Genomic DNA, 71941 nt, shown 5'->3' with positions numbered 1-71941 from the left:
AAGCACACCTCTAGAGGAATGGAGTGGAACAGATGACGAAGGTTCACTAGGTAGACAATGATTCCACACCTAAGAAGGTGGTGAACGGTTGTCAACGTAGCGAGGAGTTGAGTTGCCATGATACCTCAGCGAGACATCCTGGAGGGGGGGGGTGATTCGTAGATATATCCCCTTAAGTGGCAAAAGAATTACCTTTATTCAGAGATCATTGAAACTCTTTAAACCAGCCTAGGACAATTCTCGAGTGATCGTTTGGAGGGGGTCGGTAGAATGGCATACTCGGACTTGGATGATGTGGATTACCTTGTTGAAGACAACGTAATGGATGAATTTGCTTATCACCGGAAATGGAAGAGACCCATGGTAGAATGGCACATTGGCGGTGCAAGCTGGGAACAAAATGCAAATGCTGGGAATGATTCTGGTAACTGGGGAAGAACCCAACAATAGAGAGTGAATTCACTGTTTGAGAAGGTCATAGCATTGCCGAGGGAACTGAGAGCATCCCAATTAGATCCGATGATAACACGTCGCGCTTGTGCGTGCTCTCAAGAACTTGAGTATTTCCACAATCATCAAGGTTTTATCAACAACCGCGTCAAGGGTGCTGACAACACAACATACTACCATGATGAATAGCGATGGACGATGCAGATGCGAAGGAGGATAACACTTTCTCAGATTTCACCTTAGCGAGGCCAAGCAAATAAAATCTGGATGATCGACCGAGAGACATTTAGCACTCCGCTTCTAATGTTCTCCTTGATGTGCTAGCGTAATCCACCCATAGATATGGTTTGATATCTAGAACATCAAGTAAAAAGGTCGGACTTCGGAACACAGAAATCCATAGGGGCAACTAGGGAGTAATCCTACGAAATCCCTATGGGGAGGTGGCCAACTTCCTCAAACAAGATACTATAATAATAGGTCTACCGGATGGGTGTGTTGGCCACGACATCCACCTTGCCGATTATTGAGAGACCAATATTATAATTCTTGGGAAATGTTCCAACCATCACATCTGCCTGAGATTCAGATCTGGTTGGTGTCAGGATATCCCAGACTCATCAAGTCTAGAAAGAAAAATGAAAGTTTGCAACACAAATCGATGAGATAATGTTGCGGGATTCTCGGGGAGTGAGCTACGATAGTAAGCTCCAAAACATGAGCTGGTTCTGCTACAAACATGCGAACACGTTGTCCCAGACAAGCATGGCCACGTAGCAGTCTTATAATTAAACACTACCGAGTTCAGGTGGAGAACCATCATCGAGGATATCGAAGTCTTTACGCAAGTCCATGGATTAGATCCCAAGCATAGACTTCTTTTCCTTGAACAAGTCAATTAGTGGCTTAGTGTGCTAGGGACACATATAGAATGAAGGTTGCAAGTCTCCAGACTACAGAATACTTCGCACGTCTGCATGACTGATTTGGGATGATTCCAAAGGAAACAAAACAATCTTTCTCAAATTCACGGCGGCAACTTTCACCAAATGCACGTGTATAAGAGGAAGTCACTCCTTTCATCAAACAAATACTTCATGAGCTAGCATGAAGAAAATGCTTTCAAAAGTTTCCAACACTAGCTTAATGTTCAACAACATCATGGAGGAGATAAGGATGTTGCCAATGGGCTCAACAACAATTCATCTAGGTTTCCTTTTAAAAGGAATTCCATAGTTAAGTGAACACGGTGATAGCATTGGTCAGACCAAAGATGTAATGGTGTATGCTCGAGGGATCAACCACGAATAAGACAACATTACGAGCATCATTGGTACTGATTTGATTTGATGATAGCCCACACTCAAATCAAAGGATTGATAAGACAATAGGTCCAGCAACTGATCACAAGGACCAATCGATGAAGATATCATCTTTCTTTAGCACACCCTACACAAGAATATCCCTTTGGAACGAACTAAGTCAGGCAAGCTTTTATCTTCCAACTCTCCAAGTTGTTGTCTAGCTTAACCAACTAGCTCAGGGATATCTAACACCGATTTTTGGAGAGAAGGTGGTTCACAAGAACCCAACTTGATCACGAGATCAACATAGCAGTCAGGCGACAACCTGGTGATACTTCCGAGAAGAAATTTGGAATATCATGAACCACCGGTATGTTACTAAGCTCGAGAACAATCTTACTTTTCAGGGCAAGACGATATGATCAAATAAGCAAGGATTGGCACTATCCTAACTCACTGATCGGAGAGTGCACCAGAAATAAGGACTAGGTAGCACGATCAACCTTAGGGTGACGATTCAATAATCAACACGCTAAGAATGAGGTTATCGTCCATTTAACTACCAAGCAATGGAGTTGCTAGCAGTATTGATTTCACACGCCATGATTCATTTGTCGGCATTCCGGTTACAATAACACGGAAACCGAGAAATTATCAATGATGATCAGAAGTATTACTGCGTCAAGAATTCATAAGATGGTGTGCAATTCCCATGATATTCCTGATATAAAGATGGTAATACTTCAAGGTAGAACAGACCAGAAGCTGGATTGGCATTTTGATCTGCGGAATACAATTGCTTTGACCCAATCCTAGATATGGATGAGATTCTGGAGTTTGTTTCTCCTATTCATTCTGAAATAGAATGGCTTGGCGGACCACAAGGGTAATAGGCATCGACGAACGAATGCACGCATACTCTTGACTATCAATTGATAGGCGAGGGTCGGAAACAACTAAGATGGGACAACTCAAAAGAACATATGATTTTCTGAGTTGTGGATGCATGGATTAGCATGTCGAACGAAGTTCAACATATTTCTTCCGGATAACCCATGCAGAAAGGTAGAACTGGCAGAGCCACAATATATAATGGAGAACTCATCAAGAATAATCCTGTTGTGATATTTCAGTTCAACGAGGAACTTCTGCCATAAGTAGTTCATGGTATTTGGAAGAAGAAGATACCACGGACTTCAAGGACTATCGCAAAGGTTACTAATATCCTAAAGGCACTAGCAATTACTATCAACATGAAGTAGGTAGAGTGAATCTCGGGTTCAAGAACCCAGGAACAGAATAGCTATTACTAAGTAGCATCACGGGATGCTTTCGAGAATGATGGCCCGAATCATCACACTGGGAACACAAATCATGGCTAAATTACTAGATGATCCCCTAAGACACCTAGGGTCATAATAATATCTCCAACATATATGTCAAGGTAACGGAGTACCTCAACTCACTGATTAGTGTGGTTAATCTGGCCCAAAGGAACATTGAAACGGGAAGAAAGGATTTGCAAATGCATCAGACTACTTAGAAACCTGGGATGACTCGGACAGCATAACGGCTGTAAATGCTCAGAAAAGATTTGAGACATTCACAAAAATGGTGGCATAACCACTCAGAAGCACAATATCAAGGTTTCGAGATCAACAATTAACATACGGAAGTAGTAGGAACTGAACTGAGACTTAAATCCAACAATCTTATAAGTCCACTGATTAGCAACACGTGATCCTAATAGAAAGAAGAGATAGCCTAGTTCTTAATCCCCGTAGAAGAGAAGACGATGACTCAGATCAGAAGGCCACGAGGTATAAGGAGTAAAAAGAGCCTTACGTTCCATCCCACAATCAATTCCCCTACATATAACTAAAGAATTTCTAGACTCAACATCAACCAGTTTGGCTTGGTAATCCTACAGGCAGCCTAGCTCTGATACCAACGATGTCAGGACCCCGACTCAATGCCACATCGATCTAGCATGTAACACCTCATATCACTTTGCGGCCTCACGCACGGTATTCCCACGGGTGTCGCCTTACCTTTACCCGGGACCGTTTGCGCCTTTTGGCACACGTATATGACAGTGTCGCTAGCATCTATATGATAAGGAGCCCGGGCTGACATGGCTAGTCGTAAACCCAAAGTGGCACAAACTTACAGGGACAGGCATCCATGACCCAGCATCGAACGTGTCGGTCATCAGCGAGTGAATCCAGGCTTTAGCACTGGGCTAGCAGGACTCCGGTATTCATCGCGTGACATTTCCCCGAAGGGACAGACACAGGAACGAAGAAGGACACATGCCGGCCAGCCTAAGTGTTCCGGAGCAGTAGCAAGCTACCCTTGGAAACACTAGGAGACATTTCCCGGTAAGAGAGGCTACTAAGGATAAACAACTAGATAGTCAGATCCCACACATACCAAGCATTTCAATAACATACACACAATATGCTCGATATGTGCAAACACAACATGGCATCACAACATGACTCTACGACTCAAGTATTTATTCATTAGGCTCCGAGGAGCGAGATATTACAAACATAGGTCTCATGACCCAACATTCAGAGCATACAAGTCAAAGCACAAGCGGAAGCTATCATGTCTGAGTACAGACAACTATAAATGAAAAAGGCTGAGAAGCCTGACTATCTACCAGATACTGCCGAGGGCACAAGATCGTAGCTGAGGTAACAAGCTAAACGTCGAAGTCCAAGCGGAACTACTAGTGAGACTGAAGTCTCTCTGCAAAACATAAAATAGGCAAACGTGAGTACAAATGTACCCAGCAAGACTTACATCAGAACTAACTACATATGCATCATTATCAACAAAGGGGTGGTGGGGTTTAACTACAGCAAGCCAGCTTTGACTCGGTGGCTATCCTAAACTACGACTGCAAGCGACTCTTTTGAGGTGGCGCACACGAGTCCACATATTCACCATATCAATACACCACTATGGATCCGCTCCCGTCTCCCTACGAGAACGCCATCCATAGCACTCACACTTATCTTGCGTATTTTAGAGTATCCACTTTCACTTGTCTATGAACTGATATAAGCAATCCAGAAGTCCTTTTCCGCGGACACGGCTATTCGAATAGATTAGGTTAACCCTGCAGGGGTGTACTTCTTCATACACGCTCTCACCACTTACCGTCATTTACACGACATGTACTCGGCAACCTTCAAGCGGAAGCCCAACGTGGGTGTCGGCCACGACCTACCTAATCACCTAAGTCTCTAGTCCAGGTTTATCGCCTATTCGGGTTCCATCCATGAGGAGATCCGGCCGGAGTTTCGCTCACAGCCCCAAACGATGTGAACAGGGTTCCCGAGACACCAAACGGGCGCTCGGTACACCATGCCACGTGCCTACCGCATCACAGCCCACCCCTACGGTCAGCGCTGCGCACGGCCTCCAGCATACTACAAACACCAGAAACTACTTGCAACTCCTGGACAGAGGACAAGGGTGATTAAGAAGCCGAGAGGGTCCATTGGTTTCGGGCCCAATGCGTGGTAGTAGCTGAATCATGGATCACAAACACAGAACTCAGTTCCTGAGGACGGCTGCAATGAGACAACCCACCATGTACTCCTACATGGCCTCTCACCGCTACCTTTACCAAAACGTGTTCACACACTTAGCTCACACACAGTAGGACATGTTCACACGCCTCTGATTCATCCCCGATGAATCAGACCTGACTCAACTCTAAGCAGTAGCAGGCATGACAAACAAGCAAGAATGAGTAGGCACAACAGGGCTCAAACAACTCCTACTCATGCTAGTGGGTTTCATCTATTTACTGTGGAATGACAGGTCATGCAAAGGATAAAGGGGTTCAGCTACCGTAGCAAGTAACAGATGAATCGTTGTTGTCCTAATGAAGTAAAAGAGAGCAGGAGCGAGAGAGTGGGATTGTATCGGAATGAACAAGGGGGTTTTGCTTGCCTGGCACTTCTGAAGATAATATAGTTCTTCATCGGTGTCAACGATCACAACGTCGGAACATCGTCTACCGGGAGGGAACAGATACCGGCAACAAAGAAGAACACAATCAATGCAATGCACAAAATGATGCATGCTATGACATGGCAATATGAATGTGTTTTGAGCTAATGCAACTAGCAACAGATTAAATGAAGTTGGTTTGAATACAAGATTCAAATTCAAACTCCATATGTGATTATTCAAATGCCATTTAATTGATTTGTGCTATACAGCAGCTATAAGTTGTTCTAACATGCATAAAAATGGTACAGATGGATTCCTTGAATTTTTCTGATAATTTTTCATATATAAATTATTTAATTTGGAGTTACGGTTGAATTTCTATGAATTTTAGAAGTTTATACAATTTTCTGGAATTTCCTGATTATCTATAAAATAAACTAAATTCCAGAAAAGGAATATTGCGTCAGCATGGCGTAAGGCTGAGGTCAGCAGGTCAACTGGGTCGCCCAGAGTCAAACCTGACGTGTGGGGGCCACACGTCAGTGTCATAGTTAGTTAACAGGGTGTTATTTGCTTAATTAAAGGATTAGGGGGGTCGGGGCCCACTGGTCAGTGTTAGTGGCTAATTAGGTTTAGTTAATATTTAACTAAAATTAGCAGGGCCTGGCCCCTCTAGTCAGAGACCCTGGGGGGGTCAAACCCCAGGTCAAACAAGTCAAACCCGCCGGCGACATGACGCCGGCGAGGCCCGAGACGGCGGCGCAATCCGGAAACGCAGCACGGGCCACGGTTCGGGGCGCGGATGGCACCGTTGGAACCCTGGGCCTCGTCCGCGTCGGCTGGTGCTAGAGGGGGTTCCAGGGGGTGGCGTGGAGCTGCGGGAGACGTCCAGGAGAGGAGGAGGCAGCCAGGCAGGGAGGAGGTGGCCGGGGCGCGTGGCCGCGCGCGCCACCGAGCAGCTTCGGGGCGAGGGGGAGGAAGACGACAGGGGGAGAAGCGGCGGTGGGCTGGGCCGGCTGGAGGAGCTGGGCCAGGTGGGCTGAGGTGAGCGCCAGGTAGTCCTCTGCTCTTTCTATTTTTGTTTTTATTTATCTATTTTGTTCTGTGTTGTTTTAGTTTAGTAATATACTAAACCATTTTATAAAATCCTGAAAATAGTTATGTGGCTAGAACTAAAATATACCAAACCACATAAAATGTTCCAGTAATTATTGGACATATATTATTTATATATCAAATATATATCCAATGCAAATAGCTATTTATTTAATTCAAAGGCCCAAAATAATTAACTCTGAGATACCAAAAATATTGTTTTGAGTTTTACCTCTTTGCAATATTTTCAGAGACTAAGAGGAACATTTTCTTGGACTTCTTTGAGGAGATTTTAATGTTGATCATTTTTAGAAGGTTTCTGAGGCTTTGAAAATTCCTCAATTCAAATTTCATTTGAATTAAAACATGATGCTCACATGAGGTCTAGCCTAGTGCATAACAGGACCAGGGATGTGACATAGCGGTCGACCTGCACCTCGTCATCCTTGTAGAGCGCACGTTGTATTTGTGGAATAGCTCCGAAGGAGAAGGTAGTAGTAGACCTGCACCTCGTTGTCCTTGCGGATCGGAATGGATTAAATACTTAGGCGAGTACTGGACTGCAGCTAAGCCCCTGAGTGGGACGATTTCTCTCCACTCAGTAGGATTTTTAAATACTTAGGTGAGTACCGGACTGCAGCTAAGCCACCGAGTGGGAGGATTGCTCTCCACTCGGTAGGATTTTTAAATACTTAGGCGAGTACTGGACTGCAGCTAAGCCCCCGAGTGGGAGGATTGCTCTCCACAAGGTAGGATTTTTAAATACTTAGGTGAGTACTGGACTACAGCTAAGCCTCCGAGTGGGAGGATTGCTCTCCACTCGGTAGGATTTTTAAATACTTAGGCGAGTACTGGACTGCAGCTAAGCCCCCGAGTGGGAGGATTGCTCTCCACTCGGTAGGATTTTTAAATACTTAGGCGAGTACCGGACTGCAGCTAAGCCCCGAGTGGGAGGACTGCTCTCCACTCGGTAGGATTTTTAAATACTTAGGCGAGTACTGGACTGCAACTAAGCCCTCGAGTGGCAGGATTGCTCTCCACTCGGTAGGATTTTTAAATACTTAGGCGAGTACCGGACTACAGCTAAGCCTCCAAGTGGGAGGATTGCTCTCCACTCGGTAGGATTTTTAAATACTTAGGCGAGTACTGGACTGCAGCTAAGCCCCCGAGTGGGAGGATTGCTCTCCACTTGGTAGGATTTTTAAATACTTAGGCGAGTACTGGACTGCAGCTAAGCCCCCGAGTGGGAGGATTGCTCTCCACTCGGTAGGATTTTTAAATACTTAGGCGAGTACCGGACTGCAGCTAAGCCCCGAGTGGGAGGACTGCTCTCCACTCGGTAGGATTTTTAAATACTTAGGCGAGTACTGGACTGTAGCTAAGCCCCTGAGTGGGAGGCTGGCTCACCACTCGGTAGGATTTTTCAAACTTAGGCGAGTACTTGGACTGCAGCTAAGCCCCCGAGTGGGAGGCTGGTTCACCACTCGGTAGGATTTTTCAAACTTAGGCGAGCACTTAGACTGCAGCTAAGCCCCCGAGTGGGAGGCTGGTTCACCACTCGGTAGGATTTTTCAAACTTAGGCGATTACTTGGACTGCAGTAAGCCCCCGAGTGGGAGGCTGGTTCACCACTCGGTAGGATTTTTCAAACTTAGGCGAGTACTTGGACTGCAGCTAAGCCCCTGAGTGGGAGGCTGGCTCACCACTCGGTAGGATTTTTTTTCAAATACTTAGGCGAGTATTGGACTGCAGCTAAGCCCCCGAGTGGGAGGCTGGCTCACCACTCGGTAGGATTTTCAAGTACTTAGGCGAAACGGATTCGCAGCTAAGCCCCCGAGTGGGAGGCTGGCTCACCACTCAGTAGGGATTTTTTTTACAAACTTAGGCGAAACAGATTCGCAGCTAAGCCACCCACTAAGGGATTTCTCATGTAAACAAAAAGTAACAACAATCACTGGGAAAATTATAACATTCTTGTCTTTGATAAACAAACTACAGAGGTACTTTTATTACGTCTCATCCGAGTGAGTACTTAAGTATAAAAGGGGCGGAGCAGCTCCGTGTTCCAAGCTCGTGGCTCGTCAATCTGGCGATTGACATTGTAAAGACGGTACGCTCCATTGTGGAGAACTTTGGTGACGATGAAGGGGCCTTCCCAAGTAGGAGCAAGCTTGTGTGGCTTCTGCTGATCCACTCGGAGAACCAAATCTCCTTCTTGGAAGGCTCGACTCTTCACGTTTCTGGCATGGAATCGACGCAAGTCCTGCTGATAGATAGTCGATCAAATCATGGCCATCTCTCTTTCTTCTTCTAGAAGGTCGACTGTGTCCTGCCGGGCTTGTTCTGCTTCATTTTCAGTGTAGAGCTCGACTCGGGGTGCATTGTGAAGCAGGTCACTCGGGAGAGCTGCTTCAGCTCCATAGACCAGAAAGAATGGAGTTCGCCCAGTTGACCGATTAGGAGTGGTCCTCAATCCCCAAAGAACTGATGGAAGTTCGTCGACCCATGCTCCTGCTGCATGCTTGAGTTCACGCATCAACCGCGGTTTCAGTCCTTTGAGAATTAGACCATTTGCTCATTCTGCTTGTCCATTCGACTGGGGGTGAGCGACTGAGGCATAGTCGACTCGTGTACCTTGAGAGGCGCAAAAGGCTCTGAATTCATCGGAATCGAAGTTTGACCTATTTATCAGTGATGATGCTGTGCGGAACTCCATATCTGAATATCAACTCTGTGATGAAGCTGATAGCAGTGCCGGCATCCAGATTCTTGATAGGCTTAGCTTCAATCCACTTAGTGAACTTGTCGACTGCCACCAGTACATGGGTGAAGCCGCTCCTGCCAGTTCTCAGTGGTCCAACCATATCCAATCCCCAAACAGCGAAGGGCCAGACGAGTGGAATGGTCTTCAAGGCTGAGGCGGGTTTGTGTGACATATTGGAATAAAACTGACATCCTTCACACTTGTCGACTATCTCCTTTCCCATCTCATTTGCTCTTGGCCGGTAAAATCCCGCTCGGTATGCTTTAGCCACAATGGTCCGAGATTATGCATGATGACCATAGGTCCCTGAGTGGATATCGTCAAGAATTATCTGACCTTCTTCTGGTGTTATACATTTCTAGCCGACTCCAGTCGTGCTTTCTCTGTATAACTGTCCCTTTATCATAGTAAAGGCCTTGGATCGACGGACGATCTGTTGAGCCTCTTCTTCATTCTCTGGGAGATCTTTACTTAGGATATACGCGATGTATGGCACTGTCCAGTCGGGAGTGATGACCAAAACTTCCATGATCAGGTCGACCACAGCTGGGACCTCAACTTCAGTCGGATCTGTAACACTTTTCGGCTGCGCGGCTTCTTCGGTGAAAGGATCCTCTTGAACTGATGGTGTGTGGATGTGTTCTAAAAACACATTACTGGGAATGACTTCTCTCTTGGAACCTATTTTTGCCAAATCATCAGCCGCTTGATTTTTCAGTCGGGGTATATGATGAAGCTCTAACCCCTCGAATCTCTTCTCTAGCTTTCTCACCGCATTGCAGTAACCAGTCATGGCTGGACTTCTGACGTCCCACTCCTTCATCACCTGATTGACCACTAAATCTAAGTCACCATAGACCATGAGGCGACGGACGCCGAGTGAAATGGCCATACGCAACCCATACAAAAGTGCTTCGTATTCTGCTTCGTTATTGGAGGAATCAAAGTGGATCTGGAGCACATATCTGAGCTTATCTCCTCGGGGGAAAACCAACACTACCCCAGCACCGGAACCATTCAGCATCTTAGAGCCATCAAAGAACATGGTCCAGTGCTCCGAGTGAACTTGAGTCGGCAGTTGCTGCTCAACCCACTCGGCTATGAAGTCTGCTATTGCTTGGGACTTGATGGCTTTCATTGCCTCAAACTTGATATCCAAGGGAAGGAGTTCAATCGCCCATTTTGCCACTCGACTAGTTGCATCTCTGTTGTGTAAAATCTCTGACAATGGAGCATCGCTGACGACTGTAATGGAATCGTCAGAGAAGTAGTGAGCAACCTTCTTCGTGATCATATAAATCCCATATACAAGCTTCTGATAATGAGGGTATCTTTGCTTTGATGGGGTCAAAACTTCAGAAAGATAATATACTGGGCGCTGAACTTTGAAGGCTTTTCCTTCTTCTTCCTGCTCGACCGTAAGTACTGTACTGACGACTTGTCCTGTGGCTGCAATGTAAAGCAGCAAAGGCTCTTTGCTGATTGGGGCAGCAAGCACCGGCTGGGTGGAGAGCAGGGCTTTTAGCTCTGCAAATGCTGCATCAGCTTCTTGAGTCCACTCGAACTTGTCTGACTTCTTCATCAGTCGGTAAAGAGGCAATGCCTTTTCACCGAGGCGAGAGATGAATCAACTTAAAGCGGCCAAGCATCCAGTAAGCTTCTGCACATCGTGCACACACGCAGGACGTTTCATTCGGAGTATAGTACCAACTTTTTCTAGGTTGGCATCGATTCCTCGTTCGGAAATGAGAAAACCGAGTAACTTTCCGCCGGGAACTCCGAATGTGCACTTTGATGGATTAAGCTTGATATCATACCTCCTGAGGTTGGCAAATGTTTCAGCAAGGTCAGTCAGCAGGTCGGAACCCTTCCATGATTTGACCACAATATCATCCATGTATGCTTCCACATTCCGACTGATTTGAGTGAGCAAACACTTCTGAATCATCCTCATGAACGTGGCTCCAGCATTCTTGAGGCCGAATGGCATGGTGACATAGCAGAAGCACCCGAATGGAGTGATGAAAGCTGTTTTGATCTCGTCGGGTCCATACAAATGGATCTGATGGTAACCGGAATAGGCGTCTAAAAAAGACAGGCGCTCACATCCCGCAGTCGAGTCGACTATTTGGTCGATGCGGGGGAGAGGAAAATGATCTTTCGGGCAGGCCCGCTTGATATGTTTGAAGTCAATTCACATGCGAAGTGACTTGTCTTTCTTGGGGACCATGACAACATTGGCGAGCCACTCAGAGTGGTAAATTTCTCGGATAAACTCTGCTGCTAAGAGCCGAGCCACCTCCTCGCCAATGGCCTTTCTCTTCTAGACGGCGGACCATCGAAGATGTTCCTTGACATATATACAGCCCTTAGGGCACCGTTTAGACTTTGGGTTTTGTTCAGATTAAAAGTTCGCCATAGCTGCAACTTCGCGTACTTCGTTTGTGTTCAACGACCAGACAAAGGCGTCACAGAACCCCACCTTGATCAATAAAGCTTTCATCTTATATTCGCAATATCCAGATTGCAATCTTAGTTTCTTGCTTGTTCTTCGTTTGCTCGCAGGAAACAGACCCTCGTGGTCAGGTTGATCGTGCTCCGGCGTGGTCAATAACCTCTCGGAGTTGGTTTAGCGATTGCTAAGGCGCGACGTCCTCGCACGTTCGTAGTCGGATCGTCAAAGTCGACTTCCACCAAAGCGATATCCATCATCTCATCGAAAGACGGGACACCTTTGCCTCTATCAGAATCGGTTTTGTCTCACCAGACGACTGAAACACTGATTCCATAGAAGGCTTCTTGGCTCGCAACAAATCACTCGGATCTGCAGTTTTCTGGTATTCCTGCAGCTCTACCACTGCCATCTGAGCATCAGCGATCTTTGAGCCTTTCTGAAAACACTCTTCTACCTTCTTCCGATTACCAGTAATGGTGATCACACCTTTGGGACCATGCATCTTCAATTTGAGGTACACATAACATGGTCGAGCCATGAAACGTGCATAAGCTGGCCTGCCCAAAATAGCGTGATAAGCACTCTGGAAATCCACAACTTCAAACGTCAACTTTTATTTGCGGTAATTCTTGGAATCACCGAAAACCACATCAAGAGCAATTTGGCCGAGTGACTCAGCCTTCTTTCCAGGAATGACTCCATGGAAACTCATGTTGCTGGTACTGAGTCTGGACATCAGAATGCCCATCCCTTTCAACGTCTCTGCATACAATATATTCAGGCCACTACCACCATCCATCAAGACTTTAGTCAGTCGAGTGCCTTCGACGACTGGGTCGACCACCAAAGCTTGCCTCCCAGGGGTAGCTATGTGTGCCGGATGGTCGGACTGGTCGAATGTGATGGCAGTCTGAGACCATTTCAGATAACTGGGCGTCGCCGGAGCAACCATATTCACCTCTTGGTTGATAACTTTCAATTGACTTTTGCTTTCTACATCAGCAAAAATCATCAGGGTGGAATTGACCTGGGGATATCCATCATCACTGTCTTCTTTGTCTTCAACTTTGTCCGACTCCTTTTCCTTATCTTTGGGTTGTTTCCCCTGGAATTGCTGGATCAAGAGTCGACACTGTCGAGTGGTATGTTTCGGGTAAATGAATTTACCCTCTTCATCTTTATTCGTGTGAATGTGACACGGAAAATCCATCACATCATTCCCTTCCTTGTCCTTCACCTTCTTAGGGTTCCAAGACCCTTTGGGCTTCCCTTTAAACTTCCCGTGAGTCACGGCCAAGGCTTCTCCAGGAGCAGCTGGCTCGGCTTTCCGCTTTTGCTTCCGACTGGAGTTCCCTCCTCCGGTTTCATGGGCGATTGACTTGTGCTTGCCACTCCGGAGTCGATCCTCTTCTTCACCATTGGCATACTTGGTGGCAATCTCCATCATTCGACTCAGAGTCATGTCTCTGGTCCGACCGAATTTTAGGTTTAGCTCTCTGTACTTAACACCTTCCTTGAAGGCACAGACTGCCTGGTGATCAGATACGTTCTCTACTGTGTGTTGCAACGTGATCCATCTCTGGATGTAATCCCTCAGAGTTTCATTCGACTTCTGCACACAAGACTGCAACTCTGTCAACCCTACTAGACGCTTGCAAGTTCCCTCAAATGTTGTGACAAACACTCGGGCAAGATCCTCCCAAGTGTAAATGTTGTTGGGTGCTAACTGATTCAACCATGCTCTGGCCGAACCCTCCAACATAAGAGGCAGGTGTTTCACGGCCACCTCATCGTTGCCGCCGCCAATCTAAACAACCACTCGGTAGTCCTCAAGCCAAGTATCAGGCTTAGACTCACCAGTGAACTTACTGACTCTAGTCTCCAACCTGAAGTTGGGAGGAATCACCGCGGCCCTGATGGCTCTGCTAAAACACTCTGGTCCTGAGACGTGTACTCTGCTGCTGGTGGGTACATCTCTGTCATGACCTTCTCGGTGAGCTCTGTTCCTGTCGACCAAACCTTGAACGATAATGGATCTCGCATCAAAGCCTGGTTCCCTGGGGTCGACTAAATCCTTCGCCCAACACTGTGATGGCGTTTGTCATCCTGCTGTCGAGGCGCGTACGATCCACCCCTTGGGGGAGGGGTGGGCACTCGACATCGACCATCGCGATCGAGTCGGTGATCATACTGCTCCCGGTTCCTGTACTGATCATGCCGGTCCTCATGTCCCTCACGCCTCGGGGGCGATCTTGGGCTATGGGCCGACTGGACTGTATTTGCAGCGACGGATCTGCTGTGAATCCTATTCCGCGACTGTGATACAGCTGAATTTTGATCTCCTGCTGCCCGGAGTAATGCTCTGATCTGTAACAAACCTCTGCCAGCCTCTGACTGGGAAGGCTGAATCGATTCTGCTATACGGGCTGCAGCTGCTAAATTCTGAATCGGAGTTCGATATACCTGAGTCGGTGGCGGAAAGAGTTGACGTCGACTGGAGTCTGGAACCCGCTACCGCGCACGGTCGTCGAGTGCTCACTGGAGGTTCTCCAGTCGAGTGCGCTCAGCCAAGTTGGCCAAGCGCGCATCCTCTAAGGCACGAGCCTCGGGGGTTTCTCCGACGATAGGAGTGTGTAGCGCATCCATGTTCCGGCGGCGAAGTTCTTCCCTCTGCAGCGAAGTGAGGGGCTCAGGTTGATACTCTTCGTGGACCTGCGCCGGATCGCCTCCATCGACGCGGGGAAAGCCAGGAGGACAGCGTGGTCCATTGACCATCAGAACCTCCGCCGCTGGATCACTGCTGTCGCACTCGGATGCAGTCTCTGCGGAGCCAGTCGACAGATCGAACAGGCCGTAGAGAGATTCGTCGGGCTTGATTGCCGCGACTTGGGGGTGGCCGACTAGCGGGCCACCGCGTGCATCACCCACCGCTGAAGTCTCGACCGACCGGAGCGCTGCGCTGGCGAGAAACAGGGAGGAAGGATGATATAGGGGTCGACCGATACTGGGTCGACGGTTGCCACAGAAGGACACCGCGGACGCACGCGCGAAAGTGCGTCGCCCCGCGGACAGGGAGCGCGTCGACGTCGAGCGGAGCCTCCTGAAGCCAAGCGGAGTCGTCGGCGATGAACGTGAGCGCGCCGAGACGGATCTCGCGGCCCTCAACCAAAACTCCGCCTGAAACCATGATGAAGGGGATCGGAAAAATCGCAACTTCTCCAATAAGTAGCTAAGACACCTGCCCCATGGTGGGCGCCAACTGTCGTGGTACTAAGTCTGACAGTAGAATAGGGGGGTAGGAATGGAGAGGCAAGATCCTAGCTATGGAGTAGTTGTATACGCAAGATGTTTACGAGTTCAGACCCTTCTCGGAGGAAGTAACAACCCTACGTCTCGGAGCCCAGAGGCGGTCGACTGTATTATGTGCGTATGAGTTACAGGGGTGCAAATCCTTTACACTGAGGAGGGGGATGGCTTATATAGAGTCCGCCAGACCCCTCCGGCCCTCAGTTATGCAGGGTTTAAGGTACATTAAGGTCGGGCGTTACTGGTAAAGCCACAAATAAAGTGCTATGATGACCATAAAGGCTACTTAATGACAGACCGTTGCGTGCAGAGTGACTTTAGTTCTCCTGGCGGTCGAGTGGTTGGCTTCATGGTCGAGTGTCTTCAAGTTCGTCGAGTGAAACCCTTCCGGGTCGACTGAAAGTTGGTTTCCTCTAGAGATGTCCTTGGGGAGGGTATCTTGGACAGGTCCATGCCCCTACCCTAGGTACATGGCTTCATCAGGAGGGACGTGAGCTGGTTGAAAACAATTCAAGCCAAATGAGGACATTTGCATCTGTGCCGACGCCACGGGTGGATGGGGGGGTGTTGGCTGCATGGGGAAGAACATCTTCATCTGCCTAAGATGTTGAGAGAGTTCAGAAACTCATCAAGATGCATACACTTCAAACAAAGTGCATTTTCGTTAATTGCAGAACCGTCTTTTTTATATACGCTGAACTCATGCAATGTTTTTATATATGGGACCAGAAAATATGTATTAGAAGGACCGATATTTATAGCAATATAATCATAAGTTACATGCAACATTCACGTGATGAATTGCAGTTTATTTGAATGGTACTATCTCTCTATATAATTATTTTGGCCCATGGCAACGCACGGGCATTACACTAGTAATAGTTAGGTGCAAACAAATAATAAAAGGGTCGATAAGATTATTGAGTGCACCTTCGGGTATGACCAATCTAGTTTATTATACACATACGCGGTACAACGCATAAAGTCTTTTACAACCATTGTTCTAAAATTTGCTTCAGTAGAAACAAAAATAACAAATTAGCTGATCTGTCGTCCACTGTAGTGACTTGGCTAAACTTTCTGATTTCTTGAAAGGAAAATGAGATGAAAAACCAGTAGGCTGCTCTTTATTAAGTTTCATGTATTTCCACTAGAAAAGGATTGTCCGATCTAGTATATAGAAGAAACTACTTTGTCCATTGATTTCAAAGATTGTAGCTAGCCTTTGAAGTAGTCAATAGAACCACCTATTCGAGGGATTGAGCATCAGATTGACTTAATTCCCGGTGCGTCACTGCCAAACCGTGCGCCATACCGTACCAATCCAGAGGAGACGAAGGAGATTATGCGTCAAGTACAAGAGCTTCTCGACAAAGGTTATATACGCGAATCCCTTAGTCCTTGTGCTGTTCCTATTATTCTAGTGCCGAAAAAGGATGGTACATCATGTATGTGTGTTGATTGTAGAGGCATTAATAATATTACTATTCGTTATCGTCATCCTATTCCTAGGCTAGATGATATGCTTGATGAATTGAGTGGCTCTACAATATTCTCCAAAGTTGATTTGCGTAGTGGATACCATCAAATTCGTATGAAATTGGGAGATGAATGGAAAACAGCATTTAAAACTAAGTTTGGATTATATGAGTGGTTAGTCATGCCTTTTGGGTTAACTAATGCACCTAGTACTTTCATGAGATTAATGAACGAAGTTTTACGTGCTTTCATTGGACGATTTGTGGTAGTTTACTTTGATGACATATTGATTTATAGCAGATCTTTGGAAGAACATTTGGAACATTTACATGCTGTTTTTATTGCTCTACGTGATGCACGTTTGTTTGGTAACCTTGGGAAGTGCACCTTTTGCACCGACCGAGTATCTTTTCTTGGCTATGTTGTTACTCCACAGGGAAATGAAGTTGACAAAGCCAAGATTGAAGCTATTGAGAGTTGGCCGCAGCCCAAAACGGTCACACAAGTGAGGAGTTTTCTTGGCCTCGCTGGATTCTATAGGCGTTTTGTGAGAGATTTCAGCACCATTGCTGCACCTCTCAATGAGCTTACAAAGAAGGATGTGCCTTTTGTTTGGGGTACCGCACAGGAAGAAGCCTTCACGATATTGAAAGATAAGTTGACACATGCTCCTTTACTCCAACTTCCTGATTTTAATAAGACTTTTGAGCTTGAATGTGATGCTAGTGGAATTGGATTAGGAGGTGTGTTATTACAAGATGGCAAACCTGTTGCATACTTTTCTGAAAAATTGAGTGGGCCTAGTCTGAATTATTCTACTTATGATAAAGAATTATATGCTCTTGTTCGGACTTTAGAAACATGGCAACATTATTTATGGCCCAAAGAATTTGTTATACATTCTGATCATGAATCTTTGAAACATATTAAAAGTCAAGCTAAACTGAACCTTAGACATGCTAAATGGGTTGAATTCATTGAGACATTCCCTTATGTCATTAAACACAAGAAGGGAAAAGAAAATGTTATTGCTGATGCATTGTCTCGTCGCTATACTATGCTTTCACAACTTGACTTCAAAATATTTGGTTTGGAGACCATCAAAGATCAATATGTGCATGATGCTGATTTTAAAGATGTAATGCAGAATTGTAAAGAAGGAAGAATGTGGAACAAGTTCGTCGTTAACGATGGATTTGTGTTTCGTGCTAACAAGCTATGCATTCCAGCTAGCTCTGTTCGTCTTTTGTTGTTGCAGGAGGCGCATGGAGGAGGATTAATGGGACACTTTGGCGTGAAGAAGACGGAGGACGTACTTGCTACACATTTCTTTTGGCCAAAGATGAGATGGGATGTTGAGCGTTTTATTGCTCGCTGCACTACATGTCAAAAAGCTAAGTCACGACTCAATCCTCATGGTTTATATATGCCTTTGCCTGTACCTAGTGTTCCTTGGGAGGATATATCTATGGACTTTATTTTAGGATTACCTCAAACAAAGAAGGGGAGGGATAGCATATTTGTTGTCGTGGATAGATTCTCGAAAATGGCACACTTTATACCATGTCATAAAAGCGATGATGCTGTTAATGTTGCTGATTTGTTCTTTCGTGAAATTATTCGCTTGCATGGTGTGCCGAATACTATTGTTTCAAATCGTGATACTAAATTTCTTAGCCACTTTTGGAGATGTTTATGGGCTAAGTTGGGGACTAAACTGCTTTTTAGTACTACTTGTCACCCCCAAACTGATGGACAAACTGAAGTAGTCAATAGAACATTGTCTACTATGCTTAGGGCGGTTTTGAAGAATAATAAGAAAATGTGGGAGGAATGCTTGCCTCATATTGAATTTGCTTATAATCGTTCATTGCATTCTACTACTAAGATGTGCCCTTTTGAAGTTGTGTATGGTTTCCTACCTCGTGCACCTATTGATTTGTTGCCTCTTCCATCTTCAGAGAAGGTCAAATTTGATGCTAAACAACGTGCTGAATTGATTTTAAAAATGCATGAGTTAACTAAGGAAAACACTGAGCGTATGAATGCTAAATATAAACTTGCTGGCGATAAGGGTAGAAAACATGTTGTATTTGCACTTGGAGATCTTGTTTGGTTACATTTGCGTAAAGATAGATTTCCTGATTTGCGCAAATCAAAGCTAATGCCACTTGCTGATGGTCCCTTTAAGGTGTTAGAGAAAATAAATGATAATGCATACAAACTTGAGTTGCCTGCAGATTTTGGGGTTAGTCCCACTTTTAACATTGCAGATTTGAAGCCTTATTTGGGTGAGGAAGATGAACTTCCGTCGAGGACGACTTCATTTCAAGAAGGGGAGGATGATGAGGACATCAATACCATTGTTACACCCACAGCCCCTGCTGCTATACATACTGGACCAATTACTAGAGCTCGCGCACGCCAACTAAATTACCAGGTACTTTCGTTTCTTGGTAATGATTCTAATGTTCATGAGAATATGATGCTGCCTAAATTGGATACATTTGTTTTGCTTACAAATGAAGGGCCTAGCTTGGAGAAGGATGAACATTGGAGCAAGAGAAAGCATGGAGATGATGGCATGCGCAAGGGGAACAAGAACGGAGTTACGAGTGATGATTTCAAGTCTTTGAGGCCACCATAAGAGTGCATGAAGCCTTGGATGAAATATACAAGATGCCACTTCATAAATTTCGTCGAGAGGCTATTATAGGTGTTGCGTCACCTTTTTATTGGGCCAGGCCCATGTAATTTCGAAATACATTAGTATAGGCTATTTTTAGAGTCCGTATGTGTGGGGAAACAAGAGATAGGGTTGATTTCGGACCCCTCCACCAAGGGCCACGAAATTCCCCCTCTCTTCCTCCATATATATAGCCCTTAGGGCACCATTTAGACTTTGGGTTTTGTTTAGATTAAAAGTTCGCCATAGCTGCAACTTCGCATACTTCGTTTGTGTTCAACGACCAGACAAAGGCGTCACAGAACCCCACCTTGATCAATAAAGCTTTCATCTTATATTCGCAATATCCAGATTGCAATCTTAGTTTCTTGCTTGTTCTTCGTTTGCTCGCAGGAAACAGACCCTCGTGGTCAGGTTGATCGTGCTCCGGCGTGGTCAATAACCTCTCGGAGTTGGTTTAGCGATTGCTAAGGCGCGACGTCCTCGCACGTTCGTAGTCGGATCGTCAAAGTCGACTTCCACCAAAGCGATATCCATCATCTCATCGAAAGACGGGACACCTTTGCCTCTATCAGAATCGGTTTTGTCTCACCAGACGACTGAAACACTGATTCCATAGCAGGCTTCTTGGCTCGCAACAAATCACTCGGATCTGCAGTTTTTTGGTATTCCTGCAGCTCTACCACTGCCATGTGAGCATCAGCGATCTTTGAGCCTTTCTAAAAATACTCTTCTGCCTTCTTCCGATTACCAGTAATGGTGATCACACCTTTGGGACCATGCATCTTCAATTTGAGGTACACATAACATGGTCGAGCCATGAAACGTGCATAAGCTGGCCTGCCCAAAATAGCGTGATAAGCACTCTGGAAATCCACAACTTCAAACGTCAACTTTTCTTTGCGGTAATTCTTGGAATCACCGAAAACCACATCAAGAGCAATTTGGCCAAGTGACTCAGCCTTCTTTCCAAGAATGACTCCATGGAAACTCATGTTGCTGGTACTGAGTCTGGACATCAGAATGCCCATCCCTTTCAACGTCTCTGCATATAATATATTCAGGCCACTGCCACCATCCATCAAGACTTTAGTCAGTCGAGTGCCTTCGACGACTGGGTCGACCACCAAAGCTTGCCTCCCAGGGGTGGCTATGTGTGTCGAATGGTCGGACTGGTCGAATGTGATGGCAGTCTGAGACCATTTCAGATAACTGGGCGTCGCCGGAGCAACCATATTCACCACTTGGTTGATAACTTTCAATTGACTTTTGCTTTCTACATCAGCAAAAATCATCAGGGTGGAATTGACCTGGGGATATCCATCATCACTGTCTTCTTTGTCTTCAACTTTGTCCGACTCCTTTTCCTTATCTTTGAGTTGTTTCCTCTGGAATTACTGGATCAAGAGTCGACACTATCGAGTGGTATGTTTTGGGTAAATGAATTTACCCTCTTCATCTTTATTCGTGTGAATGTGACACGGCAAATCCATCACGTCATTCCCTTCCTTGTCCTTCACCTTCTTAGGGTTCCAAGACCCTTTGGGCTTCCCTTTAAACTTCCCGTGAGTCACGGCCAAGGCTTCTCCAGGAGCAGCTGGCTCGGCTTTCCGCTTTTGCTTCTGACTGGAGTTCCCTCCTCCGGTTTCATGGGCGATTGATTTGTGCTTGCCACTCCGGAGTCGATCCTCTTCTTCACCATTGGCATACTTGGTGGCAATCTCCATCATTTGACTCAGAGTCATACTCTGGTCCGACCGAATTTTAGGTTTAGCTCTCTGTACTTAACACCTTCCTTGAAGGCACAGACTGCCTGGTGATCAGATACGTTCTCTACTGTGTGTTGCAACGTGATCCATCTCTGGATGTAATCCCTCAGAGTTTCATTCGACTTCTGCACACAAGACTGTAACTCTGTCAACCCTACTAGACGCTTGCAAGTTCCCTCAAATGTTGTGACAAACACTCGGGCAAGATCCTCCCAAGTGTAAATGCTATTGGGTGCTAACTGATTCAACCATGCTCTGGCCGAACCCTCCAACATAAGAGGCAGGTGTTTCATGGCCACCTCATCGTTGCCGCCGCCAATCTAAACAACCACTCGGTAGTCCTCAAGCCAAGTATCAGGCTTAGACTCACCAGTGAACTTACTGACTCTAGTCACCAACCTGAAGTTGGGAGGAATCACCGCGGCCCTGATGGCTCTGCTAAAACACTCTGGTCCTGAGACGTGTACTCTGCTGCTGGTGGGTACATCTCTGTCATGACCTTCTCGGTGAGCTCTGTTCCTGTCGACCAAACCTTGAACGATAATGGATCTCGCATCAAAGCCTGGTTCCCTGGGGTCGACTAAAATCCTTCGCCCAACACTGTGATGGCGTTTGTCATCCTGCTGTCGAGGCGCGTACGATCCACCCCTTGGGGGAGGGGTGGGCACTCGATATCGACCATCGCGATCGAGTCGGTCATCATACTGCTCCCGGTTCCTGTACTGATCATGCCGGTCCTCATGTCCCTCACGCCTCGGGGGCGATCTTTGGCTATGGGCCGACTGGACTGTATTTGCAGCAATGGATCTGCTGTGAATCCTATTCCGCGACTGTGATACAGCTGAATTTTGATCTCCTGCTGCCCGGAGTAATGCTCTGATCTGTAACAAACCTCTGCCAGCCTCTGACTGGGAAGGCTGAATCGATTCTACTATACGGGCTGCAGCTGCTAAATTCTGAATCGGAGTTCGATATACCTGAGTCGGTGGCGGAAAGAGTTGACGTCGACTGGAGTCTGGAACCCGCTGCCGCGCACGCTCGTCGAGTGCTCGCTGGAGGTTCTCCAGTCGAGTGCGCTCAGCCAAGTTGGCCAAGCGCGCATCCTCTAAGGCACGAGCCTCGGGGGTTTCTCCGACGATAGGAGTGTGTAGCGCATCCATGTTCCGGCGGCGAAGTTCTTCCCTCTACAGCGAAGTGAGGGGCTCAGGTTGATACTCTTCGTGGACCTGCGCCGGATCGCCTCCGCCGTCGCCTCCGCCGGATCGCCTCCGCCGTCCCGGAAATCGTGGAACAGATCCCCGCGCGTGTGAGCTCGGATGCGCCGACCATCCGAACTCTTACCTACCCGATCTTCATCGCGCTGGCTCGTGCGGAGAGGAATGACGCCCTAGCCTCCCACGCTGGCGCTGGCGACGGCCCTGCCGGCGGTGGCGCCGGCGCTGGCACTAACCCTGATCGAGGCACGGGCCCTGGCCGTGCGCGTCGCCGCGGCCGCAAACGCCGATGTACGAAGGCGCCGTAGTCTCGTCGTGTTGAAGGCATGGCCGTCGACTCTCTAGGTTGGCGGGCTGGGAATCACGCTGCACGCTCCGATGGCGTGTCCGTCGCGCCACCGTCCGCGGCTGCGTGGCCGGCCGTACACCACCGCAGCTGCGACATGGAATCTTGGCCAGGGCTGCGCGGTCAGCTGGATCAACAGCGGGATCAGCATGGCCCCACCAACCTGCGTGGCCGTGCCAAAAAAGGGAGGCGCAAAAGAAAGCTAAAACAGACTTTGGCAGAGGATCAGGCTGGCAGGGCTCCAGACGCTACAGGAGATGTCGGGGATGCGCATAGCGCGCCAGTCGGTGGCCCCCTGGCTGCCCCAACTGCCAGCGCGGAGTCAGGCCACGAGCCAAGTGGCATTGCCCCATTCGTGGCGAACACTCAGGAAGGATCCCGAGATTTGAATCTCGCAACTCTGGATGCTCCCGAGGCTGATGGCGTGGGCCCTGCCTCTGGCGCTCCTGATCCAAGGATTTGTCGGGGTCTGCCTGATGTGTGCGCGGGGCCAGACCCACAGCCTGTGTCGGCCAGCTTGTCGGGGCAAAGCGGCGCCTCACCTGCCCTCCCACCTGACGACGGCTCTGTCACGGCTGACCGGTCCTCCGGGTCCCATGCGCGTGCCGCGGCGGGTGGGGAGGAGCGCCCCATCACATGCCCTACTCCCCCGGTGGTTTCCCCACACCCGCTTCTGGCCCAGCCCACCGAAGACCCTGGGCCCTCACCCCATGTATCTATTCTACAGAGGCCCAACATGGAGGCCCGCATGCCTGAGCGCGTTCACCAGGGCCCTAGCTCGCCTGCTGTTGAGCATTTCGCATCCCCGCCGATCACCATGCGCCGATCACACGCTCGCGCCTCTGCTCCTAGCTCCTTAACGCTGGGGGAATTCCTGGCCGCCACTACCAAGCACATCGCCGCAGCTCTGCCGACGCCAGGGAGGAGGCCGCGCAAGCCCCTCAACTTCTCCCCTCGTCGTGGCCGCTTGGCTGCCTCGACACCCCCGACGGCGGTGCCCCCCACCGCCGAGAGACATGCGCACGTCCAAATCCTGCGTACCCTGGGGATCATTGGGACGAATCAGAAGATCACCCCCGCCGAGATGAAGGCCTACGACGGCATGTTCGCAGTGCCCATCCCTCTCCCAGTGCTCAAGGCCATGGCCGCGCTGGTTAATCGCAAGATCCCAGCATGCCTGTCCAGCCTGCCGATCGCCACGGCACAGGTCGAGGTTGCTTGCACGACATAGTTGACGTCTGCCCACGCACCCCGTCGATCCACTGTCCATGGATCACGACCTTAAGATCATTGTGTGGAACATGCGCAGCCTGAATTTGCGGAGCCGACGCTTCGCCATCCGCTCGCTGTTGGAGACCACTGCCTCCTCCAGTGTATGCTTGCAGGAAACTAAGATGGAGTTGCTCTGTTCGTCTGTTGTCCTTGACACCCTCGGTTCTGAATTTGACGACTACACTTACCTCCCGGCCCTTGGCACGCGGGGCGGCATCTTGCTGGCTTGGAAGAGCAGGGCCAAGATCTTCACCAAGGTTCTTTCTTTGCGGCTTGCCCCCATATTGGACAGCTTGGTCAGTCGCAACCAGAATGCGTTCATCACCGGCAGGAGCCTCCATGACAACTTCATCCTCGTTAGGCAATCCCTTAGGATGCTTCACCAACTCGGGCCCCCTCGGATCATGCTCAAGCTTGACCTCACGCGCGCCTTTGACTCCATATCATGGCCATTCCTCTTTGAGGTTTTGCGCCAATATGGGTTCGGGGACAGATTCCGGGAGTGGATGGCGATCCTGCTTTCGACGTCTAGCACCCGTGTCTTGATGAACGGTGAGCCAGGCCCCCCGATTTGGCACCGCAGTGGCCTGCGTCAGGGCGACTCCATGTCTCCCCAACTCTTTGTCCTCGCTGTGGACACGCTTGGGCGGCTGATGCGCCGCGCTCTCGACGTGGGCATCCTGCAACAGTTGCATCCCCGACGCCCGATTCCGGTGATCTCCCTCTACGCCGACGATGTGATACTTTTCTGCCACGCCACGCCGGAGGACGTCGCTGCCATCAAGGGTATCTTGACCGTGTTCGGCAAAACGAGTGGGCTGCTGGTTAACTATGCGAAGAGCTCTGCCACCGTCCTGCACGACGACATCTAGGGACACGAGGTGATCGCCCTGCTGGGCTGCCCGGTGATGCAGCTGCCCATCACTTATCTGGGCATCACGCTGTCGACGCGACGGCCTTCGGCCACCCAGCTGCAGCCCCTTGTTGATACAGTGGCTGCTAGGCTTCCTACCTGGAAGGCATGGCTGATGAACAAAGCTGGGCGCCTTGCCCTCGTCAAATCGGTCCTCAATGCGATACCCGTGCACCAGCTGCTTGCGTTCGCCCCCCCCTAAGAAGACGCTCAAGCAGCTGGGTGAAGATTCAGCAAGGCTTCTTGTGGGCTGGGCGAGCCATGGCCAACGGTGGTCACTGCCATGTCAATTGGAGCCATGTGTGTCGGCCCCTCGAGTATGGTGGACTAGGAGTCCGAGATCTGGAACACACTGGCCTTGCGCTTCGCCTATGCTGGATGTGGTTCGCCCGCGTTGCTCCGGACCGTGCTTGGCAAGGGCTGGACTTCCAGTTCTCGCACGAGGAGCGGGCGCTTTTCTTCGCCTCCACTACCATGATCATTGGAGATGGCTTGACGACGCTATTTTGGGAGGATCGCTGGATTGGCGGACAGGCCGTCTGTGAAATCGCCCCCCTGCTCTACTAATGCATTCCTAAGCGTCAACGCAACGCCAGGACGGTGGCTGAAGGGCTAGCGGGTAACTCTTGGGCTCGTGATATACAGGGAAATATGGGCCTGCATGAGATAGGCCAATACCTGTTGCTTTGGCAGGCAGTGTGCCACACCACCCTGAGGAACGAGCCAGATCGCTTGCTCTGGAGGTGGACCGACAACGGACTCTACTCGACGCGCTCATGCTATACTGCCAGTTTACAGGGAGCCACTTGGTGCCTTTCCTGGAAGTTGGTTTGGAAGAGTTGGGCGCCTGCACGGGTCAAATTTTTCCATTGGCTCGCCGCACAGGATCGCTACTGGACTGCTGAGAGGCTTGTGCGACGTGGTTTGCAGCATCATCCTCGATGCCTTTTCTGCGACCAGGCCATGGAGTCTATCCAGCACCTGCTGCTGAACTGCCCCTTTGCCCGTTAGGCATGGCACATCGTACTCGACTGGCTGCATATTCCGGTCCAAATCCCCACTCAGGAGCCCACGGTCATGGAGTGGTGGCTGCGCGCGAAAGAGCTCGCGCCGCCGGCGCACCAGAAGGCTCTCAAGTCCATCGCCTGGATGCTATGGAAGCACAAGAATGCGTGTGTATTCGACAACGCCACGCCATCCATCGATCTACTAGTGGATAGGATCAAGGAGGAGTCCCGCTGCTGGGTAAAGGCAGGAGCCCAGGGGCTTCGGGTTGTTCTGCCCGCAACCTGGGACGTCCATTGATAGCTTGTATAACTCTGCACCCATCACCTCCTAGGAGGCTTGTTCTACCTTTTCCATGAAATGAAATGCAAAGGTCCTTTGCATTTCTCGAAAAAGACTGACACCACACCACATTAGATTAGAGGCAATAGAGTATTGTGTAATTAAAAAGGTGCTAACAAATACAAGTGATACACTCATATGGCTGCCAGAATATTCTATGTTTTTTCCCTTGGAAGTGGTTACTGACGTGTATTCTAGGGCATAGCTCTGCCATGTGTAGTCTACCATGTCTGACCAATCATGACAGCAGTAGACAAATGAAACCAGTTTCTCTTTCATGGCAAAATCTTAGCATTTGGTAGTTGCAGAAGTTAGGGCATCTTCAGCCGTTGGCCCCTCAGGAGGGGCAAAAAATCGCCCCCTGGGGGCGCACCGGCGCTAAACCGCGCACTGGGGGCGTGATGCCCCCCAGTCGCGGCGCCCACGGTTCGTGCAAAAAAGTCAAACACAGCGCAAAACAACTCAAATTTTAACGCAAACATCGGCGAGTTCGTTCAAACTTAAACATATTTTACAAAAAAAGAAAAAACTACCGCGGGCTACCCCCGCCGTCTCCCTCGCCGCCCGCCTCGCCGCCCGCCCATGCGGTTCTACATGCCGAGGAGGCTGTAGAACTGCGTGTAGTCACCGCTGCCCTCGTCGTCGTCGTCGTCTTCGCCCCCGCCTACGCCTCCACCGTCCATGCTGCATCCCTCCCCCGGTTGGCGCGGCGGGTTGGAAGGTCCGGGGGCGTCGTCGTCGTCGCTGTCGAGGATCATGACGCCGTGCTCGTCCTCGCGCCCACGTTTGCGGGCGGCGATCTCCTCCAGGGCCCGGCGCTGCCGAACCGTCTCGTCGCGAAGGTATTCATCCCGCGCCCACTGCATGGCGTCCTCGTCGGAGAAGCCGCGCCGGGCTATCTCCTCGTACTCCGCGGGGAGGCCGGGCTCCGGCTTGGGCTCGACGAGGACGAAGCGGCCGGTGGGTGGAGAGGCGTTGGCGCCGATGCGGACGCCGGAACTGCGGGTGCGTGCGGCGACCGGTGTGCCCTGGGGCTCCGGCTTGACGGGGCGGAGGCAGGGCGAGCCGCCGGACGAGGAGGAGGACCCCCCGGTCTCCATGCGCCTCGGGGTCCAGGAGCTTCCCCGGCGGCGTGAGAAGGAAGGGGGAGCGGGGTAGTCGAGGCGCGGCGTGTTGCCGCCCTCGATGTACTCGAGGACGACCTCCAACGTGCGCCCTGGCACGCCCCACCACCGACGCCGGCCGGCGGAGTTGAGCGTGCCGAAGGGCACGACGCCGTTGGTGGCCTCGAGCTGCTGGGCGTGACGGCGGCGGAAGTACGGTTCCCAGAGCGGGCTGTCGGGGACGTACCGTGGCCCCTCCCTCGCCGCACGCGGCAAGTTCGAGCGGATGCGTGCGATCTCCGCACGCCGCGCCGCGCCGGTGGGTATCGGGGGCGTCGGCACGCCGCCCGCTCTGATCCTCCACGCCCCAGGCACCCGCATGTCCGGCGGGACCGGGTACTCGGCCTCGTAAAGGAGGCGAGCCTCGTCTTCATGAAGATGGCGGCGGCCGAAGCCGTTCGCCGCCGCGCCGTCGCCTGCGAAGCGCTCGGCCATGGGTTTGAACTGGAGACGGCGAAAGAGAGGAGAGGAGAGGGAGGAACGACGACGGCGGGAAGTGTGAGTCGCCTAGTGCGCCGGGGCGCGTCATATATAGGCCGAGGCGCCGCCCACACGCGTGGCACCGTGCGTACGCGTGGCGGGGCGAGGGAGGGCGAGGGACGCGCGTCGTCCGGCCTTCACTGCACCGCCCGTGAGGCATCATGGCGCAGGCTGACCGGCGCGGCAGCGCGCGGCAGTTTTGGCTTTGATTCGCCGCGGGAAACGAGGCGATGAGGACGACGAAGGGCCGAGAAGAGAGCCGTGTCACTGACGCGGCGGGCCCGCGGTTTCTTCGCGCCAAAAAAGTTCGCCCGGCGCCCCCCAGCGCGCCGGGTTCGGGCTGGGTCTGCCGGCGCTGTTTTCGGCCCAAGCCGACGAAAATCGGGCTCCTGGGGGCGCGACTGGGCCGTTTTTTCGAGGCCGGCGCGAAAAAACGCCTGGGGAGGCCTTCTTGGGGGCGCGGCTGGAGATGCCCTTACATGATTCAGAGCTTTTATTCTAGTGGGCTAACTGATCCTCTTACACATGGGATTTAATCACATAACAACATTCATTCCATACAATTCCATAGGTTTTATTAAGAATTGTAGAAATATATATTTTAGACATAAGGATCAGAAACTATACCTTTTTTTTGAGCATACCTGGAATGCAGAATTGTTAGGCGACGCATCAACTAGCAAATCATAGCCAAGCCAATACAGGAAGGTGAACATAACATAGTAGATTGCATCGTCACCAACAAAAAGGAGCAAACAGAGAAAGACGTGCACACTGAATTTTAAAATTACATGAAGATGAACCGTGAGCATAACAGAGTAGAGTGCAATATCACCAACAAAATGGAGCAAACGAAGGATTCTAGTATCATAAAACTACAACCAGAACATCAGAACTTTAACCATGTTAATGATCTCGTTCTTCTGCAGGAGCTGTAGTGATACTCTACGTCTTCAATAATAATACTTCTGAAACATAATCTTCTGCATAGCTACTCACCAAACAGCTAAAATTCATCAACGTTTAGCAATATTCAGTACTTGGGTACTGAATAGTGCCTGGATGTTTTCAGTAATACGTATTTAGCTAAACAAACTTTTGCAGAGGTCACCCTCGTACACGTGTTATATCTTGAGGTCGCCTTCGAGGTAGAGGTCAGCCTGATGTCGTCTACGAGCTTGTCGGGGCTCGGTCATGGGGTCCCACATGTTACGGTTGTCGTCCTCGTCCATGGAAGTCCCCTGCTACTGGAATCAAACAAAAGAACCAATAAGGGACCAGAGAGGGAAGGGGAGGAGAGTATTGACAGATGGAAGAGCCCACCTCGGTTGTCCTTGGATTTGGAGGAGGGAGGCGACGCAGATCCATGGAGGTCTTTGGGGGAAGGTGCCACACCGTCACCATTGCGGCTAGGGTTCTCTGTCTAGCCACCCCAACCACCATCATTGTCGATCTCGAGGTAGATGGGCCACCGTCGTCATTGTGAGGCAGGGGAGAGAGCGAGGGCTTGCGTTGAGGAGAAGGAAGAAGAGGGCGGGCGACATGTGGGGCGAACAGCCGGGCGGAGAATGGGGCAGGCGGCGGGGAGGTGAGAGCGGTAGGCATGTTGCGGATGACGCGGCGAGTGAGGTAGGCGACGGGTAGGGGATCGCAGCGCGTGAGCCGGGAAAGGGAGGACGGGAGAGGTGGGCGTCGTGCGTGCACGTTTATTAGGGTCGCGATAACTGTCACACGTGTGGCACGATGGACACCCGCCCACACGACCCTGTGTGTCATATCCCGCAGGCAGCCCACACGATTTTGTGTGGGCGAATGTAAGAACTGCCTACACGTGTGATAGGAGGAGCATCCTACCGCACGACTCCTACGGTACAAATGGGATCGATCTCAAGTACGAATTCGTTTGACAGGGGAACCCACACCGCACACGCCTCCATCAGACCAGATTCCTTTTCCCAGTGGAAAAAGGGGGAAAAGCCCACCAACAACAAATTAAATGAAAAGGCCCAGTTTTTGGTTTTTTCTGTACAAATAAAGGCCCAGATTTTGCTCGGATACTAAAAAATGCCATCAATTGCTTTGAAAATAGCAGAAAATGTCATTCGAGTTTAACCATGAACAAAGGTTTATATTTGTTTTGTAACGATGGCAAAGGTTTATGAACACATATAATGCCCAAAATGAAATATGACAAATCTGCCATGACAACAAAAATCAATATTGCCATGTGAAAAAACGCAAAAAGTTGAAAAATTCATGTGAAAAGAACACACAAATTTGACAAGGCAATAAAAGATAAAAATGCAATTGCATTTTTAATTAAAAATGCCATGAAAGTTTAATCAAAATTGCCATGTTTCGAAGGAGAATTTTGCCGTGTGTGAGAAAAAACACAAAATGTTGAAAATCAAGTATGAACAAAGAGATTTGCCATGGCAGATTGGTATCAAAGAGTTGCCGTGTTTTGTATGATGAATTTAATGTGTGTTGAAAAACACAAAAGGTTTGGAATTCACCTATGAACAAGAAACGTGTCATGGCAAATTCGTATCAAAACTTGCCACGACGAAATTCATGTAAACTAAATTTGCCATGAACAAGAAACATTGCCATGGCAGATTCATATTGAAACTTGCCATGGCAGAAAAAATCATTTAAACTAAATTGCCATGATCACTAAAATAAATTTGCCATGAATTGTAAACTAAATTTGCCATGAACCAAAAACTAAATTTGCCATGAACCAACAAACTAAATTTTGCCATGATCAATAAACCAAATTTGTATCAAAACTAGGCACGGCAGACTTATATCAATAATTGCCATGTTCTGGTATGATGAATTTGCCACGTGTGTAAAAAACAGAAAAGTTAAAAAATTATAAATATGAACAGGAAAATTGGCACGGCAGAAATTCACGTAAACTAATTTTGCCATTACCAAGAAAAATTGCCATGGCAGATTCATATTGAAACTTGCCATGACAGAAAAAATCATGTAAACTAAATTGCCGTGATTTGAAACGTATCAAAACTTGGCATGGCAGATTTGTATCAAGAATTGCCATGTTTTGGTATGATGAATTTGCCGCGTGTGTAAAAAACACAAAAGGTTGAAAATCAAAAAATATGAACGAGAAAATTGCCATGGCAAATTCGTATCAAGAATTGCCGCTTGTTTGTATGATGAATTTGCCGTGTGTGAAAAAAACACAAAAAGTTGAAAGTCCCGTATAAACAAGAAAAATGCCATGGTAGATTCGTATCAAAACTTGCCACGGCGAAATTCACGTAAACTAAAATTTACCACGATTTGAAATTCGCCATGACTAGTAAACTAAATTTGCCATGAACCAAATAAACAAAATTTGACATGATCAAATAAAATCAGTTTGCCATGATCAATAAACTAATTTTGCCATAGCCAACAAACTAAATTTGCCATCATCAACAAACTAAAAATGTCGTGGTTAACTAAGAAACAAAAGCATAAAGATTGTCATGGGCGTGTTAAAAAAACTAAATTTACCATGACTAGTAAACTGAATTTTCCATGAACCAAATAAACTAAATTTGACATGAGCAAATAAAATCAGTTTGCCATGATCAATAAACTAAATTTGCCTTGGTCAATAAACTAAATTTGCCATTATCAATAAACTAAATTTGCCGTGGTTAAGTAAGAAACAAAAGCATAAACATTGTCGTGGGCGTGTTAAAAAAATGAAATTTGCTATGACTAGTAAACTAAATTCGACATGAACCAAATAAACTAAATTTGTCATGAACCAAATAAACTAAATTTGACATGATCAGATAAAATCAGTTTGCCATGATCAATAAACTAAATTTGCCATGGTCAATAAACTAAAATTTCCATGGTGTTTTGCTTATAAATAGAAATATACGTTATAGAATTGCCATCGATAAAAGTTTAACAGCTGCCATGATTTCTGACCTCAATCTAACCACATGTATACTGTAGATAACAACACCAGATAATTAACAGCCCTGTGACCTAGGGTACTACTACAGGTACACATGTTTAAGCTATATGACCAACTTAAAATGCCATGGGTGTTAAATTTGCCATGCCTCTGAAATTTACCATGGCATCATCAAAAATTGCCATGACTCTAAAGTTGCCATCACTGCATGCTCGAAAACTGCCCGTGGAAACTACAGACTATCCATCCAATTCTAAACAAAGGCTAAATTATCAGATTGAAAACTGCACTCAGATGATTGATCAAACAAAAAAAATCTCCCTGCTGCCGTGTGCATGAACACACAACACACGAAACTGAGAGAGGGAAAATCAAACCTCCATGGCAACGGGTGCCGGAGGAGCACGGAGCAGGCGGGCCTTCCTGAAGATCACATCGAGCACGCGGATGTCGTCGTGATTGCAGTAGTTGCTGGGCTACCGCGACGCCCTGACGAACAAGCTGTTGCCTCCCACGACCACAAGCCCATCGATGTTGACAACGAACATGGGGTGGCGCTTGCCCACCGGGTCGAGTAGCTCCGGCCCGCGCCTGCACCCACCACGGAGGCCGAGCCCCACCAGGGACACCCGCCGGCCCGCCGCCGTCGTTCCCGGAGCAGGAGTTGGCGAGTAGCGCGGCGGCAGCACGCAGATAGACTGGTGTGCGGCGGAGCTCGAACCCCAGAAGTAGCCGCGCGCGCTCGCCTCCTCCACTTCAGCCATCCGGTCCCCTGGACCTCCCCCTCACAGCCGGGAAAACGACGCAGCTCTCCCTCACCGCCACCCAAGCCGCCATGGGAGAAGAAGGGTCCACCCGGTGCTCACCACCAACGCGCCCCTTCCCGCCCCTCATGCCTGCCACCGCCCATCTCGCCGGCCACCTACTGGTCACCACAAAGATACATATAGAGAGGGGATTACTAGCAGAGGGGGAAGAAGAGGAGCGGCACGGGGCGGTGGGAAGAAACCTGGCTGCGCTAGTCGGCGTTCGCCGGCCACCGGAGGTGTGGGAGAGGCGCCGGGGTCGCTCGGGGGTTGAGCTCCTTGGCGCGTGGCCACCGTCGATGTGGGGGAAAGGCTCCGCCATAGCTGCTCTAGCGAGTGGAGTGGGGGTGGGGGGCCTGAGGCGAGAGGATAAGGTGCGCTGCCACACGCGTTCGGGCGAGGAGTGATTCGCCCGCACAACACCATTTGCTTACGTGGCTTTTGACCCGGATGGCAATTGCTCTAAAATTCGTGCAAACGGATCAAACGGCATCAAGTGCGCGTGGGCGGGTTTCTAAATGCCACACGTGTGGGCGTTTAACATTATTATTTTATCAGTGTGCCATGGGGAGGTTGCTAAACACGCGTTTAGATCAAACACGTTTTAGCAACATATCTGGACCATACAGAGATCGTGGTTAGGATGGTATTTTGAATCTTCGCACTTCTTATTTTTATAGGCGTAGGAGATAGATAGATAGTAGATATGTAGTGTTAAAAAGGGTCTTACAATACAAAAATGCATTCTGGTGGCCGGGCTACCTGAAGGCCGGTATCTGTGTCGTTGCGTGTGTTTACTGATCAGCGCCACGCATGCATGTAGCTGCCGTATTTCAGCGACAAGCCTTTTTTCTAGTACCCTGTATTGATATTAAATCAACAGTGACAGCTCATGTAGTGGACTCCGTACAGTGGAGCGCGCACAGTTGTCATCAAACGGCCACACATGTTCATAGCAAAGTGTCCCAGGTGAGGTACATGGGATTGACTCAATCGTCATGCTCGTGTGTGGAGCAGAGAGCCATTTGAGCCGATCGTTGGGATTTTATGCCACTGCCTATTTATATCTGAGATGCATTGCACATTGCAGGCCAGCCATCCCCAACTCAACACAACTCTAGCTATGTCTTCTTCCTCTTCCTCGGTGCGATCCTGGGCAAGGCAGCAGCAGTGCAGCACCTGCCGCTCATCATGTGCCCAGATTGCGATGAGGTTTGTGTGGAGATCAACATCAATCGATTCCGTAGGTACAAATGAAAGGGTTTTTGTTGCTGAACTTGCACACGTCAAACATCGGACTACGCCCATGAAAATATAACCAAGAAACAACAACAGCAGAATCCAGCGGTTAAATCGCACTCTTGAACACAACACCATGACAACGTCAATGCATTACATGATTTTTTAAAAACAAGTGATGCACAATAGCGACACATACATAGGAACAAGCTCACAACTATGCAAGCACAAGCAGTTCTGAAAATCTTGCATTTGACAAACAGTTGATTATTCAGCTAGCAAACTGAATTTCAAGCATAAGCAGTACTGAAAATCAATCTTGAAAATCTTGCTTGGGTTGGTAGGTGCAAGTGTTCTTCCTGTCACCTTGTAGGTTGCATCTGGAGCATCGAGGCAACCTTCTCGGTGCCTTTGGAAGATCACGTCGTTGCGGACAGGTGATGCTCTTGTGACTTTGATGGCTTGACCCCTGCATATGGAACAAAATCTAGTCCTTTCAGATGGCTGCTCGTGTGGTGCCTTATCGCGGCTTGTGCTAGGCAGTTGGTCTCTTCTTTGAAGGTGCTGCAAAACTATCAGAACCTTCTAATGCACTATGCGCTTGCTTTGCTGGACCAAAATGTTGTTTATTCCCTGTCTCTGAAGCTGCAGAATCAGCTGCCATTTCTCCTCATACCATCGCGTATAGCAGCAACAGGCTCCAGTAATGTTTTCACATCTCTCAGCTGCTCCATAGCAAGACTATATGCATCGACATTGTTGTGGCCTAGCTTGACAATTTCTAGGCACAACAAATGCAGGTTGTTATGTCTCCGTGAAGAGTACTTCAGAGGACCTTGATCCTTCTAGCAGCGCAAAAATTCTGCTGGCAAAATATACCTTGCTTCCCTCGTCCAACGTTTCAAGACATGTTTCCGAGGAACCTCCTGGAATCCAAGTTGGATCATCACCTGCGAAGAAAAATAATGTGCATCACATATAACATTCTTTTCAGCAGGTAAACTGTAAGCTTCCTCAAACGAATCAAAACTCGTCCCCAGTATCTGATTAACAACAGTACCAGTTTTTTTTCTCAGTATAAGCATGTATTGAAACCTCGAGAGCAGGAACCTGCTTGGATTAATTTCCCTCTCATATGCTGCCTTACCGATCCTAGTTCTGCAGTTTATCAACATGTTACACATGCATTCAGTTAATTCCATCAGAAAACGGACCATTTCTGGCTGCACAGTCTAGAAAAAATAGATATTCAAACCACAATCAAACACCATTATGGGCGGCTAACTAAAAATTTCCAAAACAATCTATCATCTACGAGCTAGAAAAATACATTTTTATGAAAAGTTGACAACTTGATTACCTTCGAGTCCAACTGGAGCCATTTGAGTTGGATACGAACATGCCCTCTGCATCTTCCTCCTTTCTGACGGTTGCATCGCTGATATCTTCAGGAGGCATATCGTTTGAATTGGCAACGAACCTCACTAGCATCATTGTATGAGTCAATCTCGTCTCCATCCAGCGCTGCATCCTCAAGGCGCCGCCGCTTGCGGGAGTGCTCTGCATCCCTGACGCCAGCTGTGGGCTCTGAGGAAATGAAATCGGCGTGGTCCGGGCAAGCTTCATGGATTGAAGCAACGACCGATTCCACAGCAGCGATATCTCCCCCTAAAAGATAACCGACATCCACCCTGGGAACCAATCTGCAACGAACCACAGGAAATCATCCTTTTCAGATTTGACACGATGGGGCAGTGGAACCAAAAAACGATAGCTACCGTAGGACATATACTCTAGAACAAACTAGTCTAAATTGAAAGATCAGATGGAGCTTGTCCTGATTCGGCTTCCTCGAAGAAGAACTCCAACCCATCCATGGCGATCTGTCGCAAACCCAGCTGCCGCCATAAGAGGATGAATGGCCTAGCGAGGCAGAAAAGGTGTTCACTCTCGAAGTAAATGGGAAGCTATCTGCAGGTTCACATGGCCCATAGAAACATTATTAATCACCCAACAACCCACCTACTCATGCGACATTTAAAATGGCCCAGGACGTACACGACGTATGTGCAGAAGATACTGAACTGGCCCGTGTACAAATGCATCACTGGATATGATGGCACCGATGTATTTCAACTTAATGGCGACTGTACAAAAAAACGAAAATAAAGCAGCACACATTATAGCGCGATAAACCACGACCCAGATACCGGCCTTCAGGTAGCTCGGCCACCAAAACGCCTTTCTCCTTACAATATAAGATGAAAGGAGTAGGTTAGTAGATAGAAAAGGAAAAATTTTGTTTTTGCCGCTCTAGATTTTGCCAATTTTTCTCATGACACTTTAGATTTTGACATTTCACTTTTGCCACTCTTCATTTTTGACAATTATCACAATTGCCATTCCGGTGGCAAAATCAAAATATTTGGAGTGGCAATTGTGATAATTATCAAAAGCTAAGAGTGGCAAAAATAAAATAAAATTATTTTTCTTTTGTCACGGAATGACAATTGTGATAACCGTTAAAAGCTAAGAGTGGCAAAAGTGAAATGTCAAAATACAGAATGGCATAAGAAAAATTGGCAAAATCTAGAGCGGCAAAAACAAAATTTTCCCATAGAAAAAAGACCTAATACAATAGTACTCCATCCGTTTTAAAATAGATGACCCAATTTTATACTATTTTAGTACAAAGTTGAGTCTATTTTGAAATCGGAGCGAATACATTTTACTCTTCTCCGATCATCGGTAGGTCCAAAAAGGTGAGGCGGAAAGCAAACCAAAGCAAACCTCCCCCGACTCCTAAAACCTTAAACCCTAGCTCCGGCCACTCCCCCATGGCGGCCGTCCGGGTCATCCTCCCTCATCCCCACCTCCCCATCCCCTCGTGGAGACCCCAGCTCAAGCCCTCCTCATCCTATCCCCGCCGCGCGGTCGCCGCCCCAGCTTCGCTGTCTCCGTCGCCCCTCACGGCTTCCCTGCAACTCGGAGATGTGATCGAGGCGCAGCAGTTCGATCGGCAGATCCTTAATGAGATCTTTGAGGTGGCGCGGGAGATGGAGGCCGTGGAGTGCGGCTCCCACGGGTTCCGAAGCCGCGTCCTTGAGGGGTACCTCATGGCCACGCTCTTCTACGAGCCCTCCACCCGCACGCGCCTCTCCTTCGAGGCCGCCATGCGCCGTCTTGGCGGTGAGGTGCTCACCACCGAGAACGCTCGCGAGTTCTCGTCCGCTGCCAAGGGCGAGACCCTAGAAGGTGAGTTGCCTAAAAGTATCTTGTCAGGCCTTGCCTTGAGCATTTGTGCTAATTGCTGCCTGGTGACCTTCACGTGGAATGGACAAGCTGAAATTTTAATTCCAATTGTAGTTCTTTTGAGAGTGAATGAGGATGGGTAGTGGTTGGGCGATGGCGGTAGGTGAGGAAATGCAAATTTTGTGGGTTATGGAGGAACATCGGTTTTGATTTTCAAGTGAGATCTTAACTAGGCACTAGTTGTGCAATAACTGCGAGTTGTAGCAAATTATGAAACTTTGAGGACCTGGGGTTTCCTTAGAACCATTGTGAAGATTATTTGAGGAGGTCATCATCACTTCCTTGGATCTGTAAAGTAGAAAATTTTGGGTAGTCTGTATACGACTTAGTGAAACAAACATGGGTTATCTGCCATGTTTGGTGAGGCCATCAAAGAAAAGTCAGCTACTGGAACTAGTTGGCTCTCAACCTTAATTATTTAACAATTGAGAAAATTCTTACATGCTGGTGTGGAGTGAACTATACAGATGGGGGGGTGGGGGTGGGGGGGGGTGGATGCTTATATAAATTATTATGAACTACAATTGTGACATCCTACTTTAATTATAGATTGGCTACCATGTTCATATAATTGCGTCCATCCAATTCCATTGTTAAAAGATAGGGCCACCCTTACTAGTTTACTTCAATCATTGTGAATTTATTTTTCTTGGATGATATATGAATGTGCAGTTCCTGCTGGTTTTGATGTAGGGACCACACGGTTGATTAATCCTACTTTAGTGATCCACGCTCTTATATTTCTTTACTGAGGGAGTATTATTTAATTTTTAAATAACGTTTCCCAGATTATACCTGTTTTTTTTTTTTGATTCTTAGAGCATCTCCAGCAGCTTCCCTTTCGCCAAAAATTTCATTGTATAGAGGAAGTTGGCACAAAAAACACGCTCCAACAGATTCCCTATTCCCACCAAAAAAACCCCCATCTCTACATAGAGGGGAAGATCCCAATACCTTTTCCAATACATGCCATGTCAGCGGGCCGCTGCCAATCACCGCCGACCACTGCGCCGCTACCGCACGTCGCTGCCGGACTGCTAAACTGCGCCGCCCACCGCCGTGCCGCACCACCACCATGTTAAGAGTAATCCTTGGAGCAGTCAGTCAGTCTTTCCTTAGGTACTATGCTAGCGAGTCAAGACTGTGTCTTAGGCTACAAGTCAGTGGGTTAAGATGTCTTAGGCTGTAAAAGAAAGCCATGGAGGTGGTTCTGTACTAGTTGCTTTCAACTATAAATATGGGGTGAAGCCTAGTCAGCTGCATCCATCTTAGCCCAGAAACCGAGTTCCCAATCAGAATTACCTGTGCTCTTGCTAGTTGCTGCTAACAATTAGCATCAGAGCTGGTTAAGGCGAGGATCCTAAGAGATGTTAGTTTTAGGTCAGGGCGCTGCCCGTAGTCCAACTCCCTAGCCACGGCGCCATTCCCACTCACCACCACCAAGACGACCGCGCCACCGTGATGTTGGAAGGCGCGAGGTTGTCGTTGAGCGTGTCGTTAGGAACTTTGGCAGTGGCAAGTACCCGACGCTGACATGGACGAACTATGCCGAATAGAGCCTTCGCATGAAAGTCATGCTGCAGGCTCGTGGCCTCCGGGAGGCTATCGAGTTTGGCGCTTACGACTTGTTGGAAGGTCGAATGGCGCTGGAGGCCATCTTGCACGCGGTACCGCCAGAGATGATGGCCAACCTGGCTGTCAAGCGGAGTGCACAGGAGGTTTGAGAGGCAGTCCTAGCCATGCGTGTCGGCATGGATCGTGTGCGGAAGGGCAAGGCGCAATAGTCGAGGAAGGAATTTGAGACGATCTCATTCCATGACGGGGAGTCCGTCTCCGACATTGCGCTGCGCCTCACCAACCTCGTCACAAGCCTTGCCACTCTCGTAGAACCGATAGATGAATCTGGAAGTCATCGAGAAATTCTTGTGAGTTGTGTCGCTCAAGTTCTCCTAGCTTGCTCTTTTGATCGAGATCCTCCTCGACATCTTTGAGTTGTCGTTTGAAGAGGTCACTGGTTGGTTGAAGGCGGCGTAGAACCGTCTTGAGTCGCAGGAGCCTCCACATGGGCACGGCAGGCTTCTTCTCACCAAGCAGCAGTGGCTAAGAAGATGAAAGTTCGCCAAGAGAGCAGCTACTCCAGGCCTGCGTGCGGCAGTGTACAACGACGATGGTGACCGCAACGGAAGAAGGGTGGAGAAGGTGGTCATGATCACGCGGCACCCAGGGATGGCGCACACGATGACACATGCCACAATTGTAGGCGTCATGGCTGGGCCAAGGAGTGCAAGCAGCCTAGGAGAAACAGGGCTCTCCTGGCCCAAGCAGAGGAAGATGATGAGCCTGCTCTCGTCACAGCTCAGGTTCGTGCCGCTCCAGCCCTAGCAACAGAGGTGCAGGACAACGTCACTTCAGCCCCAGCCATGGAGGTACAGGACAACATCACTCCACCCCAGCCATGGTGATGCATGACAACATTGTTCTAGCCTCAGCCATAGTGGTGTAGGATAGTACCACTCTAGCTCCAGAGCATGCTCCCCTTCACATCGATGAGCCGAAGGCGAAAGCCTACCTCGGCACAAACAACGATGATGAGCGAATCGAGGGCGGGTACCTGGACAGCGGCGCCACAAACCATGTGACAGGCCACGGCGATGCCTTTGCTGAAATTGACCTAACGGTCACTGGCACTGTCAAATTTGGCAATGGTAAAATCGTCGAAATCAGGGGCATCGGCACCATCATCTTCGCTGGCAAGAACAATGGAACACAAGGCCCTCAGTGGCGTTTACTTCATCCCATGGCTGAAGAACTCGATCAACAACATTGGTCAGCTCGATGAGAGCGATGCATGTGTGCTGACCAGAAGAGATGTGCTTTGAATTTGGGATCAACAAGGTCGACTCCTTGTTTGGGTTAGGCATGGCCAGAATCGCCTTTACCTCCTACATCTTCAGGTAGCCTGCCCAATATGCTTCTCTGCCCGCCACGACGACATGGCTTGGCGGTGGGATGAGAGATATTGACATCTCAATTTTGACGCATTGGAGAAGATGGGACAGCTCACTATGACATGCAGGCTGCCATGGCTGGATCACGGGGAGCAGCTCTGCGACATGGGTGTCATCACCAAGCATCGCTGCATCACATTTCCTCAGCAAGCAAGGTATCACACGCAGGAGCTTCTTGAGCTCGTCCATGGCGACCTTTGCAGTCCTGTTTCGCCGACACCTAGAGGATGGCGCTACTTCTTGCTGCTGGTGGACGGCACCACTCACTACAAGGGGTGATGCTCTTGGCTGCCAAGAATAATGCACCTGATGCCATAAAAGAATTCGAGCAGAAGCAGAAGCTCAGAGTGGATGTAAATTGCGCATGTTCCGCATGGACAATGACGATGATTTTACCACAACGGAGTTTGCTATCTATTGTGTTGTCTATTGTGTTGATGAAGGCATCCAACGCTACTTCTCCGCACCTTGCACCTTACACGCCGCAACAGAATGGTGTTGTCGAGTGGCGGAACTAGAAGGTGGTGGCAATGACATGTGCTCTGCTGAAACAGAGGAGCATGCCAGCTGAATTTTGGGGGGAGGCTGTGAGCATTGCTGTCTTGCTTCTCAATTGTGCTCCCACCAAATTCCTTGCTCGAAAGACGCCCTACGAGGCGTGGCACGGCCGCAAGCCGGCTGTCCGCTACCTTCGCACCTTTGGGTGCTTAGCATAAGTTAAGGAACTGGGGACCTGCGTAAGCTCAATGACCGGAGCTCTCCTACTGTGTTCATTGGCTTTGAGGAGGGTGTGAAAGACCGGCTGCTGGACCCTAATCGGCGTTAGTGTACGCGACGAGCTCGAAGGAGGCGGATGCACGGAGATGAAGGCCAAAGCCCGGCGTGCCGCGGATGTACCGAAGTATTTGTTTGATGAGCGCCCAGTGCACGTCATGAGGTGCATGCATGTGCTGCCAAACCTGCTGCACGGTGTAGCAGATGTCAGAGTGAGATATTATCACACACCGACAATGTTGCGACATTGGCAGCGGGCTTGCTGTCGGCGGCAGACAGCTTGGGCTTGGCCTTGGCCGGCGTGGAGGCCGGTCTGCAGCCGTCATGCCCACATGATCAAGTCATGCCTGCGTGATCAAGCAGGTCGATGGCGTACTCCTCCTGATGGAGGAAGAAGCAGGGGGCGTTGCGGCGGCGGACATTGATGTCGAGGACGAAATGCAGCGCGCCGAGGTCCTTGAATTGGAATTCGACACTCAGCTAGGCGATGACATCATGAAGAAGAGCAGCGTGCGACGCAGTGATGACAATATCATCGACGTACAGGAGGAGGTAGGCCACATGATCTCCGTGATGAAGCATGAACAACAACGTGTTTGATGTTGCGTGGAAGCCAAGTATGCCGAGGAACACAACAATGTGATGGCACCAAGCGCGCGACGCTTGCTTGAGTCTGTAGAGGGAACGAGATAACACACAGACGTCGTCGGGGTGAGCGGCGTCAGCGAAACCGACCGGTTGGCTGTTGACACATAATACACTCCTGTAGGACCGCGTGAATGAAGCGAGTGGAGGCTGACTTGACAACAGGGGAGAAAGTCTCCGAGAAGTCCGCGCTGGCGGGTTGAGCGAACCCGCGCACGATCCACCTCGCTTTATACCTGTTTAGGAACCATGTCCAGGGAACCATCAAGGTGAAACTTCTGACAGAATGCCCACTTCATGGTGACGAGGTTGGCGCCACAGTACCGAGGGACAAGCATCCAAGTCTGGTTGGCGTGCAGGGCGTCGAGCTCCACCTGCATGGCCGTAGTTTAGTGAGGATCACGCAGGGCAACACGAGCCGAGCGGGGAACCGACGAGATCACGCCAGAAGCAAAGGTTGGCGTAGCGACGGTTTGGCAGGAAGATCCCACGTTGGTCGTGCGTCACCATGTTGTGCTTCGGGAGAACCGGACGGTGAGGAGGGTAGCATTGAGGTTAACATACACCATTAACGTTAACAGTCTTAACTAACTGAACCTATTCTAGTTGAGAGGATATACATTGCCAGAGAATTGGGAGGAGGAAATCAGAAATGCGTGTGAGCAGGTGGTGGAGCAACAACAGTGAAGTGCATCCTTCGGTATGTCGCTAGCACCAGCCACCATGGTCTATGCTATAGGCGGAAGACGGGAGAGACGACTGATTGGTTAAAGCGATAGTGACCTCGCCGGTGAGCACGAGTGGCACGGTGTTCTTGGTAGTAATTCGGTGAGCTGGCAGTCACTCAAGTAACGAGTGGTGGCTCCAACCTCCTGTGAGGCAGAGTATGTGGCTGCCACATCTGCCGCAACACAAGGACTTGGCTGGCCTGGCTGCTTGGTGAACTCCATGGGAGAGAAGTCGAGGCAGTCGGGCTAATGGGGGACAACAAGTCCGCCTTGGCGCTGGCCAAGAACCCGGTCTATCATAACGCAGCAAACATATCGACTTACGGTACCATTTCATCGGGGACTGCTTGGTGAATGGGAGTGTCAACGCCAGCTACATCAACACCACAGACCAACTCGCTGACATTCTAACGAAGACACTAGGGCGGGTGAAATTCCATGAGCTTTGTGCTAGGATTGGGATGATCCAAATCAATTCAAGTCTGCTTTGCAAGGATAGGGGGGAATTGTTAAGAGCAATCCTTGCAGCAGTCAGTCAATGAGTCGAGTCTTTTCCCTAGGTAGTAAGCTAGTGAGTCAAGCCTGTGTTTTAGGCTACAAGTGGGTCAAGTCAAGATGTCTTGGGCTGTAAACTCTGTTTTTAAGGCGCCCCCAGGAGGCAAGGCGTCGGCCTTGCCTTACATGTGTGTCTAAGGCGTCCGCCTTAGTCCTTAAGGCGTCCAAGGCGTCCGCCTAGGCGCCACTCTGCCTGCCTTAGGCAAATAAGGACGCCTTAGATAGAGCTGGGTGGTTTAGGCGGGAAACAGATAACTGGGAGGGAAGGAAAGGGCGGGAAACTTTGTTTTGGCGCCAACAGGTACTAGAGGGAGAGAGAGAGACCTGTAACCATTTTCAGTTTCCCCCCATCCCCAGGCTGGATCTGAGCTTCTCCCCCTCCTCTCTGGCAGCTTCCCCCTCCTCTCCGGCAGATCCCCCTCCCCCTCCTCTCCTGCAGTTCCTCCTCCTCCTCCTGCAGATTCTCCATCCTCTCCTGCAGATTCTCCATCCTCTCCAGAACTATATGGGCTCTACAACCATCAGTTGCAAGGTGTGTATGGCTGTATGCCTAGTTGCCTAATGCCTACCAAATTCTATTTAATTCTGTGGCTTACAAGTCTCTAAGGCGTCGCCTCGCCTTATGCCTTAGCGCTTAGGCAGTGAGGCGCCCCCCCAGCGCCTCGCCTCGCCTTACCGCCTTAAAAACATAGGCTGTAAAAAGCCACTGAGGTGGTTCTGTACTAGTTGCTTTCCCCTATAAATAAGGGGTGAAGCCTAGCTAGCTGCATCCATCGCAGACCAGAAACTGATTCCCAAATCAGAGTCCCTGTGCTCTTGCTAGATGTCTTAGGCTGTAAGAAAGCCACTGAGGTGGTTCTGTACTAGTTGCTTTCCCCTATAAATAAGGGGTGAAGCCTAGCTAGCTGCATCCATCGCAGACCAGAAACTGATTCCCAAATCAGAGTCCCTGTGCTCTTGCTAGTTGGTAATAACACACCATGCCACCGCCACCGCCGCTGCCGCACCATCGCCACCTTGTCGCCCGCACGCCGCCACCCGCCCGCTCTGCCTGCACTGGTCCCCTGCCCCACCGTGCCACCTGTCGCCGGAGCTCTGCTGGTATCTTCCATGCACATGAGAGGGAGAGGGGGAGGGAGGGAGCGAGGGAGAGAGAGGGAGAGGGAGGGGGAGGGAGAGGATCTGCTATAGCAGCACACCTATGAAACCCAATAAATTTAGTGGGAGAGCCCTAATAACCGCTTATTGGGGAAATAGTTTTTGGGTCATCTGCTGGAGATGCTCTTACTTGTACTCCATTCAAATAATGCGTGTTTTTTTAAACAAACATTATGTCAACCATGTATAACCAATGCAGATACCATAAGAACTGTTGAAGGTTATTCTGATATTATCGTTCTGAGACATTTTGAAAGTGGAGCTGCCAGAAGAGCAGCGGCTACTGCAGAAATTCCGGTTATTAATGCAGGTGATGGGCCAGGGCAACATCCTACTCAGGTAATTATTATGTTGCTAACTCTTCCTGCTCCTTTTATTGGGAAGCACCGAAGCAATGTCCACATTCTTAGAATAAGACAGTTCTTCTAAGAAGGAATTTGCAACTTTTATTTGAGGGTAGGTGCTATAGTGAATGGTCAGTGAACCATGTGATGGCATTCCCTTTTTTGGTAGTATTAGGTGTTGATCAGATATTGTCAATTCATACTATAGGCTGATTTTGGATCCAGTTTCTGTTTTGCCATGCTTTCTTTGTAGAATTGAGTTGATGAATGATGCTTCATGGTAGGGTGATGATGGCAATTTTGTTGACAGTTCTGCAGCCTTTCTTTAATCGTTAGTATAAATGAGCGATACACTTCTGTGTCTGCCTCTAGCACTAGGTTGAGGCTATCCTAGTATTTCCCAATTGGCCATATTATTTGGAAGAATAAAATTATCTATAGTAATGTCGACAAGTCATGGATTATAAACCTTTCTGGAATATGCAATGTGCTGTCCTGTACTTTTGAAGGTTTCTGTGTAAATTGAGCAGAATTTCATTCTGTTGTGTCACCGTACAAATTTCTGCTGTGACAACCCCATCCCCGTTTGTTTCTTTTTATACTGTATTTTTACCAGGATCATTGTTTATAAGGTGGTAAAGAGACCTAAGGCGAGCATCACCTGCTCTGACGCCTAAGGTGCCTAAATTGGGCATATTTCTAAGGTGCTGCCAGAGCGCCTTATCGCTTAAGCAACGCCTAAGCATCTAAAGCAGGACACTTTACAAACAAGGACCAGGAAGTTGATGACCACAATACCCATGTATTCATGTGTTATGATCACGAGAGAGAATAGTTGCTCGTAAATATTGATTTGAGGGGAAAGATAAATTGTGAAAGAAAGAGAGAACATACATTAAACTCGCTTGCACGCCTTATGTACTGAAAGTGTATCTGTACGCCATTCTATATTGAATGGAAGTCAATGGGTTTTCAGCTAATTGTTTCTGCCCATTACCCATTAGTTCGTCCACCACCTCTTTGTCTAATTCATCATGTTGGTAAATATAGTTTGTTTGTGCTCATTGGAATCTACTTTCTGTTGTTACATCATGCTGAAGTACCACTTTTGCATTCTTTGTAGTTGATATGTTCATTCTTTCATTCAGGCTCTGTTGGATGTATATACAATAAAGAGAGAAATTGGTAGGCTAGATGGAATCAAACTTGGTTTGGTTGGAGACCTTGCCAATGGGAGAACTGTTCGTTCTCTGGCCTATTTGATCGCTAAGTACCAGAACATTAAGATATACTTCGTATCTCCAGATGTTGTAAAAATGAAGGTACTTTTATCCCCAATAATTAATATTGTCTGGCTTCTTTTCTTTTGAATTCTATTGTAGTCCGATGGAATAAATGGATTGTTGTTTGTATTTCTTCTTGTTCAAAGGATGATATCAAGGAGTACTTAACTTCACAAGGTGTTGAATGGGAAGAAAGTTCAGATTTATTGGATGTGGCATCCAGGTGTGATGTAATTTATCAAACACGCATTCAAAAAGAAAGATTCGGAGAGAGGATCGATCACTATGAGGCTGCTCGTGGGAAATATATTGTGGATAAGAAGGTTTTAGGTGTGCTACCAAAGCATGCTGTTATCATGCATCCCCTTCCAAGGCTGGATGAGGTTAGCAGTTATCCTTTCACATACATTGCAGAAATGATTGTTTATTATTATGAGTGTCACCTTATGTTGCATCTCAATCCCGTTGTGTCACTGGGGAGTTTTTGATTGTCAAAGGCTTAATCCGATATTTAACGAGTCTTTGAATTGGGGTGCTGAAGTAATCTGTTATGTCTAATTAGTACTCTCTCTGTTCACAAATATGAGATGTTTTGGATATTTCAATATGGACTACATAGGGACTGAAATGACTGAACAAACACAGTAAAACATGTCTATAAACATCTGACTCAGAAAAAAGTTAGAACATCTTATATTTGTTAACGAAGGTAGTTACCATGCCAAATGATATGGCTTGGTGTAGTATACTGGTCAATTTAGTTATGACCAATCCATTCCGAGCTCGGGAATTGGTTAGCCAAAAGCAGTTCTTGATGTTAAGTAAGTAGCAACTTGTATTCCCATGTGACCATAGGTATATTATACACGTATGGGTGAGGGAAATAATCAGAAAGCCGCTTATACTATGCCAAATGATATGGCTTGGTGTACAACAACAACAACAACAACAACAACAACACCACCACCACCAACAAAGCCTTTAGTCCCAAACAAGTTGGGGTAGGCTAGAGGTGAAACCCATAAGATCTCGCGACCAACTCATGGATCTGGCACATGGATAGCAAGCTTCCACGCACCCCTGTCCATAGCTAGTTCTTTGTGATACTCCAATCCTTCAGGTCTCTCTTAACGGATTCCTCCCATGTCAAATTCGGTCTACCCCGACCTCTCTTGACATTCTCCGCACGCTTTAGCCGTCCGCTATGCACTGGAGCTTCTGGAGGCCTGCGCTAAATATGCCCAAACCATCTCAGACGATGTTGGACAAGCTTCTCTTCAATTGGTGCTACCCAAACTCTATCTCGTATATCATCATTCCGGACTCTATCCTTCCTCGTGTGGCCACACATCCATCTCAACATACGCATTTCCGCCACACCTAACTGTTGAACATGTCGCCTTTTAGTCGGCCAACACTCAGCGCCATACAACATTGCGGGTCGAATAGCCGTCCTGTAGAACTTGCCTTTTAGCTTTTGTGGCACTCTCTTGTCACAGAGAATGCCAGAAGCTTGGCGCCACTTCATCCATCCGGCTTTGATTCGATGGTTCACATCTTCATCAATACCCCCATCCTCCTGCAGCATTGACCCCAAATATCGAAAGGTGTCCTTCTGAGGTACCACCTGCCCATCAAGGCTAACCTCCTCCTCACACCTAGGAGTATTGAAACCGCACATCATGTACTCGGTTTTAGTTCTACTAAGCCTAAACCCTTCCGATTCCAAGGTTTGTCTCCATAACTCTAACTTCCTATTTACCCCCGTTCGACTATCGTCAACTAGCACCACATCATTCGCAAAGAGCATACACCATGGGATATCTCCTTGTATATCCCTTGTGACCTCATCCATCACCAAGGCAAAAAGATAAGGGCTCAAAGCTGACCCCTAATGCAGTCCTATCTTAATCGGGAAGTCATCAGTGTTGACATCACTTGTTCGAACACTTGTCACAACATTATCGTACATGTCCTTGATGAGGGTAATGTACTTTGCTGGGGCTTTGTGTTTCTCCAAGGCCCACCACATGACATTCCACGGTATCTTATCATAGGCCTTCTCCAAGTCAATGAACACCATATGCAAGTCCTTCTTTTGCTCCCTGTATCTCTCCATAAGTTGTCGTACCAAGAAAATGGCTTCCATGGTCGACCTCCTAGGCATGAGACCAAACTGATTTTTGGTCACGCTTGTCATTCTTCTTAAGCGGTGCTCAATGACTCTCTCCCATAGCTTCATTGTATGGCTCATCAGCTTAATTCCACGGTAGTTAATACAACTCTGAACACCCCCCTTATTCTTGAAGATTGGTACTAATATACTCCGTCTCCATTCTTCTGGCATCTTGTTTGCCTGGAAAATGAGGTTGAAAAGCTTGGTTAGCAATACTATCGCTATGCCCCGAGGCCTTTCCACACCTCAATGGGGATACAATGAGGGCCCATCGCCTTGCTTCCTTTCATCCTTTTTAAAGCCTCCTTGATCTCAGACTCCTGGATTCGCCGCACAAAACGCATGCTGGTCTCATCAAAGGAGTCGTCCAGTTCAATGGTAGAACTCTCATTCTCCCCATTGAACAGCTTGTCGAAGTACTCCCGCCATCTTATGCTTAATCTCCTCGTCCTTCACCAAGAGTTGGTCTGCTCCGTCCTTGATGCATTTGACTTGGCCAATATCCCTCGTCTTCCTCTCTCGGATCTTGGCCATCTTATAGATGTCCCTTTCGCCTTCCTTCGTGCCTAACCGTTGGTAGAGGTCCTCATATGCCCGACCCCTTGCTTCACTGACAGCTCGCTTTGCGGCCTTCTTCGCCATCTTGTACTTCTCTATGTTGTCTGCACTCCTATCCAGGTATAGGCGTCTGAAGCAATCTTTCTTCTCTTTAATCGCCTTCGGGACGTCATCATTCCACCGCCAGGTATCCTTATCTTCACATCTCCTTCCCCTGGACACTCCAAACTCCTGAGAGGCCACCTTACGAATGCAAGTCGCCATCTTCATCCACACATTGTCCGCATCCCCTCCTTCCTCCCAAGGGCCCTCCTTAATGACCCTCTCCTTGAACGCCTGAGCTACCTCTCCCTTGAGCTTCCACCACTTCGTTCTAGCGACTTTGGCACGCTTATCCCGCTGGACACGAATCCGAAAGCGGAAGTCAGCAACCACCAGCTTATGCTGAGGTACAACACTCTTTGCAGGTATCACCTTACAGTCTAGGCACGCACGCCTATCTTCTCTTCTCGAGAGGATGAAATCAATCTGGCTAGAGTGTTGGCCACTACTAAAAGTCACCAGATGCGATTCTCTCTTTCTAAAGAGGGTGTTAGCTACAATCATGTCGTAGGCTAGAGCAAAGCTTAAGACGTCTTCTCCTTCTTGATTCCTGATGCCATAGCCAAAGCCCCCATGCGCCCCTTCAAAACCTGTGTTAGATGTACCCACGTGGCCATTGAGGTCTCCTCCTATGAAGAGCTTCTCGCCAATCGGTACACTCCTAACCATGTCTTCCAGGCCTTCCCAGAACTCCCTCTTGGTGTTCTCATTGTGGCCTACCTGCGGGGCATACGCGCTAATAACATTGAGAACTAAGTCCCCAACTACCAGCTTGACCAGGATAATCTGATCCCCACGTCTCTTGACGTCTACCATTCCGTACTTGAGGCTCTTGTTGATCAAGATGCCTACGCCATTTCTGTTTGCAGCAGTCCCCGTGTATCACAGCTTGAAGCCGGTATCCTTCGCCTTCTGTCCTCTCCATTTGGTTTCTTGGACGCAAAGGATATCAACACCTCTCCTCACCGCTGCATCATCTAGCTCCCGAAGCTTCCCTATCAGAGACCCTACGTTCCAGCTACCTAAGCGAATCCTCCTAGGCTCGGCTAGTTTCCTTACCCTTCGCACTCGTCGAGTCAAATGCGAAGACCCTTGCTCATTTTCCACTACATCCGGGCACCGATGTAGCGCGCCACTAAGGATGCGACGACCCGATCCTTGCTCACTTGCCACCGTATCCGGATCAAGATACGATGCGCCACCAGGGGGGTGACGGCCCGGCCCTTGCCCATTTGCCACCACACCCGGGTTTCGATGTGGCGCGTCGCTGAGAGGGTTACGCCCAACAAAAATCTTTTGGGTTTCATCTCCATAAGAGTGGCTGAGTTTTTCGTTGGCTCGCCAAGCCTATCACAATCCTCCTCCTTTACCCGGGCTTGGGACCGGCTATGTTGAGACAACACAGGCGGAGTTGGCAGATAAATATTATAATGAGTTCTCCTTCAGTATGGAGTATACTGGTCCATTTTTTTGTGACGAATCCATTCTGAGCTCAGGAATTGGTTAGCCAAAAGCAGTTCTTGGTGTTAAGGAAGTAGCAACTTGTATTCCCATGGGCCCATAGGTATATTATACACGTATGGTTGAGGGAAATATGCAGAAAGCCTTTTATACTATGGGGAAAATACAAATGTTGTACATGGCTATAAATATAAGCACCCCTGTCAACCTCATGGTGGATCAACAACATCGAGTTCCAAGAGATAGAAGCCGTACTGTACCAATTTTAAGGGGGGGGGGGGGGGGGGGGTCTTGGAAAGTTGTTGAGCTGTGATGTTTCCACATCCGAGCAGCAACATGTACTAATTACCTAACAATGTGAAAATTATCTTTTCATGATAATCACCTATGATTTCCTTCATTTCTATGAAGGAATCAATGTTCGTGGCAGTTGACATGTTATTTCTTGGTTGCTTGGGTATTGTATCATAGTGATAGATGGGTTTAATTGGTTCCTAGCTCGTGTCAAATTGGAATGTGCGGGATTCAATGTTTGTTGTTTTGCAGATCACAGTAGATGTTGATAGTGATCCAAGGGCTGCATATTTTAGGCAGGCTAAGAATGGCCTCTACATAAGGATGGCACTGCTCAAACTTCTGCTTGTTGGCCATTGACATTATTTTTCCTGGTGCGTGAGCTTTGTGATGTCAAAGGATCAGAAATGTAGTCTTAATCGTTGGCTCCCAAGTTCAACTGTTTGGTGCTGTGCAAGGTATAAGAAAGTTGGATCCTTGCAAGAATAAAGCAATGATTGTATGATAAATGCTCCATAGGAATATTCTCTGTTATTATGTGGAACATCCTTTTCCCCAGGATGGAATGCAATGTTGGAAAAGAAACTTCTATTTTACCTAGGAAATTCACTTGCTGATTATGGTCCAGTACAAAAAGGCAGCCATGTTTGCTTCTTCATTTGCTGCTGGACACTCTGCTGTTTTGGCTTGCTGAAGCTTGGCAGCTTTTACCTCAAGTTGCTTTTGCTTCTGGCTGCATGGTTCAAGTCTACTTCTCACAAACAAGTTTGCGACAACTATTTGAGTTACTCTTTGTTAGAAATATATCACTCACCTTTCAGAATTCACATGTTCAAAGTTTGCAAACTTCCAAAATGTTGAACTTCCATAATTTGGGAACCTGAGAACCGTCCTGGGTCTTTTTTGTACCCCATACCTCTTAGGAGGATTGTAACTGAACTTCTACCTTTTCATTGAAAGGAAACGCAAAGGACGCAAAGGTCCTTTGCGTTTTCTCGAAAAAACCGTCCCGGGGCTTACCAGTAGACAGCACACCGTCCTTGGGCTTACCAGTAGACAGCACAGAGTTTAATATTGCAAGCCTGGGTTTGAGTTTTTTTTTGAGCATAGCCTGGGTTTGAGTTCCCCTATGCAGTTTCTCCTACGAGAATAAGACTCGAGCGTGGACGCAGAGTTTTTGTACCCGAGCTGAACAGTAAAATCAAAACAAAATTGTTTTTTTTCATAAAATTAAAAAATTCATAAAATTCCAATTTTTTTGGGAGAAACATTGACAAAAGTTTTAAGTGCTTGCAAAATTTTGATCAAATCACATTCCTAGAAGGTGTGGCAAAAAATAAACAGATCGGTACTCTGAAAATGCTACTTCCTAAAGCATTTTGGTGCACTGAATTTGTTTATTTTGCCGCGCCTTAGAGGAATGTGATTCCATTACGATTTTTTGCAAGCATTTAGAATTTTTGTCAATGTTTCTCCTAATTTTTTTTGGATATTTTTGATTTTTTTTGATTTTACTGTTCACCAAGCTCATTTGAGCTCGGGAGCAGAAATGTACTTTCGGGCGTAGCTTATAATTTCTCTGTTGTCATTCTTTTTATAATTTTGGGAATAACATGGGAACCTTTTCCCATGGAAAAAGCTAAAACTAAACTAGGTCAAGGGGATCTGAGAGTTGGTGAAGAACCCATGTGGGCCCCTCCAGCCCAACCTGAGCCCTGACGTGCCTGGCCTCAATGGTATATTTTTTGTAGATCATATGTCGTGAGTTATATGGATGGTCAAAGTTTGATCCAAAATAGCAGGGGCCTAATAACCCCAGATGGAGCTAATAAGAGTTAAGAACATCTCCAACAACTGCCCTAATATACGGCAATTAAAAACAATTTTAAGGCATGAAAAAGTGAGTTTTAGGGCTCCTTTTCTCCAACAGTTGCCTAAAAGAGAGTCCACTACTCCAACGACTGCTTTAAAATGGGGCACCCTAAACATCTAAACTAAAATGTGATCATTGCAAATTCGATGCAAAGTTCCAAACATTCAAAGTTGTAAAACATGCAAATTTTAAAACATAGTTCGACTGCAAACATGTAAACTTAAACATAGTTTAGACTACAAACATGTAAACTTAAACTACGGGCAACTATAGACAATCACTCCTCGTCACTAAGATTGTCCAAGTTAATGTTGTCCTTGACGGTGCATAAACCCGTCAGTGCTCTCGGTAGACTGGCAAACGTAACTAGAAGTACCGGCCATGAAGAAGATCTATCAGGCTCTATGGTTTGCCGAGGACGTCCCTGCCAATTTCTTTGAGCTCTCCCGACATTTTCAGGAGGCGCGTGCCTGGATCTAGGAGTGAAAGACGCCAGGCGCTCACGGAGGCACCCATTAAGCTTGGGCGATGCACCAAACGCATTATCCTGACTTGATGTCAGCCAGATCGCCAGGGCTGGCCCCAAAGGTGTCGACGACAACTTTGTTCGGATTACCGAGAAGAGCTGCCACCTCTAGAGGATCATAAATTAGTCGTACGCACTTGATACGCCAATGAGTACTTTTGTATAAACCTTTAGGAGTTTGACCAACTACTTTGTGTATATATGTGGGCAAAGCAAAATTTAGCCTTTTAATTAATTTAAGTGCTTCGATCATGATGTTAAATGCTTGGTTAGCCAGTTGTTGGCTTCTGCCTCTAAGATAATTTCTCAAGTGTTTTCGAGGTCAGCTTCTTAGCTGAGATGTGTGCGCCCGGATCGGCTTGACCGAAAAACCATGCAATCGGACTTGTAGGACCTAAACATAAGCTGTGAGAGAGCTTCATCGGCCGGGCATGCAGCCTCGGGTAGGGTTCTTATAATCCAAGGTCCTCCCTTGCTTACCTGTCTTTAGTGGTTATTATGGTCTAGCCATTTTTTTGTCTATGGTGTCGAGCGTGACGAGCACCACGTGACATTAGTTTTGATGACTTATCGAAAGGCCGATTTCGTGTTTTTGTCAACTCTATGTTTACCCATTTCTTCTTTCGACCCGCCGATTGATTTTTGCGCGTTTGTGACAATCACTTTTCGGCTTCTCCCACCTGAGGTACTTTACTGGGTCGATCCACAAGTAACAATCATAGTGGTGCTTGAAAGTGCTAGTTATCGACTAGAGGGGGTGGGGGGGGGGGTTGAATGGACGATTTTTATGAAAGTCTTCAAGACATGAAATGTCTTCAAAGACTAGCAAGCAAACAACACCTACACATTATGCCGCGGAAGATGAACTACACTAGACATGCTATAGTCAAAGGAACATTTCAAGGTAAGCACGAGGACAATTAGCTGCTAGGTAGAGTATATCAGAATAGGAAGATAGTGTGAAGCCAAATATGAAATCAGAGAGAATATCTTCACACAGTGAAGTCAAACAGGGCAAGCAAGCAATGACTTCACGAAGCTAAACAGAAAGTAAAGGGTGAAGTGATAGAACGAGTAGCTTGACGAAGACAAGGATTTGGTTGACCAATTCCAGTTGCTATGACAATTGTACGTCTCGTTACGGAGGCTGAAATTGAACTCAGAAGACCGCGTCCTCACCTTATTCCCCTTGAGCTAAGGACACTTAGTCCTCGCCCAATCACTCTGGTAAGTCTTCAAGGTAGACTTCCAAACCTTCACAAACTTCGTTCACTGGCGATCCACAATGACTCTTGGATCCTCAGAACACGACGCCATTTGGTTTCTTGGACGCAAAGGATATCAACACCTCTCCTCACCGCTGCATCATCTAGCTGTGACGCCCGGGTAATTAAGCTACAGTGATCCTTTGCTAATGATGCCACGTCACCTCGTTTGTAGTTGCTAATCTCGAGTTAGTTCGAAATCGATTCAAATTCAAATTTAAAATCAGGCAAACAACAAAAGTTTTCAAAAATTAAAACTAAAATGTTCGGGTTGTGTCAAATAAATCGTAAGTAATTATGGAGGTGAAACCACATTTTTATAAAATGTTTAAATGCTCAAAGGAAAATAAAACAACAGCAAAAGAAATTAATTAAATGCCTTGGTATTTTATAAAATACTAAACTATATTATTTGGGGGTTAAACCTTTTGTGGCAGAGGTATAATTAGTGTTACTATTTAAGGTACAACTTTTATGTTTTATAAAACTATAATAAAATGAAACAGTAAACGAAAAGGGAACAAAAAAAAAAAGAAAAGACAAGAAATTACAGCCCCCCCCCTCGCTGGGCCTCGGCCCAGATGGCCTCGGGGCCAATCAGGCCGGCCCAGCCGGCCCCTCCTCTCTCTCCTTATCCCCCCACAACCCAAACCCTAACCCCACCCCGTCACCCACTCCCCACGACTCTCCCCTCCCCCTCCCGATCCGATCTGGATCGGGGCTCGATCGCCGCCGCCAAGACGCCGCCCGGAGTGCCCCCCCCCCCCGCCTGAGGACCCCGTCGCCCTCCGCCTCGCTCCCTCATCTCCCTCCCTGCCCGATCTGGATCGGGGCAGCCCCCCCGACCCCATCTCGACGTCGAACCGCCGTCGCCGCGCTCGCCTCGGACCTCGTCGCCGCCACCACGCTACCCCGCCGGACTGCCTCCTCCACCTCAACGGCCTGCTTCCTCTCCGTCACGCCGTCTCCGACCTCTTCCCCAAACACCGCTGCCCGAACCCCTACCGGCCACGTGAGCACGCGCCGATCCTCCTCTCTTCCTACCCCATGCACGCGCTCGAACCCGTGCCGCGCCTCGCGCCCCTGCTGTCGTCCTACTGCGCGCCCGCCCACGCGGGGCCGCGCCCGCTGCCGCTTGCAGCTCCGGCCGACCCGTGCTGGCCTCACCCCGCCTCTTCTACGAGCGCGCCTGCTGTGACCGCAGCCGGCCGTCGCCGATCCCGCGCTGCATCGCCATGGCCTCGTGCGCCCAGGCCTTCCTCCCTCGTCACGACGCCTGCCCGCGCGGTGCCCGCTCGCGGTGGCCTCGTGCCCTGCTTGCCCGTGCTACCGCGTCGGGGCTGCGCCTTCCGCCGCCCCCTGCAGCCTGTAGCTGCCGGCGCCTACCGCGCTCCCCCGCACCTGCCGAAGGCCGCCATGGCTCATCTCGTCGGTGCGCGTGCCCTGCAACCCCCCCCCCCCACGCACGGTGCTTCTCCCGTCGTCGCCGGCCACCGAGGCCCCAGGCGCACTCGCCCTCGCCTCTCATGGCGTCGGGTGCGAGCAGCCGCACCAGTACGCCCGTCGCCCGCTTTCCCCTCGCCTGATGGGCGCGTGCCCGCACCCGCGCCCGACCCGCAAGGCCTCTGTGCCTATGACAAGCGGGGCCCTCGCCCCAGAACATTAAAAAAAAAATTAATAATAATAATAAAAAAGAAATATATAAATAAATAAATAATAAATAATAAAATAAATAAAAACAATTAATAAAATTAATAAAATTAAAATGATTTAATAATATTATTAATTAATTAAGTTAATTAATCCGGTTTAATTAAATTAATTAACTAGTTAAGTTTAATTAAACTGTAATTGGATTAACCTAAACCCTAATTAATTTAAATAGAGAATGACAGGTGGGTCCCACTAGACCCACATGTCAGGGTTGACTCAGTCAACCCCTGTTGACTGCTGACGTCAGCATGACATCATGCTGACGTCATAAATACATTTTTTCGAATTAATTAAATAAATAATTAAATTCCAAAATTGTTAAAATCTTTTAAAAATCATATCTTTTAATCCGTAACTCGGATTAAAATATTTTCAACATGAAAGTTGCTCAGAACGACGTGACGATTCCGGATACGCAGTCCGTTCGTCCGCCAGACCCCCCTAACCTATCGAACCCGCAACTTTCCCCTCCGGCTCCTCCGCCCGAAAACACGAAACACCGGGAATACTTTCCCGGATGTTTTCCCCCCTTCACCGGTATTACCTACTACCGCGTTAGGGCACACCGAACACCGCGTATTGCCTTGTTATATTTTGTGATGCTTTGTTTGCTTTGTATTCATTATTTCTTCCCCCTCTTCTCTCCGGTAGACTACGAGATCGACGCTGCTGCTGACCAGTTCGACTACGGAGTTGACGACCCCTCTCTCTTGCCAGAGCAACCAGGCAAGCCCCCCCCCCCTTGATCACCAGATATCGCCTATTCTCCTCTATACTGCTTGCATTAGAGTAGTGTAGCATGTTACTGCTTTCGTTAATCCTATTCTGATGCATAGCCTGACATTGTCACTACATCTGTTGATACCTTACCTGCAATCCTAAATGCTTAGTATAGGATGCTAGTTTATCATCATTGGCCCTACATTCTTGTCAGTCTGCCTTGCTATACTATCGGGCCGTGATCACTTGGGAGGTGATCACGGGTATATACTATACCTACATACATACTATACAGATGGTGACTAAAGTCGGGTCAGCTCATTGAGTACCCGCAAGTGATTCTGACGAGGGGGCTGAAAGGACAGGTGGCTCCATCCCGGTAGAGGTGGGCCTGGGTTCCCGATGGCCCTCGACTGTTACTTTGTGGCGGAGCGACAGGGCAGGTTGAGACCACCTAGGAGACAGGTGGGCCTGGCCCTGTTCGGCGTTCGCGGATACTTAACACGCTTAACGAGATCTTGGTATTTGATCTGAGTCGGCTACGAGCCTATACGCACTAACCATCTACGTGGGAGTAGTTATGGGTATCCCGACGTCGTGGTATCAGCCGAAGCACTTCAGACGTCAGCGACGGAGCGGCGCGCGCCGGATTGGAACGTAAGCCTGCCTTGTATTAAGGGGCTAGTTCCGCTTTCGGCCGCCGTACGCAACATGCAGGTGTGCTATGGGCGATGGGCCCAGACCCCTGTGCGCTTAGGTTTAGACCGGCGTGCTGGCCTCTCTGTTTTGCCTAGGTGGGGCTGCGACGTGTTGATCTTCCGAGGCCGGGCATGACCCAGGAAAGTGTGTCCGGCCAAATGGGATCGAGCGTGTTGGGGAATGTGGTGCACCCCTGCAGGGAAGTTAATCTATTCGAATAGCCGTGATCTTCCGTAACAGGACGACTTGGAGTTGTACCTTGACCTTATGACAACTAGAACCGGATACTTAATAAAACACACCCTTCCAAGTGCCAGATACAACCGGTGGTCGCTCTCTCTCAGGGATACGAGGAGGGGATCGCCGGGTAGGATTATGCTACTGGAGATGCTACTTGGAGGATTTCATTCTACTACTTGATGCAAGACGGAGGCTGCCAGAAGCGTAGTCTTCGACAGGATTAGCTATCCCCCTCTTATTCTGGCATTCTGCAGTTCAGTCCACTGATATGGCCTCCTTACACATATACCCATGCATATGTAGTGTAGTTCCTTGCTTGCGAGTACTTTGGATGAGTACTCACGGTTGCTTTCTCCCCTCTTTTTTCCCCCTTTCCTTCTTTCTGGTTGTCGCAACCAGATGCTGGAGTCCAGGAGCCAGACGCCACCGTCGACGACGACCCCTACTACACCGGAGGTGCCTACTACTACGTGCTGCCCGCTGACGACGACCTGGAGTAGTTTAGGAGGATCCCAGGCAGGAGGCCTGCGCCTCTTTCGATCTGTATCCCAGTTTGTGCTAGCCTTCTTAAGGCAACTTGTTTAACTTATGTCTGTACTCAGATATTGTTGCTTCCGCTGACTCGTCTATGATCGAGCACTTGTATTCGAGCCCTCGAGGCCCCTGGCTTGTATTATGATGCTTGTATGACTTATTTTATTTGTAGAGTTGTGTTGTGATATCTTCCCGTGAGTCCCTGATCTTGATCGTACACATTTGCGTGCATGATTAGTGTACGATTGAATCGGGGGCGTCACAAGTTGGTATCAGAGCCAACTGCCTGTAGGAATCCCCCTTCCCAACTCCTTGGCCGAAGTCGAGTCTAGACTTTACAAAACGTTTACTGACATGGCTGTGAGGCCCATGGGCCCACGTCGCCATTGGGTGGTATTAGGATCTTTTACTCCTTGTCTATACTCTGGGACTCTGATCTCTCTTCTATTCGGGTTAAATGGATTTTGCTAAATCTAACATTAGGATCTCGTTATCACTTTCACCCGGAGAGCCCCTTATTATTGATGATCGTCTGCTGCACGTGAAGACCCTGAAGATACTCTCCGCTGTAACCCGAGAATTTGTGTCCGTTGCTTTTGCAATACCCTACCACCAAAATATCCCTATGGATAAATACATACATCTGTCGTTCTTACTTTTGTTCCCAGTTGATCTTGTCATTGGAAGATACCCTGAAATTCTCTCTATTGATCCGAGAATACTTTGTGCCTACTGCCTTGCAGTTCCTTTCCACCTGAATACCCCTACGGATAATTTCTCGCCCTTATCGACTATCCACTCATCCCCAGTTGTTCATGTGTTTCACAATGGTCTTTGAAATACTATTCGATCCTCCAAAATTCCTCAGTAGCTTATTGCTCTGCAATACTTGTCTGCTTGCATTATGGATGCTTTCCATATGTCTGGCAATATTCGTTAGTATCCTTAGACACCGTCATTTTAATCCTATTGATACAACATGTGTGCGAATGCACACAATCATCAATCGACCCTTCTAAATTATCTTTCCGGCTCAGACGTCATTCTGAACATGAGCTGGTTCTGGACCAAACTATTTGTCGTCAATTGTGCCTCTGGTCTATCCAACTTATCCACCCCTAATCAGAGCATTGCTTCTGATCCCTTGATTTGGAAATCATAATTCCTTTACATTTGACAATTGAGAGTCAGTTGTTTCTATAATTTGCTTCCTCTAGTTGAGTACCGATGCTCACGTCAGATCCCTTGTGGACCACTAGGTCCTTTGTTGGATTGTTATCCGACAGTGTCCTTCACATTTGATCACTTTATGAGTTCTTCCCCTGATATATAATGCCTTTGTTAAGTTGAATCCTCTGCTTGGCCAACCATGCTCTGCTTTCGGGCTTGTGTTATTTACTCTTGAAACTTGTGGTATATGTTTCTAAGAAGCCCCTATGGGTTGAACATATGCCTTCTCTAAATCGTGTGAACCCGAAAGTTTTCACGAGTCATACTCTTCCGGTGCTTCACCAGATAAAATTTCAACACTGCAACTCCATCGAACGCGAGAAGTGAATGAAAGGTTGTGCATTGGAGAAGTGGGAGTCGACCTTGAACTTGTGTTCATGCCCATGGACACGATGTAGATCTTATCATTAAAGCTTCTATTAAATTAATTATTCCTTTGGTATAAGTTCATCTTATATCTAGGATCTGGCCTTTTGCAACCGTGGTTCCGACCATGATTGTTCTTCTTTGATCTCATTTCTCGGACAAGTTAAAACAATTGTCTCCTATGGATCAATACACCAGTCCAACCTTTACTTTGATCTTGTGTCGATATTACCCCCCTGGTATCTCGAGATTATCTTGGAACTGCATAACTTCTTATGAGTTCTTCATCAAGTGCTACCTTCCCACTGATTCCAATTTTCCGCGGGCTCTGTGTTACTGAACACTCAAAGACACCGATAACTGAACCGAGACCGCTCTACGGTTCAACAACTCTTCAGTAAGCTTCTATAAGTATGAGTTTGTACCCGATCACGCCATTCCTAGCCTGTTTGGCTATATCATTGTCGTGACGATTCTAACGGTGCTACCTGGTCCTTATTCTCGGAGCACCAATTTTCGACGATGAACTAACCTTACGTCGATTTTCCTCGTCATATCCTTTCACCTTAACCAACAAGCTTGAGTTCGAGTTTGTGTCGTACCCTTGGTTCCTATAACCTTTCACTTCATCATTACTTTGACTTGATGTCGTCGCCGATCGATTACATCTGCATGAAATCTCTCGACAATTGTGTCGTGGTCATCATCAACCTTATGAGCTCTTCCAGGAATTCAATTGAATTCATAATGGGTAATACCATCCTTGCCCCTCGATGATTCCTGTTCTCATCGACCACCTTATTGCCTTCCGTTCAACACAACTTGTTCGTGTTTTGTGTAAACCTTGAGGTCACTGCTACCCAGCAGTTGATCTTCCTTACCTCGGAAGTATTACCATCTCTTTTTGTCAAGAATGTGGTGAGAATTTCACCACCTCTTAATAATTCTTGATATCATAATACTTCTTGCCATCTTCGTTCATTCCTTGGTCCCCGTATTGTTTTCAACCGGAATACCGACAATGGAGCTATGACGTGTGAATTCAAAACTTCTAACAACCCAATTGCTTTGAAGTGAATGGGCCATAGTTCATTCTAAGTCCTTCGCTAATTGAATCACCATTCTGACATTGGTCGTGCAACCCAACCCATATTTCGGGCGCACCTTTCAACCAATGTTTAGTTGTGTATGTTTTCCTCGAGCATACTTCCGTATATCATTTGATCTGACAAATGTTATCTCCTTGTTCACTTAATGGTGGAAATCCATCTTTTGGGAATCTCGGTGAATTGCCGTTGAGTTCACCAGACACCTCCTTGTCCTCTCCTTGGGTTAATGATGGACTCTTGTTAACGGAAATCACTTCGTAGTTCATTTCTCCGAGAATCTTACAATGTCATCTCGTCAATTTGCGTTGCACCTTTTCTTCTCAGCTATCCTAAGTCTGAGGTATCCTGACACCAATCGGATCTGAATCTTGGTCAGATATGATGGTTGGGACAATTTTCCAAGAGTCATGAAGTTGATCCTTTGATGACCCGGTAACATGATGTCATGCCTAGCACCCCCCCCCCGGCTGGAGGACCTATCATTATAGATTCCTTTTCAGCAAGGTTATACATTCGTCCATGAGGAAATTGTAAGACTTATTCTACAAGTTATTCCTGATGGATCCTTCGTGTTTCCAAAGTCTGATCTTCACCTGAAGACCATGTCAATGCTATCTCGAAGCATGTCAATGGTACTCCGATTTTCAACAGGAACATTTGAAGCACGATGCTAAATTCTATTTATCACTTATCCTAACACCGTTGTATGGGTAATATCATGAGACTCCTTCCCCCTTACCTAAATGGTTTTCTACTTTATATCCTGTCATGGATATCATGCTCTGCTTGTCATTAGGAAGGATATACCCCTGAAATATGTGTTTAAACACATTTTCCTTTCCATTGTTCTGTTTAATCTGATGATCATATTTTTCCTTCCATTGGTTTGTTTAGACCTTTGCTATGATCTATATGATATAAGCAGTAATAATCCACTGCTTGTGCAAACACCCCGATGTACAACTCTGTCAGTAAGACCCTGTTTTTATTGTTGATGACATTCCGGTAACCACCGATGGATGAGAACTTTGCCTATTGGTCCGCCTCGTTCAACGAGCAGGAAAGTAGTTCTCTTCGTCCCTCGCCCTTGGTATCGACGTTGTCGCCGACATAATTGACAGGCTACCCCCCCTGACATGCCTAGCTTGCATGATCACGCAAGACGTCTCCGCCCTTCCTACTTCTAACCCACATGGTGGGCCCATAACCCACAGGTCCACTGGATCGAAACCTGACTCTCCTATACACCCTATTGTCGAAGTTATTCCTCGCGCTTGGCTTCGTATTTTATTCACGGGCCACCTTCCTAATGCTCTATTCTGGTATCAGACGCAATACTTACTCTCGCTGCTCTGAAACCCTTACTCACTCTGGTTCAGACTTCGAGCAACTATCTATCCACTTGGAACCTCTTATTGTACCTTCGTACCTTACTCTTGATGTATTCGATATGTTCGACTCAAGAGATAATCTTATACTAATTCATGGGTTAGCCCCAGATTGTTTCCCTTAAAAGCTTTATGTCGTAGTGAGCTGGCCCTTATCTTTCGTAAGTACGATGGAGTTCCCGAAGAAATGATGACCAGTTTATCATGATGCATCGGAATAAAGGATTGAAGACATCTACGAAAGGGATTAACTTCTTCGAGAAGATCCGTTAGATTATCGTAACCAGACCTTTCCCCATTGCTCCCCTCTTAAATCTCGGGACGAGATTTCTTGTAGTGGAGGAGAATTGTGACGCCCGGGTAATTAAGCTACAGTGATCCTTTGCTAATGATGCCACGTCACCTCGTTTGTAGTTGCTAATCTCGAGTTAGTTCGAAACCGATTCAAATTCAAATTTAAAATCAGGCAAACAACAAAAGTTTTCAAAAATTAAAACTAAAATGTTCGGGTTGTGTCAAATAAATCGTAAGTAATTATGGAGGTGAAACCACATTTTTATAAAATGTTTAAATGCTCAAAGGAAAATAAAACAGCAGCAAAAGAAATTAATTAAATGCCTTGGTATTTTATAAAATACTAAACTATATTATTTGGGGGTTAAACCTTTTGTGGCAGAGGTATAATTAGTGTTACTATTTAAGGTACAACTTTTATGTTTTATAAAACTATAATAAAATGAAACAGTAAAAGAAAAGGGAACAAACAAAAAAAAAGAAAAGACAAGAAATTACAGCCCCCCCCCCTCGCTGGGCCTCGGCCCAGATGGCCTCGGGGCCAATCAGGCCGGCCCAGCCGGCCCCTCCTCTCTCTCCTTATCCCCCCACAACCCAAACCCTAACCCCACCCCGTCACCCACTCCCCACGACTCTCCCCTCCCCCTCCCGATCCGATCTGGATCGGGGCTCGATCGCCGCCGCCAAGACGCCGCCCGGAGTGCCCCCCCCCCCGCCTGAGGACCCCGTCGCCCTCCGCCTCGCTCCCTCATCTCCCTCCCTGCCCGATCTGGATCGGGGCAGCCCCCCCCGACCCCATCTCGACGTCGAACCGCCGTCGCCGCGCTCGCCTCGGACCTCGTCGCCGCCACCACGCTACCCCGCCGGACTGCCTCCTCCACCTCAACGGCCTGCTTCCTCTCCGTCACGCCGTCTCCGACCTCTTCCCCAAACACCGCTGCCCGAACCCCTACCGGCCACGTGAGCACGCGCCGATCCTCCTCTCTTCCTACCCCATGCACGCGCTCGAACCCGTGCCGCGCCTCGCGCCCCTGCTGTCGTCCTACTGCGCGCCCGCCCACGCGGGGCCGCGCCCGCTGCCGCTTGCAGCTCCGGCCGGCCCGTGCTGGCCTCGCCCCGCCTCTTCTACGAGCGCGCCTGCTGTGACCGCAGCCGGCCGTCGCCGATCCCGCGCTGCATCGCCATGGCCTCGTGCGCCCAGGCCTTCCTCCCTCGTCACGACGCCTGCCCGCGCGGTGCCCGCTCGCGGTGGCCTCGTGCCCTGCTTGCCCGTGCTACCGCGTCGGGGCTGCGCCTTCCGCCGCCCCCTGCAGCCTGTAGCTGCCGGCGCCTACCGCGCTCCCCCGCACCTGCCGAAGGCCGCCATGGCTCATCTCGTCGGTGCGCGTGCCCTGCAACCCCCCCCCCCACGCACGGTGCTTCTCCCGTCGTCGCCGGCCACCGAGGCCCTAGGCGCACTCGCCCTCGCCTCTCATGGCGTCGGGTGCGAGCAGCCGCACCAGTACGCCCGTCGCCCGCTTTCCCCTCGCCTGATGGGCGCGTGCCCGTTGGCCCGACCCGCTAGGGCCTCTATGCCACTGACCAGAGGGGCCCAGCGCATAGAACTTTTAACAGAAAATGTAAAAGAAGATAATTAATGAATAATAAAATAATTAATTAATTAACTAATTAATTAACTTAATTAATTCTGATTAACCTAGCTAATTAAGATTAATTAATCTAATGACTAATTAACCTAATTAACTATGTTAATTAGCTAACATAGTATGACAGTGGGGCCCACCCCCCTATTAACACTAATTAGGTTAATTAAAATGTTTAATTAAAAATGTGTCACTGACCAGTGGGACCCACTGGTCAGGTTGACCAGTCAACCCTGTTGACTGCTGATGTCAGCCTGACATCATGCTGACGTCATAAATCCATTTTCGAATTAAATAAATAATTAAATTAAATTCAGAAATTAATAAAATCTTTAGAAAATCATATCTTTTAATCCGTAACTCGGATTAAAATATTTTCAACATGAAAGTTGCTCAGAACGACGTGACGATTCCGGATACGCAGTCCGTTCGTCCGCCACACCCCCCTAACCTATCGAACCCGCAACTTTCCCCCTCCGGCTCCTCTGCCCGAAAACACGAAACACCGGGAATACTTTCCCGGATGTTTTCCCCCCTTCACCGGTATTACCTACTACCGCGTTAGGGCACACCGAACACCGCGTATTGCCTTGTTATATTTTGTGATGCTTTGTTTGCTTTGTATTCATTATTTCTTCCCCCTCTTCTCTCCGGTAGACTACGAGATCGACGCTGCTGCTGACCAGTTCGACTACGGAGTTGACGACCCCTCTCTCTTGCCAGAGCAACCAGGCAAGCCCCCCCCCCTTGATCACCAGATATCGCCTATTCTCCTCTATACTGCTTGCATTAGAGTAGTGTAGCATGTTACTGCTTTCGTTAATCCTATTCTGATGCATAGCCTGACATTGTCACTACATCTGTTGATACCTTACCTGCAATCCTAAATGCTTAGTATAGGATGCTAGTTTATCATCATTGGCCCTACATTCTTGTCAGTCTGCCTTGCTATACTATCGGGCCGTGATCACTTGGGAGGTGATCACGGGTATATACTATACCTACATACATACTATACAGATGGTGACTAAAGTCGGGTCAGCTCATTGAGTACCCGCAAGTGATTCTGACGAGGGGGCTGAAAGGACAGGTGGCTCCATCCCGGTAGAGGTGGGCCTGGGTTCCCGACGGCCCTCGACTGTTACTTTGTGGCGGAGCGACAGGGCAGGTTGAGACCACCTAGGAGACAGGTGGGCCTGGCCCTGTTCGGCGTTCGCGGATACTTAACACGCTTAACGAGATCTTGGTATTTGATCTGAGTCGGCTACGAGCCTATACGCACTAACCATCTACGTGGGAGTAGTTATGGGTATCCCGACGTCGTGGTATCAGCCGAAGCACTTCAGACGTCAGCGACGGAGTGGCGCGCGCCGGATTGGACTGGAACGCCACTAGGCTAGGTCTGCTTTCGGCCGCCCACGCAACGTGCAGGTGTGCTCAGGGCGATGGGCCCAGACCCCTGCGCGCTTAGGTTTAGACCGGCGTGCTGGCCTCTCTGTTTTGCCTAGGTGGGGCTGCGACGTGTTGATCTTCCGAGGCCGGGCATGACCCAGGAAAGTGTATCCGGCCAAATGGGATCAAGCGTGTTGGGTTATGTGGTGCACCCCTGCAGGGAAGTTAATCTATTCGAATAGCCGTGATCCTCGGTAACAGGACGACTTGGAGTTGTACCTTGACCTTATGACAACTAGAACCGGATACTTAATAAAACACACCCTTCCAAGTTCCACAGACAACCCGGTGATCGCTTTTCCGCAGGGCGACGAGGAGAGGATCGCCGGGTAGGATTATGCTATGAGATGCTATTTGGATATGCTTACTTGGAGATGCTACTTGGAGGACTTCAATCTACTCTCTTCTACATGCTGCAAGACGGAGGCTGCCAGAAGCGTAGTCTTCGACAGGATTAGCTATCCCCCTCTTATTCTGGCATTCTGCAGTTCAGTCCACTGATATGGCCTCCTTACACATATACCCATGCATATGTAGTGTAGTTCCTTGCTTGCGAGTACTTTGGATGAGTACTCACGGTTGCTTTCTCCCCTCTTTTTTCCCCCTTTCCTTCTTTTTGGTTGTCGCAACCAGATGCTGGAGTCCAGGAGCCAGACGCCACCGTCGACGACGACCCCTACTACACCGGAGGTGCCTACTACGACGTGCTGCCCGCTGACGACGACCTGGAGTAGTTTAGGAGGATCCCAGGCAGGAGGCCTGCGCCTCTTTCGATCTGTATCCCAGTTTGTGCTAGCCTTCTTAAGGCAACTTGTTTAACTTATGTCTGTACTCAGATATTGTTGCTTCCGCTGACTCGTCTATGATCGAGCACTTGTATTCGAGCCCTCGAGGCCCCTGGCTTGTATTATGATGCTTGTATGACTTATTTTATTTGTAGAGTTGTGTTGTGATATCTTCCCGTGAGTCCCTGATCTTGATCGTACACATTTGCGTGCATGATTAGTGTACGATTGAATCGGGGGCGTCACACTAGCTCCCGAAGCTTCCCTATCAGAGACCCTACGTTCCAGCTACCTAAGCGAATCCTCCTAGGCTCGGCTAGTTTCCTTACCCTTCGCACTCGTCGAGTCAAATGCGAAGACCCTTGCTCATTTTCCACTACATCCGGGCACCGATGTAGCGCGCCACTAAGGATGCGACGACCCGATCCTTGCTCACTTGCCACCGTATCCGGATCAAGATACGATGCGCCACCAGGGGGGTGACGGCCCGGCCCTTGCCCATTTGCCACCACACCCGGGTTTCGATGTGGCGCGTCGCTGAGAGGGTTACGCCCAACAAAAATCTTTTGGGTTTCATCTCCATAAGAGTGGCTGAGTTTTTTCGTTGGCTCGCCAAGCCTATCACAATCCTCCTCCTTTACCCGGGCTTGGGACCGGCTATGTTGAGACAACACAGGCGGAGTTGGCAGATAAATATTATAATGAGTTCTCCTTCAGTATGGAGTATACTGGTCCATTTTTTTGTGACGAATCCATTCTGAGCTCAGGAATTGGTTAGCCAAAAGCAGTTCTTGGTGTTAAGGAAGTAGCAACTTGTATTCCCATGGGCCCATAGGTATATTATACACGTATGGTTGAGGGAAATATGCAGAAAGCCTTTTATACTATGGGGAAAATACAAATGTTGTACATGGCTATAAATATAAGCACCCCTGTCAACCTCATGGTGGATCAACAACATCGAGTTCCAAGAGATAGAAGCCGTACTGTACCAATTTTAAGGGGGGGGGGGTCTTGGAAAGTTGTTGAGCTGTGATGTTTCCACATCCGAGCAGCAACATGTACTAATTACCTAACAATGTGAAAATTATCTTTTCATGATAATCACCTATGATTTCCTCCATTTCTATGAAGGAATCAATGTTCGTGGCAGTTGACATGTTATTTCTTGGTTGCTTGGGTATTGTATCATAGTGATAGATGGGTTTAATTGGTTCCTAGCTCGTGTCAAATTGGAATGTGCGGGATTCAATGTTTGTTGTTTTGCAGATCACAGTAGATGTTGATAGTGATCCAAGGGCTGCATATTTTAGGCAGGCTAAGAATGGCCTCTACATAAGGATGGCACTGCTCAAACTTCTGCTTGTTGGCCATTGACATTATTTTTCCTGGTGCGTGAGCTTTGTGATGTCAAAGGATCAGAAATGTAGTCTTAATCGTTGGCTCCCAAGTTCAACTGTTTGGTGCTGTGCAAGGTATAAGAAAGTTGGATCCTTGCAAGAATAAAGCAATGATTGTATGATAAATGCTCCATAGGAATATTCTCTGTTATTATGTGGAACATCCTTTTCCCCAGGATGGAATGCAATGTTGGAAAAGAAACTTCTATTTTACCTAGGAAATTCACTTGCTGATTATGGTCCAGTACAAAAAGGCAGCCATGTTTGCTTCTTCATTTGCTGCTGGACACTCTGCTGTTTTGGCTTGCTGAAGCTTGGCAGCTTTTACCTCAAGTTGCTTTTGCTTCTGGCTGCATGGTTCAAGTCTACTTCTCACAAACAAGTTTGCGACAACTATTTGAGTTACTCTTTGTTAGAAATATATCACTCACCTTTCAGAATTCACATGTTCAAAGTTTGCAAACTTCCAAAATGTTGAACTTCCATAATTTGGGAACCTGAGAACCGTCCTGGGTCTTTTTTGTACCCCATACCTCTTAGGAGGATTGTAACTGAACTTCTACCTTTTCATTGAAAGGAAACGCAAAGGACGCAAAGGTCCTTTGCGTTTTCTCGAAAAAAACCGTCCCGGGGCTTACCAGTAGACAGCACACCGTCCTTGGGCTTACCAGTAGACAGCACAGAGTTTAATATTGCAAGCCTGGGTTTGAGTTTTTTTTGAGCATAGCCTGGGTTTGAGTTCCCCTATGCAGTTTCTCCTACGAGAATAAGACTCGAGCGTGGACGCAGAGTTTTTGTACCCGAGCTGAACAGTAAAATCAAAACAAAATTGTTTTTTTTCATAAAATTAAAAAAATCATAAAATTCCAATTTTTTTGGGAGAAACATTGACAAAAGTTTTAAGTGCTTGCAAAATTTTGATCAAATCACATTCCTAGAAGGTGTGGCAAAAAATAAACAGATCGGTACTCTGAAAATGCTACTTCCTAAAGCATTTTGGTGCACTGAATTTGTTTATTTTGCCGCGCCTTAGAGGAATGTGATTCCATTACGATTTTTTGCAAGCATTTAGAATTTTTGTCAATGTTTCTCCTAATTTTTTTTGGATATTTTTGATTTTTTTTTGATTTTACTGTTCACCAAGCTCATTTGAGCTCGGGAGCAGAAATGTACTTTCGGGCGTAGCTTATAATTTCTCTGTTGTCATTCTTTTTATAATTTTGGGAATAACATGGGAACCTTTTCCCATGGAAAAAGCTAAAACTAAACTAGGTCAAGGGGATCTGAGAGTTGGTGAAGAACCCATGTGGGCCCCTCCAGCCCAACCTGAGCCCTGACGTGCCTGGCCTCAATGGTATATTTTTTGTAGATCATATGTCGTGAGTTATATGGATGGTCAAAGTTTGATCCAAAATAGCAGGGGCCTAATAACCCCAGATGGAGCTAATAAGAGTTAAGAACATCTCCAACAACTGCCCTAATATACGGCAATTAAAAACAATTTTAAGGCATGAAAAAGTGAGTTTTAGGGCTCCTTTTCTCCAACAGTTGCCTAAAAGAGAGTCCACTACTCCAACGACTGCTTTAAAATGGGGCACCCTAAACATCTAAACTAAAATGTGATCATTGCAAATTCGATGCAAAGTTCCAAACATTCAAAGTTGTAAAACATGCAAATTTTAAAACATAGTTCGACTGCAAACATGTAAACTTAAACATAGTTTAGACTACAAACATGTAAACTTAAACTACGGGCAACTATAGACAATCACTCCTCGTCACTAAGATTGTCCAAGTTAATGTTGTCCTTGACGGTGCATAAACCCGTCAGTGCTCTCGGTAGACTGGCAAACGTAACTAGAAGTACCGGCCATGAAGAAGATCTATCAGGCTCTATGGTTTGCCGAGGACGTCCCTGCCAATTTCTTTGAGCTCTCCCGACATTTTCAGGAGGCGCGTGCCTGGATCTAGGAGTGAAAGACGCCAGGCGCTCACGGAGGCACCCATTAAGCTTGGGCGATGCACCAAACGCATTATCCTGACTTGATGTCAGCCAGATCGCCAGGGCTGGCCCCAAAGGTGTCGACGACAACTTTGTTCGGATTACCGAGAAGAGCTGCCACCTCTAGAGGATCATAAATTAGTCGTACGCACTTGATACGCCAATGAGTACTTTTGTATAAACCTTTAGGAGTTTGACCAACTACTTTGTGTATATATGTGGGCAAAGCAAAATTTAGCCTTTTAATTAATTTAAGTGCTTCGATCATGATGTTAAATGCTTGGTTAGCCAGTTGTTGGCTTCTGCCTCTAAGATAATTTCTCAAGTGTTTTCGAGGTCAGCTTCTTAGCTGAGATGTGTGCGCCCGGATCGGCTTGACCGAAAAACCATGCAATCGGACTTGTAGGACCTAAACATAAACTGTGAGAGAGCTTCATCGGCCGGGCATGCAGCCTCGGGTAGGGTTCTTATAATCCAAGGTCCTCCCTTGCTTACCTGTCTTTAGTGGTTATTATGGTCTAGCCATTTTTTTGTCTATGGTGTCGAGCGTGACGAGCACCACGTGACATTAGTTTTGATGACTTATCGAAAGGCCGATTTCGTGTTTTTGTCAACTCTATGTTTACCCATTTCTTCTTTCGACCCGCCGATTGATTTTTGCGCGTTTGTGACAATCACTTTTCGGCTTCTCCCACCTGAGGTACTTTACTGGGTCGATCCACAAGTAACAATCATAGTGGTGCTTGAAAGTGCTAGTTATCGACTAGAGGGGGTGGGGGGGGGTTGAATGGACGATTTTTATGAAAGTCTTCAAGACATGAAATGTCTTCAAAGACTAGCAAGCAAACAACACCTACACATTATGCCGCGGAAGATGAACTACACTAGACATGCTATAGTCAAAGGAACATTTCAAGGTAAGCACGAGGACAATTAGCTGCTAGGTAGAGTATATCAGAATAGGAAGATAGTGTGAAGCCAAATATGAAATCAGAGAGAATATCTTCACACAGTGAAGTCAAACAGGGCAAGCAAGCAATGACTTCACGAAGCTAAACAGAAAGTAAAGGGTGAAGTGATAGAACGAGTAGCTTGACGAAGACAAGGATTTGGTTGACCAATTCCAGTTGCTATGACAATTGTACGTCTCGTTACGGAGGCTGAAATTGAACTCAGAAGACCGCGTCTTCACCTTATTCCCCTTGAGCTAAGGACACTTAGTCCTCGCCCAATCACTCTGGTAAGTCTTCAAGGTAGACTTCCAAACCTTCACAAACTTCGTTCACTGGCGATCCACAATGACTCTTGGATCCTCAGAACACGACGCCTAATCGACTGGAAGATACACAATCTTCAAGTGTAATAAGTCTTCAGATCACGTGGACCGAAAGACTTCAGTGATGCCAAACACTCTTTGGGGTTTGGGTGTTTTGGGCTTTGTTCTCGCAAGGATTCTCTCTCAAAGGCTTCGAAGGTGGGTTACTCTCAAACAAAAAAATTAGTGCACTTACTTTGAGCAACCACTGATTTATGGTGTAGGGGGTGTGCTATTTATAGCCAGGAGGCAACCCGACATGATATGTCTGAAATGACCCCGGGTCACTAAGGAACCGACACGTGTCCAACGCTCGGATTTCAAACGCACGTGGCAGCTTGACTTGGGCTACAAGCAAAGCTGACTCATCCAACTCTTGATAAGATTTTCTCTCATTGTCTTCACTCGAAGATATATGATCTAGGTTGAGCATCACATCAGTTTTCTGAGTTTGTTCACTGGGACCCCAGTTGATAGTTTGGTGGTTCCTATGACTCAAGAAAGAAGAAAATGAAACTACAAAAAAATATATCTTCGCATTGCATTGTATTCAAGTGAATGTCTTCACACGTCATTATCTTATACGTGAATGTCTTCACGAACCACCATTGTCTTCAATGTCTCCATACATTTTTAGGGGTCATCTCTGATAGGTAAACCGAATCAATGAGGGACTTCTACCTGTGTTATCTTGTGAATCTCACAAACACATTAGTCCCTCAACCAGGTTTGTCATCAATACTCCAAAACCAAGTAGGGGTGGCACTAGATGCACTTACAACCCCCCCTTTTTGGTGATTGATGAGAAACTGGTTGAAGTTTTCAGCGGGGATATAAATATGTGAAAGATAAAGTACGTGGTCATTGGCTTCACAAAATTGAAAGGGCTCCCCTTGAAGATGTGCATATAAGTAATTTTCCTTTGAATGCAAATGCACATGGCGAGTTTTGCTTTGTGGAGATCTCTTTCAATTCATGAAG

At 47.9% G+C, this 71941-nt stretch overlaps 2 protein-coding genes across 4 annotated transcripts; one reads left to right on the top strand and one right to left on the bottom strand.

The window, feature by feature from the left end:
* Positions 1-34109: 34109 nt before the first annotated feature.
* LOC123111088 (uncharacterized) lies at positions 34110-36290 on the bottom strand. 3 transcript variants are annotated; one of them, XM_044531772.1, is made up of 5 exons: positions 36067-36287; positions 35369-35979; positions 35069-35166; positions 34888-34958; positions 34110-34789 (listed from the first exon to the last, which is right to left on the bottom strand). In XM_044531772.1, the coding sequence occupies exons 2-5, from the start codon at positions 35632-35634 to the stop codon at positions 34775-34777; spliced, it is 450 nt and encodes a 149-aa protein (XP_044387707.1). In that variant the 5' UTR covers positions 35635-35979; positions 36067-36287; the 3' UTR covers positions 34110-34774. The 3 variants fall into 3 exon arrangements, 2 of the variants coding, with proteins under 2 accessions (XP_044387707.1, XP_044387706.1); XM_044531771.1 differs by having other exon boundaries at positions 34110-34958; positions 36067-36282; XR_006454083.1 differs by lacking the exon at positions 35069-35166 and having other exon boundaries at positions 34110-34958; positions 36067-36290.
* Positions 36291-36748: 458 nt separating this feature from the next.
* Positions 36749-51002, top strand: LOC123111087 (aspartate carbamoyltransferase, chloroplastic). Its single transcript, XM_044531770.1, has 5 exons — positions 36749-37263; positions 44388-44527; positions 45681-45854; positions 45962-46198; positions 50659-51002. Exons 1-5 carry the CDS (start codon positions 36846-36848, stop codon positions 50764-50766), a joined length of 1077 nt encoding a protein of 358 aa, XP_044387705.1. The 5' UTR covers positions 36749-36845; the 3' UTR covers positions 50767-51002.
* The last annotated feature ends 20939 nt before the right edge of the window (positions 51003-71941 follow it).

Source organism: Triticum aestivum, chromosome 5B (genome assembly GCF_018294505.1).
Source record: "Triticum aestivum cultivar Chinese Spring chromosome 5B, IWGSC CS RefSeq v2.1, whole genome shotgun sequence".
Classification (NCBI taxonomy): Eukaryota; Viridiplantae; Streptophyta; class Magnoliopsida; order Poales; family Poaceae; genus Triticum; species Triticum aestivum.
Note: the sequence above shows the minus strand (reverse complement) of the source record. Positions and strands in the feature narration are given on the sequence as shown.

Excerpts from the sequence above, each read along its gene's own strand:
- LOC123111088 (XM_044531771.1), bottom strand. The coding sequence starts at position 35,634 with ATGAAGCTTGCCCGGACCACGCCGATTTCATTTCCTCAGAGCCCACAG. Across the intron at positions 35,167-35,368 it reads GGCTCCAGTTGGACTCGAAG|AACTAGGATCGGTAAGGCAG; the intron begins GTAATCAAGTTG and ends GATAAACTGCAG. Across the intron at positions 34,959-35,068 it reads TATACTGAGAAAAAAAACTG|GTGATGATCCAACTTGGATT; the intron begins GTACTGTTGTTA and ends TTTTCTTCGCAG.
- LOC123111087 (XM_044531770.1), top strand. The coding sequence starts at position 36,846 with ATGGCGGCCGTCCGGGTCATCCTCCCTCATCCCCACCTCCCCATCCCC. Across the intron at positions 37,264-44,387 it reads CAAGGGCGAGACCCTAGAAG|ATACCATAAGAACTGTTGAA; the intron begins GTGAGTTGCCTA and ends TAACCAATGCAG. Across the intron at positions 44,528-45,680 it reads CAGGGCAACATCCTACTCAG|GCTCTGTTGGATGTATATAC; the intron begins GTAATTATTATG and ends TCTTTCATTCAG.